General features: G+C 47.2%; 2 protein-coding genes and 1 pseudogene across 3 annotated transcripts; 2 read left to right on the top strand and 1 right to left on the bottom strand.

The window, feature by feature from the left end:
* Nucleotides 1–4,927: 4,927 nt before the first annotated feature.
* LOC119361623 lies at nucleotides 4,928–9,814 on the bottom strand. 2 transcript variants are annotated; one of them, XM_037626747.1, is made up of 8 exons: nucleotides 9,740–9,814; nucleotides 7,477–7,963; nucleotides 7,229–7,385; nucleotides 6,668–7,110; nucleotides 6,456–6,576; nucleotides 5,548–5,987; nucleotides 5,302–5,455; nucleotides 4,928–5,176 (listed from the first exon to the last, which is right to left on the bottom strand). In XM_037626747.1, exons 2-7 carry the CDS (start codon nucleotides 7,942–7,944, stop codon nucleotides 5,321–5,323), a joined length of 1,764 nt encoding a protein of 587 aa, XP_037482644.1. In that variant the 5' UTR covers nucleotides 7,945–7,963; nucleotides 9,740–9,814; the 3' UTR covers nucleotides 4,928–5,176; nucleotides 5,302–5,320. The 2 variants fall into 2 exon arrangements, with proteins under 2 accessions (XP_037482644.1, XP_037482645.1); XM_037626748.1 differs by having other exon boundaries at nucleotides 9,707–9,777.
* A 15,705-nt stretch (nucleotides 9,815–25,519) lies between these two features.
* LOC119366661 lies at nucleotides 25,520–33,983 on the top strand (annotated as a pseudogene).
* Nucleotides 33,984–34,056: 73 nt separating this feature from the next.
* On the top strand, nucleotides 34,057–35,693 carry LOC119366715 (noroxomaritidine synthase 2-like). The gene has a single exon (XM_037632458.1). The coding sequence runs from the start codon at nucleotides 34,072–34,074 to the stop codon at nucleotides 35,605–35,607; it is 1,536 nt and encodes a 511-aa protein (XP_037488355.1). The 5' UTR covers nucleotides 34,057–34,071; the 3' UTR covers nucleotides 35,608–35,693.
* Nucleotides 35,694–64,266: the final 28,573 nt, after the last annotated feature.

A 64,266-nucleotide genomic window follows, 5' to 3' on the forward strand; every position in this document is an offset into this window, starting at 1 on the left:
ACGCACAGGAAGCTTGCACGTCCTCACCGCGGGTGCCCAAGCCTAGGTGTTCGAAGCGCAATTGGGAAGTGCCTACTCCGTGCCGACACAATGGCCAACTCAAATCTTGTCGCAGCACAACTTCGTTTTCCTGCTGGTCCCTATTCAGTTGGACCATTTTGAGAATTAGCTCTAGGGAGACAAGGGTTGGCAGAGATGAGAGGAATGAGAGCAAGGGTAATCATGTCGATGGGATCAGGCTCAGCACCGTGCTACTTGTGATAGGTGTTGGAATTTTTTCGAAGAAGAAGGGTGATGTAGTATAGCAGCAGATAGTATTTCCCTCAGTTAAGAACCAAGGTTTATTAAACCAGTAGGAGACAGACGCAAAAAATTGTAAGCTGTACCCGCACACACAAAACAAATACTTTCATCCAACTCGGGCAAGAGGGTTGTCAATCCCCTTATACTCGTTAATTGTAAGGATTAATTCTGATAGTGATATATGGATAAATTGTGAAATAAAATAAAAGATAATAAATTACAGCAAGGTATTTAGGGTTTTAATAATATGAAGTGAATGGACCCGAGGGCCATAGCTTTCACTAGAGGCATCTCTCTCATGAGGGTAGTAATGGTGGATATAATTACTATTGGGCAATTAATAAAATAACACATAGTTATGACATTATTCATGGCATGATCAATATATAGGCGTTACGTCCGAGACAAGTAGACTGACAACCATCTGCATGTACTACTATTACTCCACCCATCGATCGCTATCCAGCATGCATCTTAAGGTATTAAGGTCATAACAAATAGAGTAGTGCTTGGAGTATGATGACATAATGTGGACAAAGTAAGACCAAATAATATATTCGAACCCGTTGTTTACCCTTAGTAGTAACAATACAAATATGTGTCTCGCTGCTTCTCATGTCACAGAGTGAGGACATCACAAGATTGAACCTACTACCAAGCACATCCCTCACTGAAGATAAATCAATCTAATTGACCAAATTAGACAGATAGATCAGAGAGAAATACAAGGCTATAAAATCACACATAGTAAAGTTCATAGAAGTCTCGGTTACTTTCAGTGAATAACCTGATCATAAACTCACAATTCATCGGATTCCGACATACACACCGCAAAAGGATTACAATGAATCGATCTTCGAAGAGAACATTGTATTGAAGATCAGACATCATGGATGCAGCAAGGTTGAAGAAGATGGCTTCCATGATTGATTCCCCCTCCGGCAGAATATCGGCGGATTGCGAAAGAACAGATGTTTGCGGCGGCGATAAAATTGTTTCGGATCACAGAAGAATAGAGGCTCACGCCGTGTGAGCTTGTGCCTCTCTACTGCGGCGTATGGTCTGCCCCCGAAGCTTCTAGGGTCCCTTCTGATCCAGAAAAGATAACCGTAAAGTTCATCATGTTTGGACTTAATTTGGTATGGTTTTTCCGGGAAACAACAAAATAAGAAAAAAAGGGCACTAGCGCTGGCCACTAGGTTAATAGGCTAGTTTTAGAAAATGATATAAACATATAAAACATACAAGTTGGTAGTAGCATGAAAAAATCAAAAATTATAAATACATTGGAAAGAAAGAATGAGGGGTTTGGGAGGGGTTTGGCTCGCTCTGACTCGATTGGGAGCTTTAGAAGGTGGGTAGCGAGATGGGAGAGGCTAGAGTAACCAACTTATAGGGGGGCACGGCCATATACCATGGACGATGTCGATGGTGAAGCTTGAAGGAGGCAATAGGGGTGAGAATGGCATGTTGGGGCAACGCTGGTTTTTTTTCGAAAAGGGGGGATTTCCCGGTCTCTGCATCAGAAAGATGCATACGGCCATCTTATTAACCAAATAAAGTAGTGCCAACATGGTTCCAAAGGTCTTCTAAAGTAATAAAAAAAACACCGAAAGCTCACACAGAGCCAAAGAGGGCTAGAAACATCAACTAGCCAAGAAAAGGCGCCGCAACCGGCTGGCTAAAACTAGATAGGGATACTAAATGTCTATCCTATTACATGACCGCCATCCAAACCGGTTGAAGATATCCCGAGTTACCATCTCCCAGCGGAAGGACCCAGTAACCAAATGCTCCCTGGCCTCCATCTGGGTGAGTAGCGACCACGAACGGATCAGTGCCGTAGTTCGGAATAAAACCTGCAAAAATTGTATACATGATTTCCTGCTAAAAACCAAATCATTTCTGCAAGTCCAGATAGTCCACAGCAAAGCACAAACTCCAACCCGAATATGTCTCGCTAAGTCAGGCTCAATCCCATTAAGCCATGTCCCAAATAACGCATTAACAGAATTCGGTGGATTGATATTAAAAGCAATGTGGACCGTCTGCCGAAGTACCTTGGCCAACGGGCAATCAAAAAAGAGGTGTTTGATAGTCTCATCCTGATCGCAGAAACTACACCTAGTAGGTCCTGTCCAATTACGCTTTATCAAGTTGTCCTTAGTTAAAATAACTTGTTTATGGACAAACCACATAAACACTTTTATTTTCAAAGGAACTTTGACATCCCAAACATGCTTGGACGTAGGAATGGAGTTCGAATTAATAACATCAATATACATTGATTTAACTGTGAAAGCTCCAGACTTAGTCAATTTCCAGCGTAATTCATCGGGTTGTTGTGAAAGCTGGACTTCCATCAGTCTCCTAACTAGACGGAGCCATTCTTCCCAACGATTGCCCGCTAGCGTTCGTCGGAACTGAATATTAAGGGGGGGTAGATTGAAAGACCGATGCAACGAACACCTCACGTCGTTGAACAATGCGGTACAAAGACGGGTACTGGATGGCCAAGGGTGTCTCGCCGAGCCAAGTATCCTCCCAGAAACGTGTACTCGTGCCGTTTCCAATAACAAACTTCGTCCTATTAAACAAGGCATGTTTGACTTTCATCAGGCCTTTCCAGAAGGGCGAGTCGGTCGGCCTGACTGTAACCTGGGACAAAGTTTTTGTCAGGAGGTACTTGCTGTGAAGGATTTGAGCCCACATAGCATCATTCTTCGATGAGAGCTTCCACAGCCACTTGCTAAGAAGGCATTTATTCTTAACTTCTAGATTCTCGATACCTAGACCCCCTTGGTCTTTCGGTCTACAGATGATATCCCATTTAGCAAGCCGATATTTTCTTTTAAGCTCATCACCCTGCCAAAAGAAACGCGATTGATAGAAGTCCAGTCTCTTCCTAACACCAGCTGGGACCTCAAAGAACGATAGGAGAAACATTGGCATACTCGTGAGCACCGAATTAATTAGGATTAATCGGCCTCCGTATGACATGAGCTTACCCTTCCAGCAACTCATTTTCTTCTCAAATCGGTCATCGATGCACTTCCATTCTCTGTTTGTCAGCCTACGATGGTGGATTGGAATCCCCAAATAAGAGAAGGGTAACTCTCCCAACTCACACCCAAACAATTGCCTATAAGCATCCTGTTCATCTTTGGCCCTACCAAAACAGAACAGCTCGCTCTTACGAAAGTTAATCTTTAACCCGGTCAATTGTTCAAATAGGCATAACACAAGCTTCATATTTCTCGCCTTGGCCAAGTCATGCTCCATAAAGATGATTGTATCATCGGCGTACTGAAGGATGGACACACCTCCATCAATAAGATGAGGTACCAATCCACCTACTTGACCATTTTCCTTAGCCCTTCCTATCAAAATTGCTAACATATCCACCACAATGTTAAACAAGATAGGGGACATCGGATCTCCTTGTTTTAGGCCTTTATGTGTCTGGAAGTAGTGACCTATGTCATCATTAACTCTAATTCTCACACTACCTTTTTGCGTAAACGCTGGTATGCTCAACGGATGCAGAGAAGGCGAATGGACAAAAGTGGGAGCAGGTTTAGCGCAGACACAGTTTTCATGGAGCGGGAGCTTTGTCTTGGTGCGTGTGGCACTCATAAGAAGATAGGAAGAGGAAAGAGGAGGGAGTGGAGTGGCACAGGCCAACACACGGGGATGCAAGATTCCACGGCCATAGGAGGCGATGGTCGTCGTCGTTGCTACCTAGTCCGCGCCGGTGCAAGAACATGCTCCGGCAAGGGCGAGCAGGAGCGGCAGGGGAGGAACCAAGCGTCGACATCGACATCGTGGTGGGTGCTGGTAAGCGGCAAGAGGCCGGCCGACGTCTATATGCATAGTGACACGGCAGCGCACAAGGTGTTGCCAAGATGCCGACCCCACACAGACATAAAAGGTACATTGACGAAATGCCAGTGGAGCTAATCTGAAGTGGGATTCCAGAACCGGTGACATGTCAGTGGTTTACCTCTTCTTTCTTTTTACACAAAATGCCTTTTGTTTGGAAATATGAGGGACTGAAATTCACCCCAAAAAAGTTGAGGGGCTAGATGAGGACTTCTTGTAAACTTAAGGAACTAAAAATACACTTTTATCATAAAAATAAAAACGGAGAAAAGGTAGAGTTCTCTCTTCTAGTATCCCGGCGGCCGCTAAGATCTCTCGTCTGCGTGTGATTTGTGCGGAAATTTGTAGCTGCATCGTTAATCACTCCGCGTTAATCTCTCCTCTGCTAGTCAATTTCTTGTCATGACCACCCGCTGAGCGCTGGTTTAGCTGACTCCATTTTATATTCACATGTTGATGTTCATCTTGGCCAAACAGCAGCTAGCTAACCTAACATGTACGCCAAGGCGCTGACTTCGAAATTAATAGCAATTTGAGAAATCAAAATTGTACGCCAAGGCGCTGACTTCGAAATTAGTAGAAATTAACAGCAGCTAGCTAACCTAACTGTATGTATGGACCATCATTCTTGACCGTACCGGACCAATATTAGAACTGTATGTATGGAGTTCTAGCGAACACGGTTCAACTTCAGGGGAAACTTGATAGAGTAAAGCGTGATTACAAGAAAACCAAAGGAAACTCATGCAACTAATACATTATTATTGGAAAAAAGTTATTCAGAAGTAAATAAGGACTGGCCGTATTCGATACGGGCCGAAAATGTAAATTACAAATTTATCGCTGTGTAGGTGAGCCGTGTGAGTGGTGACGATTCGAAATGGCGGAGGTAGAGTAGCTACAGATTGGTGGCAAAGGTGGCGACGACTCGTAGCTTCAGCAACTGCTGGGCGGTTTTTCATCATCTCGTGCCCCTCCTTGTTTCTCCTAGCTGCATGAATGACCGTCACACATCAGTAACCATTCATTTATTGGCACACTCATGAATATGTAGCCAGTTAATATATAATACTCTATTTTTCTTTGCGGAGAATATATAATGATGTATAATATTACCTGAATCGGGAATTTTGGACTAGGTGGATCTCGTGGTACCGTTGAGGATGTTGTCCAGCAGTTGCGAGAAGGGTGCCGGTAGATTCGGCTTATCAGGGACCTGGAGGGGGTGAAACATCCCACCAGGGGAATTCTTTGCCATGGCATGAAGAACCTATAGCATATAGGCGTCATACATGAGTGAGTTGGTGTAATTACTAAATTTTCATGAAACTTGGATTAGTGTATCTCCAATCTTGTACTTACGTGCTTGTTCGCTTCTCCGCCGAGAGTAAACGTGTGGACGGGTACTTTGGAGACGAAGTCCTCGGCTCCATCAAAGTAGTCTCCCTTGTTGATCAGCCCATCGGAGAAGAGCAAGATGATGCTACTCCAGTGTCCACGGTAGCTGATCAGTTTGTGGGCCTCGAAGAGGCCAGACGCCATGTTCTTCGTGCAGGCGGACCGTCTCCAGGACGGGCTTCTTTTGTAGCCTTTTAACTCCGTATCGGTCGAATCAACTATTTTCATATCAGACGTGCACGTGTTCGGGGTTGACATGACATAAGTGTAACCAAGGCAGCTATCCACGAGACGGGTGAGCTTCTCTTGCACCAACCAAAAGATATTGTCCACAGTTTTATAATCTGGGCTTGAGGTGGTACTGTCAAATGCATACAAAATCACCACGTCTAGTGGCCACTTCCCTACAAATCAATATGCCATTGACTCAATTATATATATACTATTTTTTATGTAGTATGTAGTATATTTTGAGCATACTTCTTTTTACGTACAAATATGTACGTATTTCATAAATATTATAAAAACATAGGCTCACATGCAATTTTTTCACATAATTAGCTATGGAGTATCTTAGATATAGTATATGAGCATACTAAAAGTAATAAAGTAGAGTATATACTATCACATGGTAGCATATGAGGAATGGGTGTAACTACCGTGTAACTACACCCGGTAGTAGGATGCATTTTCCCTATATATATATATATATATATATATATATATATATATATATATATATATATATATATATATGTGTGTGTGTGTGTGTGTGTGTGTGTGTGTGTGTGTGTGTGTGTGTGTTCCTAGCAAGCATATATCATGATCACTCTTGAATTCAGATCGGGTCGAATATTTGTTGTTACATATACCTGCGCCACTGAGGATGGTATCCACCAGCCTCGAAAAAGGCACCGATAGACTCGGTTTTTCCGGGACAGGGAGGGTGTGAAACGTGCCTCCCGGTGAATTTATTGCGATGGTGAGAAGATCCTATAGCATATACACATGATATGTGCGCAAATTGAATTGATTAATAAGCTGGACATAATTTGGATTAAAGTAAACCTGGTCAAATACGTACTTGGTTATATGCATCCCCACCAAGAGTAAATGTGTGAACTGGAACTTTGGAGATGAAGCCCTGAACTCCATCAAAGAAGTCGCCCTTGTTAATCAACCCATCAGAGAAGAGCAAGATGATGCCATTCAGGTGCCCGTGCTCGCTGATCAGTCTGTGTGCCTCGACGAGACCAGCTGCCATGTTGTTCGTGCAAGCATCCCTTCGCCAGGCTGAGCTTCTTGGGTACCCACTTGCCTCTGTCTCCATGGGGTCAACCAGTTTCATCTCAGATGTGTACGTGTTTGGGGTGGACATGACGTATGTGTAGCCAAGGCAACTATGAACAAATTGGGTTAGCTTCTTTTGCACCAACCAATAGACCTCACGATTCACCTTGTTCCAAGCTGGCGTCGAGGTGGTGCAATCAAATGCTGACACAATCACTACATTTAGCGGCCACCTCCCTGCTCATCAACATTGGCCATTCATCATTTACGCAATCATATGTTTGTTTCCTAGCAAGCATAATTTTATGAATACTCCTATATTGGAATTGGATCGGGTGATTTTGTATATATATACCTGAAGTGGGACTAGGATTCTTCTCACTGTGCATCGTGGTATCATTGAGGATGTTATCCAAGAGTTGGGAGAAGGGCACGGATAGGCTTGGCAAGTCCGGAACAGGGAGGGGGCTGAACATCCCGCCTGGGGAATTTGCTGCAATGGTGCGAAGACCCTGTAGCATATAGACATGATATCGATAAAAATTAAATTAACTATTTTTTAAATTATTATATGGACTGGATTAGCTCTAGTCAGATTCATACCTGGTTATATGCATTTCCGCCGAGGGTAAACGTGTAGACGGGCACACTGGAGAGGAAGTCCTCAGCTCCGTCAAAGAAGTCGCCCTTGTTAACCAACCCATCAGAAAATAATAAGATGATTGCATTCATGTTCCCATGTTCATTGATTAGTCTATGTGCTTCATAGAGTCCAGATGTCATGTTTTTCACACAGGCAGTCCTTTTCCAGGACGGGCTACTTTTGTAGCCATTTCCGTTTATCTCAGCAGAGTCAACCAATTTCATATCCGACGTGTAAGTATTAGGGGTTGACATGACGTATGTGTAGCCGAGGCTGCTACCCCTGATGCGGGTGAGCTTCTCTTGCACCAACCAAAACACATTGTCTACCTTGTACCAGTCCGGGGTCGGTGTGGTGCAGTCAAATGCATACACAATCACTACGGCCAGTGGCTCCTTCTCTGTGCGTCCATCCACTGGTCCACTCATAGTGGGTGTTGTGCAAGAACTGCATTCATGTTTAGACGTAGTGTGTCAAAAGTTTTTTTTACCTAACTCATGTGTAAGGAAAATCTAGCAAAAAGAGAGCCATAGACACACATAATATGTAAATTTTCATCAATTTGTGTATGTAGCTGCACATAAAAATATAAGTTTCGCTCTCTTTCTCTTAGTAAAGCAAAAAAAATATTTAATAAAGTGTTTTTGTCTTGTCATCTAATACCATATAAACTTGGCAGTTGCGCTCTCTTTCTCAACTCAGCACACATGCTTTAAAGTGTATATAATATGATACAGATAACACAAGAAATGTATATGCCAGAAAGGTTTATGGTGGTCTTGCTTCTTTATCCCAGCTAGCTAGCTATATTTATGACATCTTTTCTACTTCCATTGCTCTGCTTCTGTCAAGTTGTTCGGTTCGTTTTTTCCGATAAAGAGTGGATATGAAGTATCAAATGGATGCAAACACAATGAGCACACACCCGGCCTCTTCATAGCTCGGATGCACACAGCCAACATCAACACACACAAGAAAAACCACATCGGCGAATAGCAAAGTCATACAAGACCAAAGCTATGCCTATCCATGAAAAAAAAATCCAAAGCATCAAATCCGCAATGGACAAACTACGGCAATGACCTTATCCGCACCAGCTTTCTCATGACACCACAAGGATGACAAGGTTCTTCAACAGCAACGCCTTCAAGAAGGAACCGACGATCCAACCATCAAAGGCTAGATCAAGTTGTTTGGTTCTACTTTGAAGAAATTTTAAGACGGTCCTAGTAAATGTGAACCTTTCATTTTTTGCAGTTCAATGGCTCGTAGATTTATTACCTCTTCGAAGGTAAGAGTTTGTCAATAAGGTTTGTGCGGGTCAATGTAGACTTTTCTTTATGTACAAATAAGGAAGGTAATAATAATTAATTAAACCGTGGTGTTAAATATGAAAATATATAATATGCTCATTAATATTAATATCTTGCTAAGTGACATATTTGTCACTTGATGTTACTTCGGCCTGGATTAATATTTATTAGTCAACTACATGTTAGTCATATAGAAGTATGAGTTGTATATTCATGTACTGGATAAAATAATGTAAACTTCTATTCGTCTAATACCATAGATGGTAATGGAAAAAATATTTTAATTTGCAAAGAAATTCCCCTATAGTTTTGCTGAAATTTGCACAATTAAGTAAAAGTTGGGTCACAAGAATTTCATGTGCCTAAGAAATGAGAAAAACGGGGGTAGGGAAATATCGACTACAATCTTTCTGGAGGTAACTAAAGTTTTTCTTTAACGATAATTTTTTTACCGGCACATAAGGCATCGTACATGTTATGTAGTCGTCGTGAGGTGGTCTACGGACCTGGATGTAATTTTTACTTCAGCCGTGTTTTGTACTGCCTTGACAGTTGATGAATAGATCATAAGTTTTTCGCGCATAAAAAAAGAAGTATGGAAACTTTGATTAGTGAAGTTGTTTCTTCATGCAAGCTAGCTACTAGTAGATTTATGACATAGTTTCAACTTCCATTGCTGTATCTGCTTCCTGTGAAGTTGTTTGGTTCTAGTTTGAAAGGATAGTTTTCATTTTTGATATATATAGTTTAATGATCAACACATGTTATATCAGGACCTACCTGGCAACAGTTTGACATGTATCAGGACACCTATAACGGGCATTTCTGAAGTAACCAACAAAAGAAAAAGATATAAAAAGTATAGAGAAGAGATTACCAGGCAAGAGTTGCAGCACTTGGACATACATACCTGGAGATTGATATAGCCGGCTGCTAGCTAGCTCCAGGGACGGGTGTCTGTGTGTTTGTGTCAAGGAAATGAGTGTAGTGGTGCTAGATCAATATCGGGCTGCTCTTAAATAGAGGGAGTTGCGGGGGAGGTGTACTCCACTTGTAGCTAAATGAAACAAAATATTGACACAGCTTTTCTGCCTCACCACGATCGGGATCCATATGCACTTTGGTAGCACGCAAGACACGGTGAATCTCGCACGGTCTACAAGTATAGGGCATTGTGCCATTTACACTCATCAATGTGCGCACCCTCCTAGCTATAAGAAGATCGGGATCCATGTGCACTTTGGTAGCATGCAATTTACACTCATCAATCTACACGGTGAATCTCCCTCTACCCATGGCCAGCAAATAAGCATGGATGTATGTGAGGATCGGTCTTCCAACAAGTAGTACATTTCATCATGAGACTAACACAAATTAAAAAAGGATTCCAATTCAATATTGTATTTTCATTTCAAATTTTAGTTCTGGCGGGACTAACAAAATTCCAATACCTAATCGTATTATCTCATATATATAAGCAAATCAATCTGTGCACGTACAGGCATGACAAACTAACGATAACTGAGGACGCGTTTGGTTCTCGATTGGGCGACTACTCGCCAATCAAGGAAGCTAAGGATTTGGTGAATATCGCATGCATGTGCATTCTGGCAGCACGCAGCACACAATAAGGCATATGCACGTGCAGTTTATACACTCATCAATGTGCACACTTTACTATGTCCTCCCTCCATCCGCGATGATTCCGATCCACGAGCACATTGAAACGCGGATAGTTTAGTTTGCCAAGTTGTTGATTTAGTTAGTAGTACAACGTCGGGTAAGAAAGTTGACTCCATGCTTCTACCAAGAAGAGCAGTATATATATATATATATATATATATATATATATATATATATATATATATATATATATATATATATATATATATATATATATATCTTATGAACCCCTAGGTACCCAAAAATTTTGAGACGACTTCACTAGACTCAAGTGTTGATCAGTCCCTGGTCCAATCACGGCGCCTAATTAATAAATAACTAATTAAACTTCCCGTGATCTGATCTGCTGGCCACTGGAGATTCGTCGGATAAGGACGACTGACTTATCCAGCCCATATGACGCTGAGCTGCTCAGGCTCGAGCTCAGGCACTCCAGTATTAATTTTCATGAAACTTCCAAGAATACAGTGGCAAAGGGCCCATTTGATTATGGCAAACCCCCTAGAATTTGAAATTTTAACTAAAAAAGGGCCTAGTGTTTTACAAGCCCCTGCCATTTCTTGATTGTCAAGTCAACTGGCCAGAAATTCAGTAGCATAACAAAGTCACATTGTATCAAGATGGACGAACAAGGAACATACAAGTTCTAAATATGTGAGAGCAGAAATACAATAGGCGACCTCTTTTCGTGTGTATTTGGGCGATTTCTAACCAACTTCTGTGCTTTCTTCAAAAAGGAGGATTATCCTGGGCCTCCGCGTCAAACAGTGTACACAACCATTTATGAAAATGATCCAAGTATCAAAGTGCCAAGAACAAGTCGTTGTAACTTGATCTCCATCTAAAAGCCTAGACCCCAGTTTATATAGTATACTGGGGGCCCTAGGTTACATGGATCCTAGTTAGCAATGTGTTAGGAGGTAGAATCCTCCACAAATCCAGCATGTGCATGAGACAACTATGCTGGGAGTCGACCTGGTGAGAGGCCCCTTAGCCAGGACACTGTCACACACCACCCCGTTGGACGACACTATGTCAGGAGGGAGAAGGGGAGTGGAATACGCTCCGTCGTGCCTCCTAGAACAGTTCCTCGACCAGAGGAGCTTTGCCGTTGGGGGAGGCCGCACGAACTACCACGGATCTGTGGGAAAGTTGCCATGTGAGCGCGAGAGGGCACTTTGCCCGTTGCCGTTCGCAGCACAGGCTATGCTCGACCACCTTGTCCGACAGAGGTGAGGGGGTGGCACCGGGGGAGGGGAGACGAGTGCTAGCTGCGAGGGTTTGCGAAATGCCTTACTCGGAGGGATCTAGGGTTTCTGCTCCCGAGCTCAAATGCTCCTCTGCTTTGCACCGACTAGTCTATCGCACCGGAGTGGCCCAACCCAACATTTCCTTGCTCCTCTGCTCTACTCCGCTCCCGACGACGGCGGCAGAGGCGGCGGCATGGAGACACCATGGGATGGCAGGCAACGGCGAAGGCGCGTCGCCTTGGGGCTGCTGTGCTCCACCTCCGTCGCTGGAACTGGAAGCAAGAGCCTCCGGACCAGGTCGGTGTTGGGGAACGTTGCAGAAAATAAAAAATTTCTTATGGTTTCACAAAGATCCATCCATGAGTTCATCTAGCAACGAGTGATAGGAGTGCATCTACATACCTTTGTAGATCGCGAGCGGAAGCGTTCAAGTGAACGGGGTTGAGGGAGTCGTACTCGTCGTGATCCAAATCACCGATGACCAAGTGCCGAACGGACAGCACCTCCGCGTTCAACACACGTACGGAGTGGATGACGTCTCCCGCACCTTGATCCAGCAAGGAGGAGGGAGAGGTTGATGAAGATCCAGCAGCACGACGGCGTGGTGGTGGATGCAGCAGGGTTCCGGCAGAGATTCGCCGAGCTTCTGCGAGAGGGAGAGGTGTAGCAGGGGAGAGGGAGGCGCCAAGGCTTTAGGGTGTGGCTGCCCTCCCTCCCCCCTTTATATAGGCCCCCTGGGGGGGGCGCCGGCCCTGGAGATGAGATCTCCCAAGGGGGGGGGCGTCCAAGGGGGGTGGAGTGCCCCCAAGGCAAGTGGTGCGCCCCCCACCCTAGGGTTTCCAACCCTAGGCGCAGGGAGGGCCCTAGGGGGAGGCGCACCAGCCCACTAGGGGCTGGTTCCCTCCCCACTTCAGCCCACGGGGCCCTCCGGGATAGGTGGCCCCACCCGGTGGACCCCCGGGACCCTTTCGGTGGTCCCTGTACAATACCGGTGACCCCCGAAACACTCCTGATGGCCGAAATAGCACTTCCTATATATAATTCTTTACCTTCGGACCATTCCGGAACTCCTCGTGACATCCGGGATCTCATCCGGGACTCCGAACAACTTTCGGTTTGCTGCATACTCATATTCATACAACCCTAGCGTCACCGAACCTTAAGTGTGTAGACCCTACGGGTTCGGGAGACATGCAGACATGACCGAGACGGCTCTCCGGTCAATAACCAACAGCGGGATCTGGATACCCATGTTGGCTCCCAATGCTCCTCTATGATCTCATCGGATGAACCACGATGTCGAGGATTTAAGCAACCCCGTATACAATTCCTTTTGTCAATCGGTATGTTACTCGCCCGAGATTCGATCGTCGGTATCCCAATACCTCGTTCAATCTCGTTACCGGCAAGTCACTTTACTCGTACCGTAATGCATGATCCCGTGGCCAGACACGTGGTCACTTTGAGCTCATTATGATGATGCACTACCGAGTGGGCCCAGTGATACCTCTCCGTCATACGGAGTGACAAATCCCAGTCTCGATCCATGTCAACCCAACAGACACTTTCGGAGATACCTGTAGTGCACCTTTATAGTCACCCAGTTACGTTGTGACGTTTGGTACACCCAAAGCACTCCTACGGTATCCGGGAGTTACACGGTCTCATGGTCTAAGGAAAAGATACTTGACATTGGAAAAGCTCTAGCAAAACGAACTACACGATCTTGTGCTATGCTTAGGATTGGGTCTTGTCCATCACATCATTCTCCTAATGATGTGATCACGTTATCAATGACATCCAATGTCCATAGTCAGGAAACCATGACTATCTGTGGATCAACGAGCTAGTCAACTAGAGGCTCACTAGGGACATATTGTGGTCTATGTATTCACACGTGTATTACGATTTCCGGATAATACAATTATAGCATGAATAAAAGACAATTATCATGAACAAGGAAATATAATAATAATCCTTTTATTATTGCCTCTAGGGCATATTTCCAACAGTCTCCACTTGCACTAGAGTCAATAATCTAGTTACATTGTGATGAATCGAACACCCATAGAGTTCTGGTGTTGATCATGTTTTGCTCGCGGAAGAGGTTTAGTCAATGGATCTGCGACATTCAAATCCGTATGCACTTTGCAAATTTCTATGTCTCTATCTTGAACATTTTCACGAATGGAGTTGAAGCGACGCTTGATGTGCCTGGTCTTCTTGTGAAACCTGGGCTCCTTGGCAAGTGCAATAGCTCCAGTGTTGTCACGGAAGAGTTTGATCGGCCCCGACGCATTGGGTATGACTCCTAGGTCGGTGATGAACTCCTTCACCCAAATTGCTTCATGCGCTGCCTCCGAGGCTGCCATGTACTTCGCTTCACATGTAGATCCCGCCACGACGCTCTGCTTGCAGCTGCACCAGCTTACTGCTCCACCATTCAACATATACACGTATCTGGTTTGTGACTTAGAGTCATCCAGATCTGTGTCGAAGCTAGCATCGACGTAACCCTTTACGACGAGCTCTTCGTCACCTCCATAAACGAGAAACATGTCCTTAGTCCTTTTCAGGTACTTCAGGATATTCTTGACCGTTGTCTAGTGTTCCTTGCCGGGATTACTTTGGTACCTTCCTACCAAACTTACGGCAAGGTTTACATCAGGTCTGGTACATAGCATGGCATACATAATAGATCCTATGGCTGAGGCATAGGGGATGACACTCATCTCTTCTATATCTTCTGCCGTGGTTGGACATTGAGCCGAGCTCAATTTCAGACCTTGTAATACAGGCAAGAACGCTTTCTTGGACTGATCCATTTTGAACTTCTTCAATATCTTATCAAGGTATGTGCTTCGTGAAAGACCTATGAGGCGTCTCGATCTATCCCTATAGATCTTGATGCCTAATATGTAAGCAGCTTCTCCAAGGTCCTTCATTGAAAAACTCTTATTCAAGTAGGCCTTAATGCTGTCCAAAAGTTCTATATCATTTCCCATCAAAAGTATGTCATCTACATATAATATGAGAAATGCTACAGAGCTCCCACTCACTTTCTTGTAAACGCAGGCTTCTCCATAAGTCTGCATAAACCCAAACGCTTTGATCATCTCATCAAAGCGAATGTTCCAACTCCGAGATGCTTGCACCAGCCCATAAATGGATCGCTGGAGCTTGCATACCCTGTTAGCATTCTTAGGGTCGACAAAACCTTCCGGCTGCATCATATACAGTTCTTCCTTAAGATAGCCGTTAAGGAATGCCGTTTTGACGTCCATTTGCCATATCTCATAATCATAGTATGCGGCAATTGCTAACATGATTCGGACGGACTTCAGCTTCGCTACGGGAGAGAAAGTCTCATCGTAGTCAACCCCTTGAACTTGACGATAACCCTTAGCGACAAGTCGAGCTTTATAGATGGTAACATTACCATCCGCGTCCGTCTTCTTCTTAAAGATCCATTTGTTTTCTATCGCTCGCCGATCATCGGGCAAGTCTGTCAAAGTCCATACTTTGTTTTCATACATGGATCCTATCTCGGATTGCATGGCTTCAAGCCATTTGTTGGAATCTGGGCCCGCCTTCGCTTCTTCATAGTTCGAAGGTTCACCATTGTCCAACAACATGATTTCCAGGACAGGGTTGCCATACCACTCTGGTGTGGAACGTGTCCTTGTGGACCTACGAAGTTCAGTAGCAACTTGATCCGAAGTACCTTGATCATCATCATTAATTTCCTCTCCAGTCGGTGTAGGCACCATAGGAACATTTTCCTGAGCCGCACTACTTTCCGATTCAAGAGGTAGTACTTCATCGAGTTCTACTTTCCTCCCACTTACTCCTTTCGAGAGAAACTCTTTTTCCAGAAAGGATCCATTCTTGGGAACAAAGATCTTGCCTTTGGATCTAAGGTAGAAGGTATACCCAATGGTTTCCTTAGGGTATCCTATGAAGACGCATTTTTCCGACTTGGGTTCGAGCTTTTCAGGTTGAAGTTTCTTGACATAAGCATCGCATCCCCAAACTTATAGAAACGACAGCTTAGGTTTCTTCCCAAACCATAATTCATACGGTGTCGTCTCAAGGATTTAGATGGTGCCCTATTTAAAGTGAATGTAGCTGTCTCTAGAGCTCATCCCCAAAATGATAGCGGTAAATTAGTAAGAGACATCATAGATCGCACCATATCCAATAGAGTGCGATTATGACGTTCGGACACACGGTTACGCTGAGGTGTTCCAGGCGGCGTGAGTTGTGAAACGATTTCACATTTCCTTAAGTGTGTACCAAATTCGTGACTTAAATATTCTCCTCCACGATCTGATCGTAAGAACTTTATTTTTCAGTCACGTTGATTCTCTACCTCATTCTGAAATTCCTTGAACTTTTCAAAGGTCTCAGACTTGTGTTTCATCAAGTAGACATACCCATATCTACTTAAGTCGTCTGTGAGAGTGAGAACATAACGATATCCTCCGCGAGCCTCAACGCTCATTGGACCGCACACATCGGTATGTATGATTTCCAATAAGTTGGTTGCTCGCTCCATTGTTCCGGAGAATGGAGTTTTGGTCATTTTGCCCATGAGGCACGGTTCGCATGTGTCAAATGATTCATAATCGAGAGACTCTAAAAGTCCATCAGCATGGAGCTTCTTCATGCGCTTGACACCAATGTGATCAAGGCGGCAGTGCCACAAGTATGTGGGACTATCATTATCAACTTTACATGTTTTGGTATTCACACTATGAATATGTGTAACATCACGTTCAAGATTCATTAAGAATAAACCATTAACCATCGGAGCATGACCATAAAACATATCTCTCATATAAATAGAACAACCATTATTCTCGGATATAAATGAGTAGCCATCTCCTATTAAACGAGATCCTGATACAATGTTCATGCTCAAACTTGGCACTAAATAACAATTATTGAGGTTTAAAACTAATCCCGTAGGTAAATGTAGAGGTAGCGTGCCGACGGCGATCACATCGACCTTGGAACCATTCCCGACGCGCATCGTCACCTCGTCCTTTGCCAGTCTCCGCTTATTCCGCAGCTCCTGCTGTGAGTTACAAATATGAGCAACGGCACCGGTATCAAATACCCAGGAGTTACTACGAGTACTGGTAAGGTACACACCAATTACATGTATATCAAATATACCTTTAGTGTTGCCGGCCTTCTTGTCGGCTAAGTATTTGGGGCAGTTCCGCTTCCAGTGACCCTTCCCTTTGCAATAAAAACACTCAGTCTCAGGCTTGGGTCCATTGCCTGACTTCTTCCTGGCAACTGGCTTACCAGGCGCGGCAACATCCATGCCGTCCTTCTTGAAGTTCTTCTTACCCTTGCCTTTCTTGCACTTAGTGGTTTTAATGACCATCAACACTTGATGCTCCTTCTTGATTTCTACCTCTGCTGACTTCAGCATTGAAAATACTTCAGGAATAGTTTTCACCATCCCCTGCATATTGTAGTTCATCACAAAGCTCTTGTAGCTCGGTGGGAGCGACTGAAGGATTCTGTCAATGACCGCCTCGTCCGGGAGGTTAATGTCCAGCTGGGACAGGCGGTTGTGCAACCCAGACATTTTGAGTATGTGCTCACTGACAGAACTATTTTCCTCCATCTTACAACTGTAGAATTTGTCGGAGACTTCATATCTCTCGACTCGGGCATGAGCTTGGAAAACTAGTTTCAGCTCCTCGAACATCTCATATGCTCCGTGTTGCTCAAAACGCTTTTGGAGCCCCGGTTCTAAGCTGTAAAGCATGCCGCACTGAACGAGGGAGTAATCATCAGCACGAGACTGCCAAGCGTTCATAACGTCTTGGTTCTCTGGGATGGGTGCTTCACCTAGCGGTGCTTCTAGGACATATTGTTTCTTGGCAGCTACGAGGATGATCCTCAGGTTCCGGACCCAGTCCGAATAGTTGCTGCCATCATCTTTCAGCTTGGTTTTCTCTAGGAACGCGTTGAAGTTCATGGTGACATGAGCGTTGGCCATTTGATCTACAAGACATTTTGCAAAGATTTTAGACTAATGTTCATGATAATAAAGTTCATCTAATCAAATTATTTAATGAACTCCCACTCAGATTTGACATCCCTCTAGTCATCTAAGTGTTACATGATCTGAGTCGACTAGGCCGTGTCCGATCATCACGTGAGACGGACTAGTCATCGTCGGTGAACATCTCCATGTTGATCGTATCTTCCATACGACTCATGTTCGACCTTTCGGTCTCTTGTGTTCCGAGGCCATGTCTGTACATGCTAGGCTCGTCAAGTTAACCTAAGTGTTTTGCATGTGTAAAACTGTCTTACACCCGTTGTATGTGAACATAAGAATCTATCACACCCGATCATCACGTGGTGCTTCGAAACGACGAACTTTAGCAACGGCGCACAGTTAGGGAGAACACTTTCTTGAAATTATTATAAGGGATCATCTTATTTACTACCATCGTTCTAAGTAAACAAGATGCATAAACATAATAAACATCACATGCAATTATATAGTAGTGACATGATATGGCCAATATCATATAGGTCCTTTGATCACCATCTTCGGGGCTCCATGATCATCTTGTCACCGGCATGACACCATGATCTCCATCATCGTGTCTCCATGAAGTTGCTCGCCAACTATTACTTCTACTACTATGGCTAACACGTTTAGCAATAAAGTAAAGTAATTTACATGGCGTTTCACAATGACACGCGAGTCATACAAAAAATAAAGACAACTCCTATGGCTCCTGCCGGTTGTCATACTCATCGACATGCAAGTTGTGATTCCTATTACAAGAACATGATCTCATACATCACATATATATCATTCATCATTCATCACAACTTTGGCCATACCACATCACAAAACACTTGCTGCAAAAAACAAGTTAGACGTCCTCTAATTGTTGTTGCAAGTTTTACGTGGCTGCAATAGGGTTCTAGCAAGAACGTTTTCTTACCTACGTGAAAGCCACAACGTGATTTGTCAACTTTTATTTACCCTTCATAAGGACCCTTTTCATCGAATCCGCTCCAACTAAAGTGGGAGAGACAGACACCCGCTAGCCACCTGATGCAACTAGTGCATGTCAGCCGGTGGAACCTGTCTCACGTAAGCGTACGTGTAAGGTCGGTCCGGGCCGCTTCATCCCACAATACCGTTGAAGCAAAATAAGACAAGTAGCGGCAAGAAAGTTGACAACATCTACGCCCACAACAGATTTGTGTTCTACTCGTGCAATAGAGAACTACGCATAGACCTAGCTCATGATGCCACTGTTGGGGAACGTTGCAGAAAATAAAAATTTTCTTACGGTTTCACCAAGATCCATCTATGAGTTCATCTAGCAACGAGTGATAGGAGTGCATCTACATACCTTTGTAGATCGCGAGCGGAAGCGTTCAAGTGAACGGGGTCGAGGGAGTCGTACTCGTCGTGATCCAAATCACCGATGACCAAGTGCCGAACGGACAACACCTCCGCGTTCAACACACGTACGGAGCGGATGATGTCTCCCGCACCTTGATCCAGCAAGGAGGAGGGAGAGGCTGATGAAGATCCAGCAGCACAAAGGCGTGGTGGTGGATGCAGTACGGTTCCGGTAGAGCTTCGCCGAGCGTCTGCGAGAGGGAGAGGTGTAGCAGGGAAGAGGGAGGCGCCAAGGCTTCAGGGTGTGGCTGCCCTCCCTCCCCCCTTTATATAGGCCCCCTGGGGGGCACCGGCCCTGGAGATGAGATCTCCCAAGGGGGGGGGCGGCGGCCAAGGGGGGTGGAGTGCCCCCCAAGGCAAGTGGTGCGCCCCCCACCCTAGGGTTTCCAACCCTAGGCGCAGGGCGGCCCTAGGGGGAGGCGCACCAGCCCACTAGGGGCTGGTTCCCTCCCCACTTCAGCCCACGGGGCCCTCCGGGATAGGTGGCCCCACCCGGTGGATCCCCGGACCCTTCCGGTGGTCCCGGTACAATACCGGTGACCCCCAAAACTCTCCCGATGGCCGAAATAGCACTTCCTATATATAATTCTTTACCTCCGGACCATTCCGGAACTCCTCGTGACGTTCGGGATCTCATCCGGGACTCCGAACAACTTTCGGTTTGCTGCATACTCATATTCATACAACCCTAGCGTCACCGAACCTTAAGTGTGTAGACCCTATGGGTTCGGGAGACATGCAGACATGACCGAGACGGCTCTCCGGTCAATAACCAACAGCGGGATCTAGATACCCATGTTGGCTCCCACATGCTCCTTGATGATATCATCGGATGAACCACGATGTCGAGGATTTAAGCAACCCCGTATACAATTCCCTTTGTCAATCGGTACGTTACTTGCCCGAGATTCGATCGTCGGTATCCCAATACCTCGTTCAATCTCGTTACCGGCAAGTCACTTTACTCGTACTGTAATGGATGATCCAGTGACCAGACACTTGGTCACTTTGAGCTCATTATGATGATGCACTACCGAGTGGGCCCAGTGATACCTCTCCGTCATACGGAGTGACAAATCCCAGTCTCGATCCATGTCAACCCAACAGACACTTGATGCTCCTTCTTGATTTCTACCTCTGCTGACTTCAGCATTGAAAATACTTCAGGAATAGTTTTCACCATCCCCTGCATATTGTAGTTCATCACAAAGCTCTTGTAGCTCGGTGTGAGCGACTGAAGGATTCTGTCAATGACCGCCTCGTCCAGGAGGTTAATGTCCAGCTGGGACAGGCGGTTGTGCAACCCAGACATTTTGAGTATGTGCTCACTGACAGAACTATTTTCCTCCATCTTACAACTGTAGAATTTGTCGGAGACTTCATATCTCTCGACTCGGGCATGAGCTTGGAAAACTAGTTTCAGCTCCTCGAACATCTCATATGCTCCGTGTTGCTCAAAACGCTTTTGGATCCCCGGTTCTAAGCTGTAAAGCATGCCGCACTGAACGAGGGAGTAATCATCAGCACGAGACTGCCAAGCGTTCATAACGTCTTGGTTCTCTGGGATGGGTGCTTCACCTAGCGGTGCTTCTAGGACATATTGTTTCTTGGCAGCTACAGGATGATCCTCAGGTTCCGGACCCAGTCCGAATAGTTGCTGCCATCATCTTTCAGCTTGGTTTTCTCTAGGAACGCGTTGAAGTTCATGGTGACATGAGCGTTGGCCATTTGATCTACAAGACATTTTGCAAAGATTTTAGACTAATGTTCATGATAATAAAGTTCATCTAATCAAATTATTTAATGAACTCCCACTCAGATTTGACATCCCTCTAGTCATCTAAGTGTTACATGATCCGAGTCGACTAGACCGTGTCCTATCATCACGTGAGACGGACTAGTCATCGTCGGTGAACATCTCCATGTTGATCGTATCTTCCATACGACTCATGTTCGACCTTTCGGTCTCTTGTGTTCCGAGGCCATGTCTGTACATGCTAGGCTCGTCAACTTAACCTAAGTGTTTTGCATGTGTAAAACTGTCTTACACCCGTTGTATGTGAACGTAAGAATCTATCACACCCGATCATCACGTGGTGCTTCGAAACGACGAACTTTAGCAACGGCGCACAGTTAGGGAGAACACTTTCTTGAAATTATTATAAGGGATCATCTTATTTACTGTCATCGTTCTAAGTAAACAAGATGCATAAACATAATAAACATCACATGCAATTATATAGTAGTGACATGATATGGCCAATATCATATAGCTCCTTTGATCTCCATCTTCGGCGCTCCATGATCATCTTGTCACCGGCATGACACCATGATTTCCATCATCGTGTCTCCATGAAGTTGCTCACCAACTATTACTTCTACTACTATGGCTAACACGTTTAGCAATAAAGTAAAGTAATTTACATGGCGTTTCACAATGACACGCAGGTCATACAAAAAATAAAGACAACTCCTATGGCTCCTGCCGGTTGTCATACTCATCGACATGCAAGTCGTGATTCCTATTACAAGAACATGATCTCATACATCACATATATATCATTCATCATTCATCACAACTTTGGTCATATCACATCACAAAACACTTGCTGCAAAAACAAGTTAGACGTCCTCTAATTGTTGTTGCAAGTTTTACGTGGCTGCAATAGGGTTCTAGCAAGAACATTTTCTTACCTACGTGAAAGCCACAACGTGATTTGTCAACTTCTATTTACCCTTCATAAGGACCCTTTTCATCGAATCCGCTCCAACTAAAGTGGGAGAGACAGACACCCGCTAGCCACCTTATGCAACTAGTGCATGTCAGTCGGTGGAACCTCTCTCACGTAAGCGTACATGTAAGGTCGGTCCGGGCCGCTTCATCCCACAATACCGCTGAAGCAAAATAAGACAAGTAGCGGCAAGAAAGTTGACAACATCTACGCCCACAACAGATTTGTGTTCTACTCGTGCAATAGAGAACTATGTATAGACCTAGCTCATGATGCCACTGTTGGGGAACGTTGCAGAAAATAAAAATTTTCTTACGGTTTCACCAAGATCCATCTATGAGTTCATCTAGCAACGAGTGATAGGAGTGCATCTACATACCTTTGTAGATCGCGAGCGGAAGCGTTCAAGTGAACGGGGTTGAGGGAGTCGTACTCATCGTGATCCAAATCACTGATGACCAAGTGCCGAACGGACAGCACCTCCGCGTTCAACACACGTACAGAGCGGATGACGTCTCCCGCACCTTGATCCAGCAAGGAGGAGGGAGAGGTTGATGAAGATCCAGCAGCACGACGACGTGGTGGTGGATGCAGCAGGGTTCCGGCAGAGCTTCGCCGAGCTTCTGCGAGAGGGAGAGGTGTAGCAGGGGAGAGGGAGGCGCCAAGGCTTCAGGGTGTGGCTGCCCTCCCTGCCCCCCCCCCCTTTATATAGGCCCCCTGGGGGGGCGCCGGCCCTGGAGATGAGATCTCCCAAGGGGGCGGCGGCCAAGGGGGGTGGAGTGCCCCCAAGGCAAGTGGTGCGCCCCCCACCCTAGGGTTTCCAACCCTAGGCGCAGGGGGGGCCTAGGGGGAGGCGCACCAGCCCACTAGGAGCTGGTTCCCTCCCCACTTCAGCCCACGGGGCCCTCCGGGATAGGTGGCCCCACCCGGTGGACCCCCGGGACCCTTCCGGTGGTCCTGGTACAATACCGGTGACCCCGGAAACTCTTCCGATGGCCGAAATAGCACTTCCTATATATAATTCTTTTCCTCCGGACCATTCCGGAACTCCTCATGACGTCCGAGATCTCATCCGGGACTCCGAACAACTTTCGGTTTGCTGCATACTCATATTCATACAACCCTAGCGTCACCGAACCGTAAGTGTGTAGACCCTACGGGTTCGGGAGACATGCAGACATGACCGAGACGGCTCTCCGGTCAATAACCAACAGCGGGATCTGGATACCCATGTTGGCTCCCACATGCTCCTCGATGATCTCATCGGATGAACCACGATGTCGAGGATTTAAGCAACCCCGTATACAATTCCCTTTGTCAATCGGTATGTTACTTGCCCGAGATTCGATCGTCGGTATCCCAATACCTCGTTCAATCTCGTTACCGGCAAGTCACTTTACTCGTACCGTAATGCATGATCCCGTGACCAGACACTTGGTCACTTTAAGCTCATTATGATGATGCACTACCGAGTGGGCCCAGTGATACCTCTCCGTCATATGGAGTGACAAATCCCAGTCTCGATCCATGTCAACCCAACAGACACTTTCGGAGATACCTGTAGTGCACCTTTATAGTCACTCAGTTACGTTGTGACGTTTGGTACACCTAAAGCACTCCTACGGTGTACGGGAGTTACACGATCTCATGGTCAAATAAAAAGATACTTGACATTGGAAAAGCTCTAGCAAAACGAACTACACGATCTTGTGTTATGCTTAGGATTGGGTCTTGTCCATCACATCATTCTCCTAATGATGTGATCCCGTTATCAATGACATTCAATGTCCATAGTCAGGAAACCATGACTATCTGTTGATCAACGAGCTAGTCAACTAGAGGCTCACTAGGGACATATTGTGGTCTATGTATTCACACGTGTATTACGATTTCCGGATAATACAATTATAGCATGAATAAAAGACAATTATCATGAACAAGGAAATATAATAATAATCCTTTTATTATTGCCTCTAGGGCATATTTCCAACAGTCAGGTGAGGTGAGCTTCCATCCATCCCCTCCCACCGGCATGCCCGCCATTTGCTTGTGTTTATGCGTATGCCGGCGAGCCCGCCGGGTCAGGTCATGTCCACGCTCGCTTGCTTCAGCTCAGTGGCTCCCGCTGCTTGGCCAGGACAAGATGCCATCCAACTTATCATCCATCCTCATGACTAGCCCTGCCAACTTATCATCCAACTTATCATGTGCGATGCCGGCACCTCTAGCTTTGCTCTGAGCCCAGCACAAGAAAAAGGTCTGGGCCACCATCACAATCACCAATGCTGCACACACTCTGCATGATCACTCATCTTTTCACAAAAATAAAATAAAATTGGCCAGAGTCCTCAAACCAACTTAACTTCAGGACTCTCTCAATGACTCAGCCCGACACAACCCCACCCCCCTTTTGCCGCCGGGGGAGGCTACACCAGCTGCCATGAATCTCTCAGGGAGGAGCCGCGCGAGTGCGAGAGGGCGCTCTGCCCGCCGCCATTCGTGGCACAGGCTATGCCCAACCACCTCGTCCATCGGAGGCGAGGGGGTGGAGACGAGTGCTGGCGGCGATGGTTTGCTGAATGCCTGCCTTATTGGGAGGGACCTAAGTTTCTGCTCCCGAGCTCAAATGCTCCTGCATGAGTAAAATAAAAAAAAATCTGAATTTTCTGGCAACGAATATTGTTGAATGTTCTACATACACTTAAATTTCCATGAAGAAAAAAACATTCCTAATGCTCTGGGATAAAAAAGAAACAAAAACAATGCTCCAAAAAGACTATTTTCACAACATTTTGAAGTGTTGATTTTGTTATTTTTTCCCAGAACCAACGTAAATGTGTTTTCATCGCAAAAAATTGCACACAGGAAGTAAACTAAGCAATGTTTGTTATAAAAAAATGTCAGAATTTTTTAACTTGTTTATTGTTTATTTTGCTGTTCATAGAGAGGAACATTTGAGCTCAAGATTAGAAAGGCATTTTCGTACTCAGGGTAGCTTTTTCAGGTGTGACAAACATGGGGGTATTTTTTTTGAGGAACAAACATGGGGTAGTTGACAGTATTGATTACTCCCTCCATCGTTTATCTAAGGCGAAATTACGAAATCTCTATATGGGGGAAGTTGGATGAAGTTTTGGAATATTATTCGGAATAACCTATTCAGAAAAGGGAACATATAGTAAAGAACAACAATTGTCCTCTCAATCTTGGATCTCAAATCGGCACGTGAACATTTTTGTGCATTTCCTAAGTAAATATTGTGGAACATAGTGAAACGTACAAACACACTAAAATGCAGTTATATATATCCGAATCAGAAAAAGTTTAGAACATCTTATAGTTTCAAACGGAGGGAGTACTTACTTGGGGTTTTTTTTTTTTTTTGAACGAAGCTACTTATATTTGGTAGAGATTATAGTTTGTAGCAATGCAAGACATTTTGTGTGTGTGTGTGTGTGTACCCGCAAATAGTCATGGCACTGGAGTGGCCCAACCCAACATTCCTTCCAGCTCTGCTCTCTTCTCTGCTCCCGGCGACGGCGGCGATGGCAGCACGGAGGCACCGGATGGCGGGCAAGGGTGAAGGCACATCGCCTTGGGGCTGCTGTGCTCCACGGCCGGCATCGGCATGGCCTCTCCTCCGTCGCTGGTGCTGGAGCTGGAAGCAAGCGCCACCGGGTCAGGTGAGGTCAGGTCAGCTTCCATCCCTTACCGCCCGCATGCCCGCCATGTGCTTGTGCTTATGCTCGAGAGCCCGCCCTGTCATGTCACGATCGCAGCTCGCTTGCTTCGGTGCTCCGGCAGCAGCTACGGACGGATGCCATCCAACTTATATCATCCTGACTAGTCAAGGATTAGCGAATATGTTAGGACGGAGCAGAGAGAGAGTTCATGTGCGATGCCGGCACCTCCAGCTTTGCTTTCAGCCCAGCACAAGAAAAGGTCTGGGCCAGACTGCCCATTCCATGCTACTCTACTGTACCAACACGCCACCATCACAATCAACCAATGCTTCTCTTCTGTGGAAGCAATTTGGTGACTTCTCAAACCAACTTAACTTCAGGACTCTCTCGACGACTCAGCCCAACCCAACCCCCCTTTTGCAGCTAGCTAGGATCAGGCAGGCGGCAGCGGCATCCATCACCGGCGGACAGGTGCCAGCTGGTGCGCGCGCATCAAGGTATGTACTAGTGCACGCTCCTCTCCTTTAATTTGCAGCTACCAACAGCCTGTTTACCATCGATTTCCTTTTGATTCCTTGATGCAGGCGCCCTTGTCCATCCCTGCATCCGGCCACAGGATGGCCGAGACCGCCCTAGGCGCCGCACAATGGGTGGTGAGCAAGGCGCTAGCCCCCGTCGCGGATGGCGTGCTGGAGGCTTGGGCGGCCACCAGGACATTTGGCCTCAACATTCAGGCCCTCAAAACTGAACTGGAGAAGGTGCAGGCCACGCTCGAAATAGCTGCCACCAAGGAGCTCCCCGGGCTGGCCACGGAGAAGATGTTGCAGAAGCTGTGGGACTCGGCGCACAATGCCGAGGACTTGCTGGACGAGCTGGACTACTTCCGCATCCACGACGAGCTCCACGGCACGTACGCCGCCGCCGACCAGCACAGCAACGATGTCCTCCGTGACCTCGCGTGTGATGCTCGCCACACCATCAAAGCTTTTGGCAAACTGGTCAACTGTTTCCCATGGCAGCATGCTGAGCTCCACCAGAGGTCACATGGCAATTCGTTCTCAGCATCACAAGCCAACCAGGAGGCCAGCAGATGCATGTCCAGCCTAGGTAAACTGCTCCTTTCCTCATGTTCCCCACATCCACATGTTCGTGGTGATGAAGATCATGGCAATGCGCAAGAAACACCGATGCCTGAGTTTAACAAGGCTGATTTCTCCCAAAGGATGAAGGACACTGTAGAACAACTAAAGCTTATGCGTGATGATGTTAAGGATATTCTGCAGACTTTGGCCACAGAACTGTTCTAGACATTGCTCAGCGTCGTGCCACCACCACACCTCAGAGTGCAGAGCCCAAACTGTATGGGAGGGACCATGTCATGAATAATATCATACATGATATCACCGAGGGTCAATACTGTGACAAGGGTCTAACTGTGCTTCCGGTAATTGGTCCGGGGGGGATGGGGAAGACAACTATGATACAACACATATATAACAACCAACAAGTGCAGAATCATTTCTCAGTCAGGATTTGGATATGTGTGTCGTTCAATTTCAACCTGGGTAAGGTGCTAGAACAGATTAAAGAAGATACCCTTACGGTTGAAGGTGAGAATGGGTGTAGTACAACACAAGAGCTGATTGAACACAGATTGAAACACAAAAGATTCTTACTTGTATTGGATGATATATGGCAGTTTACTGATGTGGATGACTGGAAAAAACTATTGTTGATACTCGGCAAGTCACAAGAGAAGGGTTCCGTGATTCTAGTCACAACTCGGCAAAAAGAAATTTGTTGGTAGATTACCGAGGACAGACCCTAGTTTGGCTCATTGGAAAAGAGTGCTAAACAGCAAACAATGGGCGAAACAATGGCATTATGCTTGCCTTGGAGCTTAGCTATGGCTTTCTCCCTTTCCATTTGCAACGGTGTTTTTCCTATTCTGCATTATTTCCTGAAGATTACCGTTTCAGAAGCCGTGAGCTCATCAGCCTATGGATCGGACTAGATATTTTGACACCTTCTGATCAAAACCCAACCTTTGAAGGCATAGGTCTGAGCATTTTGAATGATTTAGTCATCCATGGATTTTTCAGAGAATATAAAACTGATGGTGGTCTGCGGTATGTTATGCATGACCTACTGCATGAGTTGGCATTGAAGGTTGCATCACATGACTGTCTTCGTTTTCGTCTCCCCGATGTTGGATCGGTAGAAATTAAGCCATCCACCCGACACTTGTCTATAAGCATAGAGAACTTGGGTGAATATAATGGTAAAAAATTAAAGAGGGAATTGGAAAAACAGAAGACAAGATTGAAGGTTGAACATTTGCAAACACTGATGTTATTTGGAGCAATGGATGAAGGTTCTACTAAGATATTTGGTGATTTTCTCGGGGAAGCAAATGCTCTTCGTGTTCTTTATTTGCCCCTCCTGAAGTATCCTGTGGAGTCCATGGTACATCATTTTTCAGGACTTGTGCACCTACGATTCCTATGTATAGGGTGTTTACCAATTAACATCTCTAAATTTTATCATTTAAGGGTTCTAGAACTTAAGTCATGGTCTAGCAGTGGTCATTTTCCTGAAGACACGAGCAATCTTGCAAAATTGTGCCATTATTATACCCCAAGAGATGATAAGCTTCATTATGATATTTGTAATGTGGGAAAACTTCAGCTCTTGGAAAAGTTGAAGGTATTTCGGGTCAATAAAAAAAGTGAAGGATTTGAACCAAAGCAACTAGAGCCATTGACCAAGCTATGGGAGCTTGGAATCTACAACCTTGAGAAAATACATACAAAAAAAGAAGCAGCTCAAGCAAAACTGATTGGGAAAAAATACTTCAGGAGGTTAACATTGGATTGGGATAGTAAGCGATCTAGCGATGAGCCTGGTGTGGAAGCAATGGTTCTTGAGTGCCTTCGACCACATGAAAATCTTGAAGTGTTGTGCATTAGAGGGCACAGAGGCCCCACTTGTCCAACATGGCTGGGTGATGAGCTTGCTGTTGAAGCTCTACAATCTCTTCGTCTTGATGGTGTTTCTTGGAAGGTTTTCCCTTCTTTACGGAACATGGGGGATCTTTGTGAGCTTGAGATACAAGACTGCCCAGAATTCTCGTCCGTGATTCCCACCTCCTGGATTGAGAGTTTGCGTCGCGTCACGATTGAATGTGTCAAGCTACTAAAGAGGTTTGCATACTCAAAATCATCACATGGAGCACAACTGGAAATCATTCGATGGGGTGATATGCAAAGCTTAGACCAAGTGTTAGTTCTCGATAAAGAAACAGGTCTTGAGAAGCTGACACTTGAGAGATGTCCACCTTTGGAGTTGAAGCACCTTCTGATGCTAACCTCGCCGAAGACACTGATTGTAAGGCATTCAGCTGGTCTGGCTGGTCCACTAGGAGGAGGTCAGGGTGATGTGGAATGGCAGCTCCCTGTTGAGCACATGGAGATGTGCCACTTGAATGGTAATAGTTGGAATGAATTGACAGAGCTCTTCCCACACCTCCCAAAGCTCTCCAAATTGGAGATACGGGATTGTAAAAACCTAAAACAGCTGGTAGTACGGGTAGATCTGCGACAAACAGCATCAGAGATGGGGGTGATGGAGTGCTGCTCTTCCCAGCTCATCTCTGTAGAAATTGAAGTTCCTTTCCTGCCCAGAGCTGGTCCTGGTGGAGGATGGCTCCAAGCCTTGCGACCCCTCCAGAGATTAAGCATAAAGTATTGCCCAAAGTTTCTATCCGCCTTCTCGTTTTCCACTCACATTTTCCCTTCCTCCCTGCAATTCCTGGAGCTTACGAAATTAGAAGGGATGGGGACACTAGAGCCTCTCTCAAACCTTTCTTCTCTTACCAGATTAGTATTGGAATTTTGTGGAAAGGACCTGAAATGTCAGGGACTGCAGTCTCTCCTTACCGCCGCCGGCCAGCTCAAGGAATTGGAAGTCAGGGGCAGCCATAGATTCTTTGCTAATTGGGATCCAAATCCCAGACGGGCTTCCGAGGGTGTTGAAGGAGGAGAAGAGCAGCCAACACAGGTTGTTTCGTCCACGCTGCGGAAGCTTTGCACAGACGATGCAGCAGGACTCCTTGCTGCACCCATCTGCAGCTTCCTTTCTTCCTCTCTCACCAAGCTGAAACTTCATGGGTACGGGCCTGAAGGGATGGAGCGCTTCAGCAAGCAGCAAGAGGACGCCCTTCCGCTCCTCTCCTCCCTCCAGAAACTTGAGTTTAGGCATTTCCACCATCTTCAGCAAATCCCTGCTCTGCCGTCTCGTCATTGCCCAGCGATGGCCTCCACAAGTCACTGGAAAAGCTAGATGTCTGTGACTGCAGCGAGGTGCTAAAACGGCAGTGCAGGTGGATGTTGGGAACCATCCCCAAAATCACAAGAGGATGATCCAAGGTAACAAAAGCATACTTTCTCGTGTTCTTCCATGTTGCCCTTTTCTTGCGACCCTTCTTAATAACGCTGCATTTATTCCCATCCAATGAGCAGGACAATGCCTTCGAGTTCCCTTGTACATTCTTCGAGTTCCCTTCGAGCCCTATAGTGCTCTGCTCTTTCCATACATACACACTTGCCACATGCATGACATGAGAGTTTGGAACTTGGCTCCTGCTGTACCATATTATTTATATCCATTTCCAGTTATATTCGCCACAAAAAGTTAAAATGAAATCCACTTATACTCCCGCCGTATCAGATTTATTCTCTTCTCAACAATAGTGAAAGTATTTCAGATTTATTTGTCAACGCCCCTTGTCTTTCCACAAGGCTAGAAAACCAACGTCACTAGCAGCTAATACCTTCTGCAAGTCTCTTTTCTTTTCTTCCTAGATGTAATTACCAACGTAACTTGTGATCATCACTTGTTTGGTTCTCTGTGCAGGTGTTCGTTCAATCTTGTAGGCTTCTTCATATTTGCATTTAAATTTGGGTTATTGTCATTTCATCAAGATGTGGTAGGTCTACTTGTGTAATTTGGGTTTCCCAATCAGAATTATGGAATAAATGAGAATATGAGTCAAGAACTGAAGAAATTCATATCAAGGTTATAAAATATTTTCATCCACTCTACGGTATTGTCAATACCAGGTGTTGATGCAGTCTAATTTCTGATGGCTTGCTGTTCAGGTGTTCTTGTGCTTCGATGGCTTTCTGCTACTGTGCTATCAGTACCACTTGTGTTTATATTTCTCCAAAGCTTGATGGTGTATCTGGAAAGTTCTCATGTGTTTTGCCACCGATAAGGTTTGTATTTTTGTATTAAGTCTACATTCTACTGATACAAGGTATCCAGTCTACAATCTGCTGATATACCAGGATAGTGTCTTTTAAGATTTCAGAAGATCTCTTCTTTCCAAGGGCTACTACATGTGACCACAGACTGGCAGAGCTGCACAGTAAGTTTATGAGTTGATCAGAATTTGTAATACTATGGCATCACACAATCGTTGTCTCTGTCTACTCTTTGGGTTTGCAGTTTTGAACTGTCCGAGACTAAAATTTGTAGTACTGTGTTTATTAGAATGTACAGTGCAATGGTACATGCTTATCTTTTTCAGCTCTAACTAGCTATTATTAGAGGGCAGGAGTTATGTCTCGAAATCCTTCACTAAATTGCTCACCATCACCATTGTGTGTTTTCAACGTTTCGTACAGCTCACTGTAAAAAAAAAAGCAGTACAACTGGTAAAATACATTTCATTTCATGGCATCAAAAATAGGCTACCAACCTGTGCTTCGGCAGGGCAATCATTCAGCGCAAGTCCCTGCCCAGTTTATCAGGACCTTATTCCCGTTATGTTGTTCTAGTAAAACACTTTTGCAAACTAAGCCTGGTCTGTGTCTGGCATTTCATTGTTCTCTGTTCATAAGTAATGAAATATAGTTTTTTAGTAAAAGTAATCAATCTGTTATGCTTTGCAGATATTATCAATCTGTTATATTGGTGAATCATTTCTGCATTTGAAGTGAAAATTGGATGCAGTCTGGGGAATTTGAAGCCTGCTCTCATTCTATTTTTCATTGGATGCAGTACACCAATCAGATTCCATTCTAAGCATAAATTTCTGCAGTTGTTCCCAATAGCATGCATCCCCCAAGGCACAGATCAAGTAGTTGTTGCAAGAAACATTTCGAAGGTGGCCCGTGCTGTGGCTGCCGCATTGTGCAAGAAAAATAGCACGGTCAGGCCTCGGCAGTTAATATTCAGATAGGCGATGCTTTTTGCACTAACTAACTAACTAAGAATCAACTACTCTCTGCAGGACTGGAGCCCCAAATACCGGAAGATGCAGCTGACAACTCGCACTGCAAAGGTTAGAAGGAGATTATGCTCTGAGTAGAGGGGCACTGTGTAACGTAATCAGCTAACAGAATGGCTGGTAAAAAATTACAGCTGTGAGTAATTGGACAAGGCTTAGATGCTGCTGAAATGTTGAGGGCACTGAAAGGAACCGGATCTATGATGCCGTGCTCACGGAGGTATGCAAGGACTGCTATACACATGTACTGCTTACTTTTACTCCCTCCGTTCCTAAATATTTGTCTTTCTAGAGATTTCAACAAGTGACTACATACAGAGCAAAATGAGTGAATCTACACTCTAAAATATGTCTATATACATCCGTATGTGGTAGTCTATTTGAAATCTCTAAAAAGGCAAATATTTAGGAACGGAGGGAGTATTCAGTAGTATTAGTACATCTCAGACTGTTCAGATTAGTATTTACACATTTCGCTTACTGCTGCTCTTCCAGATTAATGGTCAGCTTGTTCTTCCCAATTAACAAAGGAATGGTGCTCTCAAAGTGTTGCCCTTCAGCTCCCATTCCGCGCGCGCCTGCTTACTGGAGCGCGACAGATGTGCTACACCCGCTGCGCTGAAGATAAACCGCTCCTCCTTATTCACACAGTCATAATAATGCTGGGATTTGTGAACCGTTCTTCCTTATCCACGCTGCTGGTATATCTGAAGTCTGAAGCCTGTCGCCTTGTGGCACATAATATTCTGACCCTGATCTGCAGAACAATGCCAATTACTCTTACACATCTCCCTCCATGTCAAGAACCTGAAGAAATCGACACTTGTCGTGTTGTTAACTGAAGAAATCGACACTTCTCGTGCTGTTAACTAAATGAGATCGATGCGAGCAGTCGGTTGGCGCCAAACCGGGCGGGCTCATCGTCGACCATCTGATCTTCATGTAACGGCAACTTACGCTTGTACTGTATGAGAAAAAGGATTCTGAAGACTGGAGCTGTCGCTATTTGAATTACCTTTACTGTCTCCTTGTTCACCGGATTTACTTTAGCATTAAATTTAAGATTACCTTTCACTGGCTGTAAACCAAACCAGGATCTATCTGAGAGCCCTGTACCTGGTGTAAACCCTATCGGTCATGTCCTAGAAGGCGTAAGCGCGCATCCTTAATTTGCTATATTCCTTTGTTGCTGCTTTTCCTGGCAGATGTAACATGGAACGGTGGGTATCCGCCATTGGCAAAATAAACGGTCAGATTCTTCTTCTCAGCAAATAAATGGTCGGAGTGGCGAGCACGTCTGGTGTATGGCATTGCCGAAGGGCACGCCGAAGAAGCTCTGCTCAGGAAAGTGCGCAAAATGTGGAATTTTGTGGTTCAGTTTTCTGAAGACCACTTTGTCATTGAGAGCGATTCGGCGACTGTAATCATGAACATTTGGTCCGTGCTACAAGAAAAAAAGTAGCCAAAAAAAACAAAATCTGATTTATGAAAACATGGGTCGTGCAATTTATTTATTTTTTGTGTGGACAATGCATCGTGATATATAATATAGCACATGAAGTTTCGTATCTATACTCTTTTTTAAGTAAAAAAACGCATATCTAGTTCGGTTTGCATTTGCAGGGGAATTCTGGTGCTCGTGGAGAAACATGAATCTTTGGTGCATGAACAAGTCAAATTGGAAATCCAAAGCATTATATGGCAGACTCGATTGCGTACGCAATGTGCCTCGTACATGCACGCACGAATACATGGCGTACGTGCCTTGTAATTTACTTCACCCAGCTAGGCACACAGTACTGCCGTTCAAATGAGAAAAATAAGTCAGGCCGAACAATTGAGAAAAATATAAGTCAGGGCCGTACAGATAAGAAAGTATAAGTCAGAAAACTGAACCACATTTTGAGCCCAATTAAGAGCTAGGTTAGGATTGATCTAATCTCGAATGAAACTTTATTCCAACTCGCCAAATCTTCTTATCGCAAAATCTGCCAACTGCCACCTGCTTTTGAGCCCAATTAAGTGTAGTTATGTTGACACTATTAGTACCAATAGACTGGGATATCATCAAGGGAACTTGTATATATATGAAGCCATAGCCATGTCCATTATAAAGGTAGCACCTCACACACTACTGCCAACAATGTCAATTATGTTCATTTCCATGCTACTTGTGCTACTTGTTCCCCTATACTTGTATCTCAAGGCTAGCAGTAGATCTAAGAACACATCAGTGTTTCCCACAAACTGGCCAATATTGCATATGTTCCCTTCCTTCATGGTCAATGTCCACAACTTGCATGACTATCTCACCATGGTCCTCGCCGGATTAGGCCACAACTTCAGGGCGCACGGCCCACCCGGGACCGGGATGCGGTTCTTCGTCACGTGCGACCCTGCTAATGTCCGGCACATCTTCACGACCAACTACACCAACTTCCCCAAGGGTGCTGAGTTCGCCGCAATTTTCGACATCATGGGTGGCAGCCTCTTCACCGTCGATGGTGAAGACGCTGCCGCCCAGCGTGGGAAATTGAAGAGCGTGCTCAGCAACCCGCGGATGATTGCCAGTACGGAGGCATGCTGCCGCAACAAGGTGGAGAACATCCTTCTCCCATTGCTCGCCTACATGGCGAGCATCGGCACTCCTTTTGACGTGCAAGAACTGATGTCAAGGTTTATGTTTGACCTGGCTACTATGTCTCTCTTTGGTGTGGATCCTGGCCTCCTATCATTAGACAAACCACCCATGGACGCCGTGGTCGCTCTGAACACAGTCATGGAGGTGGGATTTTTCAGGCACACCATGCCAGCTTCTTGCTGGAAATTAATGAGGTGGCTAAACATCGGCCCCGACAGAAAGCTCTCCACAGCGCACAAAGTGCTACGAAGGTTCCTCATGGAGTTGATGGAGAGGAGGAAGATGGAGATGATGGAGAGGAAGATCAGCACATGTCATGTTGGTAATGATGAGGAACAAGATGGTGTGGATATTATGTCTTCCTACCCAGACTACGTTGATGATGACATATCCTATGCCAAGAACATTGGCTACATGCTCGCTGCAAGGGACACAATTGGAACGACCCTGACATGGGTTTTCTACAACCTCGCCCAGAAACCAAACATTGTGTCAATCATCCGGAGTGAACTCTCACCCATTGCATCATGCAAAGAAGCATCCGGTGTGGATACCATGATGATCTTTGAGCCGCATGAAACCAAATCTCTAATCTATCTGAGAGCCGTCTTGTACGAAACTCTTAGGTTGTACCCACCGGCACCTTTCGAGCGCAAGACGGTGGCCGCCAATGATATTATGCCGAGTGGCCATGAGGTGCGCACCGGTGACACCATCCTTATTTCTCTCTACTCTCTGGGGAGAATGGAGGGCGTGTGGTGTAATGATTGTCTCGACTATAACCCTGATAGGTGGCTCTCGGAAGATGGAAACAATCTAAGGTACGTACCATCTCACAAGTTCTTGGCCTTCAACTCGGGCCCAAGGATATGCCTTGGGAAGGAAATTGCGGTTATGCAGATGAAGACCGTCATCGCCTCAATGTTGTGGAACTTTGATATGGAGGTGATGGAAGGGCAAAGCATCCAGCCCAAGCCATCTTGTATACTGGAGATGAAAAATGGGCTCATAGTTAAGCTAAAGAAGCGAGAGATGTAACATTAGATTCTGGTCTTATGTAAACGTATTTACGGACTACCCGAACAATTTTATGTTTCCCATAGCCACATTGTTATCGAATAATAAAGGGCTCTATGAATAAAAATGTATCTTTCTTTTACGAAAGAGAACAAACGTGTTGTCAATTATTACTCCGTGTATGAAACATGGTCCACGTATGAGACTACGTATGTGTTAGTACATTTCTATGGAATATAAACATTGATTGTATAGTTGCTTTATTCTATGAGTAACATACGTGAAGCGAGAGATGTGCTGCAGTTTAGGACTGCTCCGATAGCATCCAATTAGCTAGTCTCCTCGTGAGCGTGTTTATAATTAGCAAGCATGGCCCCTACTAGACCATAACCCCTAGTAGCACAACCCTTTCTAGCCCAGTTATAGTCGCATCAGGGCCACACGGTTGCAGTGGGGTTGCAAGTCTAGTGGTGGACATGCAACTGCCTAACAATCTTCCTAGGTGCGCATGCGTCTGAGGTGAGACATGTCTAGTTGCATGCGGGCTGTGACACGTACATATGCGCATTGGGGGCGGACATTTAACTAATTGGCGCAAAAAACATTTTCGTTGTTATAGCTTAGGGTTTTGTTTTTGCGCTATGGAAATGAAAATAAAAGGGAAAAAACAAAGCTTCAAAGAATTAAAAATAAAATGTGGACTAAATCCTATTCAAAAGCATTGTGTGTGGGACTAAAAACACATGTATGATTCATTAACACGATGTAGGAGTGCTTACAGAAAAATAGAAATGGCACATCTACAGAACCAAAACAAAAAAGGGGTTAAAACCCCAAAAAGCACACATGGCCCACCTACAACTTTCTGGGCTCGCTACTTCGCCAGAGATGTAGTCCATCGGTAGTGGTGCCGCGAAGATAGCGCATAATCCGTTTGGCGAGTGCAAGGTGAGAGTCATGCGGATCGTGCATCTCCAAGCAGCGCTATTGAACTGCGTACGCGATGTCCAGGCGAGTCATCATCATGTACTGTAGGGCGCCAACGAGGCTGTTGTACTCCATCGCGTCGGAGACAGGGGCACCGTCGTGGGCGGAGAGCTTGGAGCACGTGTCCCGGGTGTAGGAACATATACTTAACATGCAGAAAACGATAGCAATAACCTTGACATGATCATATGCTACTTTTATAGTTTGGGTCTTGTCCATCACATCATTCTCTTAATGATGTGATCCTGTTATCAAATGACAACTCACGTCTATGACTAGGAAACTATAACCATCTTTGGTCAACGAGCTAGTCTAGTAGAGACTCACTAGGGACACATCGTTGTCTATGTGTCCACACATGTATCTGAGTTTCCGATTAATACAATTCTAGCATGGATAATAAACGATTATCATGAACAGGGAAATATGATAATAATCAATTTATTATTGCCTCTAGGGCATATTTCCAATAGGGTTCCCCGGCAGCGGTGGTTATAGAAGCCGAGAGAGAAAGAGGAAAGTGGAAGCGAGCTCAATGCAGAAGCTCAATGCAAGAATAGCAAAGCTAGAGGAACTTGAGAGCCAGCGAGCTACCGATCAAGCATCTCAGCGGCACGAAGATCCTTGCTTCGACGCTGCCCCAGAAGCTACCCCACCATCTCAGCGAGAAGCAACATGGCTTTCACGGAGCTCGTTCGGCCTGATTTCACGGCTCCTCACTACCCCGTGGATAGTATCATGGAGACTAAAAATTGTGAGCTAATGACAAAACGCCATAACCTGACTTTGAAGGCGGCGGTCGGCTCTGTTGCACCTCCTCTAGCTGAGGGAACTTTTCATTGCCGTCCGAGTCCAGATGTCCATGTTGTTGTGGCGGTGGATGAAATAATAGAGGGATTTGAGGAACTGGAGCTTGACTACCCAACACATGAAGGGGAGAATCATCTGGTTTATGCTTTAAGGAGTACCTGTCTATGGAGGAAGGAGTACATCAAGCTTCCAAACTGGACGCCTCCTCCTCCGCCTCCGGCGAGTGATCAGGACACTCCACCTCCTCCGGCGCGTGAGGGCACTCCGCCTCCTCCTCGGCCTCCTCCGACGCGCCGGAGCACTCCGCCTCCTCCGGCGTGTCAGCGGACTCCGCCACGTCAGCAACGCCAGAAGAAAGACGACGCCGCTCTGGTGGCTAGCAGTACAAGAGGCGGGAAGAAATACAGATTTGGTCCAAGCCTGGAGCCTCTTCCAAAGTTACCATATGAGAGGACTGACAAGGAAACCGATGACATCATGGCAGCCGAAGTGGAGGCCCACTTTGAACGGAAACCTCCACCTCCGAAGGAAATGGTAGATCCAGTGAAAGCGAAGCGCACTCTGGATGCCCTGAAGCGACCACCACCACCTCCGCCGGATTCCAACTATGTCCACTGTATTAAAAAGACATATCAAGACGTGCGGCGATCGGGAAGTACTTCTATTGATGCAAGATTAGCACAACGAAGAAGTGGGAAAACAATTCCCCAGCTCGGCGAACAGGCGAAGCAATCGTGCCCCCCGCTCAAGGTGTCTAGCAATGTCGTCGCTAATCATCCGAGGCTATTGCCCGGCACCAATCTTGGTGATTGCCTGAGGAGTTTGAAACGTTAGAGGCAGTAGAGATCTTCAGATGTGAGTACAGGAAGCCTCTCGTCAAACCTGATCATCCTCCTCTAACAACGATGATGCGAAGATTGCATGAATGGTACATGGATACCTGCAGGAAGTCTGGGAAGGATAGTATGATGGTGAGAATTAACGATGAGCGCGGCCTCATCGGAGTTGAGTTGCTGCCTGTTGAATTTGTGGAGTTATTTCAGTTATTCAATCAAGATGCCCTCAACAAACAACTCATGACTTGCTACTGTTTGTAAGTATTATTTATGTAATTAAGTCTCTATAGCTCAACTCTTTCATTGCATGTATATATAATTATTCTCACTATATTATGCAGATTGAAGATTATCGAATGCAAAAAATGACAAATCTATGACATTGGGTTCATTAACCCAAATACCGTAAATGAGTTAAAAAGAGAAACAAAGATACTGAGCACAACTTGCTACAATCGTTACTTCGACATCAAAACAAAGGGAAAATACTCTTTCCTTAAAACTTCAAGTGAGTGTTACTGTCTTGTGCATATTCGGTTTCGCTTACTCGAGGTTATAGTAATGTAATTGATGAGTTATGTGTGCGCAGTTTCCACTTTATTCTGCTAGAGATTAAGCTTGACCGAGGAGTAGTAGTTGTCTTAAACTCGAGACGTAAAGATCGCCAGGAGTATGCAGACATGGCTGTAATGCTCCAGAAGTAAGTTCAATCGATCATTATCGCACCATATCGGCAACTTTCGTTCATTTGCTGATATCAAGTAATCATTTCCTTTGCCTGGCAGGGTTTGGAAACAGTTCACCGAAATGGTTCCGGGTCTGCCGAAGGAGCTGCGATTTACACACCCCAAAGTAAGTAGTACTAGCTAGTTCCGCGCATCTCTCATTGATTCTAGTTTAATCAATACCATTTATCATGCTAGATTATCAGTTTGATTGAACTCTATTTCTCATAAAGTATTTGTGGCAGGAAGACGGGAATAATTTATGTGGATACTACGTTTGCGAGTTCATCTACAACTCGACCTCTCAGCGGGGCTACTCTAACGAACAATATGAAGTACGTAAACAATATTCACAATTTTATTTTATTACCATCAATTGTGTTGAGTTTCTTTTATATATATGTATTGACCCCTTCTTTAAGTTAGTTGTGGCAGATGCGGAAGGAACACCTACCACATGATCGCATACGAGCAATTCAAGAGGAATTGGCGGGATTCTTTCTTGACCATGTCATACATAAAGACGGAGGATGCCGTGTGGAAGTTGAAATTGATTTTAGATGTTAGTGATTGTAAGAGATGTTATATTGTATATATGTAGTAGCGTCGGATAGATATATACGAAAACATGTTGCTCGACCAATCTCGGAGAAAGAGAGGTCACTTCCCTCTGTATGTTCATGACGATTTTGTGTAATTAATGCTCCCTTCATTTGCTTACTAGCTAGTGTCTCGAGTTCTCTCTATACGTATAGTAGCTAGCGTTGACCAAGCAAGGAGAAGAGAGTTCACTTCTCTCTATTAGCTAGCTAACACAATATGAAACCCCCTAACCCTCCAAAACCACTAAACCCCCCTTTCAAAAAAACTCCAGCACCTGCAAGTTGCTGACGCGTGGCTGCCTTTTACACCAACCGGGATTAAAGGTCCTTGAGGGAGTCCCGGACTAGGGGGTGTCCGGATAGCCGGACTATCATAACGGCCGGACTCCAAGACTATGAAGATACAAGATTGAAGACTTTGTCCCGTGTCTGGATGGGACTTTCCTTGGCGTGGAAGGCAAGCTTGGCGATACGGATATGTAGATCTCCTACCATTGTAACCGACTCTGTGTAACCCTAACCTATCTGGTGTCTATATAAACCGGAGGGTTTTAGTTCGTAGGACAACAACTTCATCATCAACAATCATACCATAGGCTAGCTTCTAGGGTTTAGCCTCCTTGATCTCATGGTAGATCTACTCTTGTACTACCCATATCATCAATATTAATCAAGCAGGAGTAGGGTTTTACCTCCATCGAGAGGGCCCGAACCTGGGTAAAAACATTGTGTCCCTTGTCTCCTGTTACCATCCACCTAGACGCACAGTTTGGGACCCCCTACCCGAGATCCGCCGGTTTTGACACCGACATTGGTGCTTTCATTGAGAGTTCCTCTTTGTCGTCACCGATAGGACCGATGGCTCCTTCGATCATCAACCATGACGCAGTCCAGGGTGAGACTTTTCTCTCCGGACAGATCTTCGTGTTCGGCGGCTTTGCACTGCGGGCCAATTTGCTTGGCCATCTGGAGCAGATCGAAAGCTACACCCCTGGCCATCAGGTCAGATTTGGAAGTTTAAACTATGCGGCCGATATCCGCGGGGACTTGATCTTCGACGGATTCGAGCCGCAGCCGAGCGTGCCGCACTGTCTCGATGGGCATGATCTCGCTCTGCAGCCGAACAGTGCCCTGGAGGCCGCACCAGTATCTGCTCCGACCCTTAATCCGGAGCCGGATTCCCCAATCGAGGACGAGTGGTTGGACACTGCCTCGGTGGCTACAATCTCTTCGGTGATCGAGCCGAACTCCCTCCCTGTCCTTTGGAAAAACCTCGACTCCAGGGTGCCGGACTCCTCTCCGGACTCCGAACCCTCCGCGCCCCTGCCAATCGAATCCGATTGGGCGCCGGTCATGGAGTTCACTGCCGCGGACATCTTTCAGCACTCTCCCTTTGGCGACATCCTGAATTCACTAAAGTATCTCTCTTTATCCGGAGAGCCCTGGCCGGACTACGGACAGGAAGGTTGGGATGCGGACGACGAAGAAATTCAACACCCACCCACCACCCACTTTGTAGCCACTGTCGATGATTTAACCGACATGCTCGACTATGACTCCGAAGACATCGACGGTATGGACGACGACGCCGGAGACAACCAAGAACCAGCGCCCACAGGGCACTGGAAGGCCACCTCGTCATATGACATATATATGGTGGACATCCCCAGAGATGGGAACGACGATGGAACAACGGAGGATGACCCCTCCAAGAAACAGCCGAAGCGCCGACGTCAGCGGCGCCGCTCTAAATCCCGCCACAATAAAAACGGTGATTCCGGCACGGGAGATAATAGCACTCCGGGCAGTGCCGAAGAGAACCCCCTCTAGCAGGACTCAGCGCAGGAGGAGGGAGAAGCAAGTCCACACGACAGTGCGGCAGAAAGAGAGGTCGAGGACGATAATTACGCGCCTCCCTCCGAAGATGAGGCAAGCCTCGACGACGACGAATTTGTCATGCCTGAGGATCCCGCCGAACAGGAGCGTTTCAAACGCAGGCTTATAGCCACGACAAACAGCCTCAAGAAAAAGCAGCAGCAGCTTAGAGCTGATCAAGACCTGCTAGCTGACAGATGGGCTGAAGTCCTTGCAGCCGAAGAGTATGAACTCGAACGCCCCTCCAAAAGCTACCCCAAACGCAGGCCGTTGCCTCAACTAGAGGAGGAAGCACCCAAGTCGCCAGTGCACGACATGGCAGACCGGCCACCCCGTGGCCGCGACAGAGAAGCCTCTCGGCCCTCCGCTCAAGCCACACCCCAACGCTGCTCAAAAAGTACCAAGGCAAGGGATAACGTGCCGGACTTGCGAGATATATTGGAGGATAAGGCAAAACATACAAGGTCGATCTATGGATCGCGTGGGCGCACAGCAACACGGGATGATTACCGTCGCGCCGGACACAGCAAAACCGGCCGGGCCGAGCATAGTAGACAAAACTCATATGAGCTACGTCGTGATATAGCCCAATACAAAGGCGCCGCACACCCACTATGCTTCACAAATGAAGTAATGGATCATCAAATCCCAGAGGGCTTCAAGCCCGTAAACATCGAATCATACGATGGTACCACAGATCCTGCGGTCTGGATCGAGGATTATCTCCTCCATATCCACATGGCCCGCGGTGATGATCTACATGCCATCAAATACATCCCCCTGAAGCTTAAAGGACCAGCTAGGCATTGGCTCAACAGCTTGCCAGCAGAATCAATTGGTTGTTGGGAGGACCTAGAAGCCGCATTCCTTGATAACTTCCAGGGCACATATGTGTGACCACCAGACGCCGATTACCTTAGCCACATAATTCAGCAGCCAGAAGAATCGGCCAGACAATTCTGGACTCGGTTCCTAACAAAGAAAAATCAAATCGTCGACTGTCCGGATGCAGAGGCCCTTGCAGCCTTCAAACATAACATCCGTGACGAGTGGCTTGCCCGGCACCTAGGACAGGAAAAGCCGAAATCTATGGCAGCCCTCACAACCCTCATGACTCGCTTTTGTGCGGGAGAGGATAGCTGGCTAGCTCGAAGCAACAACTTGGCCAAACATCCTGATAGTCCGGATACCAAGGACAACAATGGCAGGTTGTGTCGCAACAAGAACAAGCGCCACATTAATGGCGATAATACTGAAGACACGGACGTCAATGCCGGATTCAGAGGCTCTAAACCCGGTCAGCGGAAGAAGCCATTCAAAAGAAATACCCAGGGCCCGTCCAACTTGGACCGAATACTCGACCGCTTGTGCCAGATACATGGCACCCCCGAAAACCCAGCCAATCACACCAACAAGGACTGTTGGGTGTTCAAACAAGCAGGCAAGTTAGGTGCCGAACTCAATAACAAGGGGCTACATAGCGATGACGAGGAAGAGCCCCGGCCGCCGAGCAATAAAGGACAGAAGGGTTTTCCTACGCAAGTGTGGACGGTAAACATGATATACGCAACCCACATACCCAAAAGGGAGCGGAGGCGTGCACTAAGGGACGTATATGCGATGGAGCCAGTCGCCCCAAAGTTCAACCCATGGTCTTCCTTCCCGATCACCTTCGATCGAAGGGACCACCCCACTAGCATCCGTCACGGCGGCTTCGCCGCATTAGTTCTTGACCCAATTATCGACGGATTTCACCTCACTAGAGTCCTGATGGACGGCGGCAGCAGCCTGAACCTGCTTTACCAGGATATAGTGCGCAAAATGGGCATTGACCCCTCAAGGATTAAACCTACAAAGATGACCTTTAAAGGCGTCATACCGGGTGTAGAGGCCAGTTGTACAGGCTCAGTTACACTCGAAGTGGTCTTCGGATCTCCGGATAACTTTCGAAGCGAAGAGTTAATCTTCGACATCGTCCCATTCCGCAGCGGCTATCACGCACTGCTCGGACGAACCGCATTTGCCAAGTTCAATGCGGTGCCGCACTACGCATACCTCAAGCTCAAGATGCCAGGCCCTCGAGGAGTAATAACGGTCAATGGAAACACAGAACGCTCTCTCCGGACGGAGGAGCATACGGCGGCTCTCACGGCGGAGGTGCAAAGCAGCCTCTCACGGAAATTCTCGAGTCCGGCCACTAAGTGTCCGGACACTGCCAAGCGCGCCCGGAGTAACCTGCAACAAGACCACCTGGCACGATTCAAGCACGAGTAGCAATCCGGCCCCAACCCCAGCCCTCACGAAATTGTGAACCCAGTATTGCGCGTACATAATTACGCTCTGGAGATACCATGGGCATATGGGGAGGGGCAAGACAAAGGCATGCCAAGAGTGCGGCTCGACCGCACCAGGGGCTACCGTCTGTGTCATTTTTTCCTTTTCTTTCCTTTTTCTTTCCTTTTTACTTTCAGGACTCCGTCTTCGAACAGTCCTGCCCGGCACTTGAATCGCCGAACTCATGATGCAACAGCCAGGGAAGCAGAAGGCCACGTCAAGTGCTCAGGTGGTCTCTGTTATGAGCATTATACCTGTTTTACATACCATCCCGCAGCTTACCCCTGGAGGGGGACATGTTAGATAGTCCCATCCCTTGCTTACCGCACTATTTGTATCGTTCTGCTTCCATTGCAGTCCCCTTTTTAAATAAACAATACATAGCTCTTGCTTATTATTGCTTTAATTCCTTTATATATATACATATGTTCATTTCACGACATGCTGCAACCGTACACTTTGGTACGACCAATACACCAGGGGCTCAAGTATCCCAAAATTATGGTGTGATAAAGTCCGGACACTTTCACAAGTGCGGCACCCCGAACTTATAGCATTATATGAATTGGCTCCGAATCATGTCTTGGGTCAATAGTTGGGTTTGCACGGCTCCCGTGTTTTGGTACCTTACGTTCCGCTATATCGGCTAAGGTAGCACCGGGAGAACCACTGCGATTGTGCCCCAGTTATTCTGGGTCGAGCACCTCAGTGGAGAAAGCCAAAACTGACCGTCATGATAAGGCGTGAGCCGGTCGCTATTCGAGAGGTTTTTTTGGGTCCCTAAAGACTTATGCCGCTTCGAGTGAGCAACCGGAATTATCCGGCCAAGGCGTGGATAGCGCCCCGAACTCGGTCTTCCGAATACTAGGGGCTTCGCCGAAATTTAAAATTATAGAATTCTATGTCTAACTGAGAGTGTTCAAGCATTATAAGTACAGTTGCCTTGTTCGTTGCGTTGAGCGCCTCCCTAGATGGACCCAAGAATGGGAACAAGAGCGCTCAAGTTTATCCCGAACACCCCAGCACTCGTGGCATGGCGGCTGAAGCCAACGACTTGCCATCTCTCATATTTGATAAACGGCCGCACAGAAGGTAATATTTTAAATTAATAAAGCGTTGCTTAGCGCATATGAACAAGTTTTCAGCGTACAGAATAACAAAACACGAGTCTATTCCAAAATTACATCCTTGGAGCACTCATCCGCTATTCGGTGAGCACCCTTCAGGAGGCCCTCATAATACATTTCGGGCGTGCGATGCTCCTTGCCCTTCGGTGGCCCGTCCGTCACAAGCTTCTCCGCATCCAGCTTCCCCCAGGGCACTTTAGCATGGGCAAGGGCCCGACGGACCCCTTCAATGCAGACGGAGCGCTTGATAACTTCAAGCCGTGGACAGGCATCCACCAGCCGCTGCACCAAGACGAAGTAACTCCCGGGCATGGCCTCCAATGGCCACAGCCGCTCTATAAGGCCCCTCATGGCCTGTTCGGGGACCTTGTGGAGCTCGACCAGCTGCTTCAGCTGGTCGCTTAGGGGCACCGGATGTCCGGCCTCAGCATACTGAGACCAGAACACCTTCTCCGTGGAGCTCCCCTCCTGGGCGCGGTAGAACGCGGCGGCATCAGACGCACTACGGGGTAAATCTGCGAATGCTCCTGGAGAGCTCCGAATCCGGGTAAGTAATAGGCAATTGACGTTTACATTCTTGCTTTGCATAAAGAATGCCTTACCCGCCGCTATCTTCTTTAGTGCTTCTATTTCTTGGAGGGCTTTTTGGGCCTCGGCCTTAGCAGCTTTGGCACTCTCAAGAGCCGAGGCAAGCTCGGACTCTCGGGTCTTCGAGTCACGCTCCAAACCCTCGTGTTTTTTCACGAGAATCTGGAGCTCTTGCCGCACCTCCGCCAGCTGCGCCTCCCCTTTCTCTCGCTCGATGCGCTCCGCAGCCGCTTTGTTTTCGGCCACGGCCACCGCTTCCCTCAGGGTCTCCACCTCGTTCGTGGCCCCTGCGGTACTCATGTTATTTCTATTATTTATTGCAACCAAAACCTTTTCCATAAGGTATTTCTTTAATAAGGCATTTCTTACATTCCTTGTCCTCGAGCTGCTTCTTGGCTTGTTCGAGCTCGTTCTCGGAACGCTCGAGGTTCTGCTTCAGTGTATTGACCTCCGCAGTCAGTGCGGCAGAGGTCAGCAGCGCCGCCTGCATTCCCATATTGACATACCTATATTAGACTCCTGCGTATATCTTTTTAGATCCTCAGTCCGGCTTTTCTTTCCGAACACCGAACTAAGCATCAGGGGCTACTGTCTATGCGGTAACATTTTTATATGTTTTAAACTTACCTCAAAGCCTGTCAGAAGGCTGGTACAGGCTTCGGTCAGTCCGCTCTTGGCGGACTGAACTGTCCGGATCACCGCACTCATAATAGTGCGGTGCTCCTGCTCGATGGAGGCGCCGTTGAGCGCCTCCAGTAAGCAATCCGGTGCCTCCGGTTGGACGGAGGACACCGGCGTCTTACCCTTCTTGTGAAGGATCCGCTGTCCGGACTTCGGAACCGCTGATGGTTCCGGCATGGAGTCCGGACGAGGGTCGGGCTTAGAGCCCCTGGGGGTCTTGCCCCCCGCGCGCCTGGAATCCGGGAGGTCGCCTTGTGGCGCCTCCTGTGCTACCTCCTCTTGACCAAGCCCTCCTTGGGGCCCCACCACGGTGTCGTCCGCGGCGTGAGGCGAGGAGGCGGCCGGAGGCGAGACACTCTCCATTTCCGACGAGCCCAGGGACCCGCTCGATGAATTGGCGAGCTCGCCCTTGGGCGGGCTGCATGATTGTTCGGCATTAGAGAACACTATAAAATTATGAAAAACCATGGGTATCCGGACACTTACGATCTCGCCAGGGGCTTGGTCCTTGTTGGCCAGTCCTCCTCGTCGTCGTCGACGTTGGTGGAGAAGTCCGGAGGAAGGGTTCTTCCCTTCTTGGACCCTCCGGCCTCCCCCGTTGGGGCGGCCTTCCTTTTCTTCTCCTCCCTCACTGGGGGAGGAGCTTCTTCTTCTTCCTCCTCGTCCTCAGGAGAAGATTCTGCTTCAGAATCGGACAACACTTGGCGTCGGGAACTCCTTCGAGTTCCCGTGGCCTCCTTCTTGGTCTTCTTCTCCGGCACCACATGAGGCGCCGGAGCCAACAACCCCGTCAATCGGGCGTCCTCCGGATCTTCCGGCAAAGGAGCCGGACAGTTAATCTGTTCGGCCGTCTTCAGCCAGTTCTGTCAAAAATTAGGGAGTTTTAGATCCCGCATAGAGTCAATCTATGAAAAAGAGTCCCGTAAAGGGTAAAATAACTTACCTCGCCGGCTGGACGCCGTGCGCTGTACCCGCGATCTTTGGTAGCGGATGTTGGGGCTTCAGCGCCCTTGAACAGCACCTTCCAGGCATCTTCGTACGTAGTGTCGAAGAGCCGGCTCAAGGTTCGGTGCTGTGCCGGATCGAACTCCCACAAATTACGTCGACAAGCTTGAGATTCTTGTCCACTAGGTTTTGGATGCATGCCTGGAGTCCGAATAGCTCTTCCGAATCCCCCCACGTCAGGCCCGTTTCTTTCCATGACGAGAGCCGTGTGGGGAAGCCAGATCTAAATTCGGGGGCCGCCGCCCATTCAGGGTCGCGTGGCTCGGTGATGTAGAACCACCCCGATTGCCACCTGTGACGCCCGGGTAATTATGCTACAGTAATCCCACGCTAATCGTGCCATGACACCTCGGTTACTGTTGCTGTCCTCGCAATAATTCGAAATCATTCAAAATTCAAATTCAAATTTATGACAACAATAAAAGTTTTCAAAAATTAAAACAAAAATGTTCGGTGGTTGCCGAATATTACAAGGGTAATTATGGTGCAACAAACACCCTTTTATAAAATGGCTAAATGGTTGAAAATGATTTAAACAGAAAAGAAAGAAATAATAAAATAAAACAGAGAACAAACAAACAAAAAAAAGGAAAAGGAAGAACCCCCCTTCCCCTAGGCCGAATGGCCCAGCTAGCCATCAGGCCAAAAGGCCCAACCGGCCCACCCCCGCTCCCATTATCCCTGGACCCCGAAACCCTAGCCAATCCACCCCCGTCGCCCCACTTCCCCTCCCACGTTCGCCTCCTCCTCTCCGATCCAGATCGGGATTGGGGGAACCAACCCACGGTCGCGCCTGAGCCCGACGCACCACCGCCACTCGACATCGACGCCGAAGCCATCCCTGACTGCAGCCGCTCGTCTCCTCGTCGCCCGGCCGTCCTCGTCCTCCTCCCCGAACGGCCCCCACGAGCCCGCGCCGCCGACCCGTCGCCCGCCACCTTGACCGCCTCCTCGCCGGACCTCGCGCCCTCGTCCTCCTCCCCGAGCCCGCGTACGCACATCTGCAGGGCTCGGTGAGCCACCGTCCCTCCTCCTTTTCCTCTCTGCCCGGCGTCGTTCGCCGCGCGCACGACGCACACGCGCGCCCAAGGCCGTGACCACCCGATCCTGCCCGCCTTCCGCCACCCATGGCCGCCGCGGCCACTTGCTTCGCCGCCCCCGTCATTCTCTGGATGCGCCCATGCCCTCTGTGGCCCCCAGCTGGTGCCCAAGCACGCGCTCACCGTGTTGGCGCCTCGCACTCGCCTGCCTCTTGCTCCACCCAACTACCGCTGTTGTGCCGTCTCCGGCCTCCCCGCGTGCTCGCAGCCCCCTGTGAACCGGCGCCTCTCGCTCGCCGGCGCTCGCCGTCGTTGCCTGCGACCGGCCGCACCTCTGCAGCGACCCTGAGACGGCCTCCGCCGCGGCCCCTCGCTGGCCGCCGCCCGTGCTCGGCCTCCGCTCGGGCGCCAGCATGCCCCGGCGCCCGTAACCGTAGCACCCAGCGCCTGCTTCCCCTATGCCCGTTAAGGCCCTGGGCCACTGGACAATGGGGCCCAGCCCCTAGAATGTTTTAAAAAAAGGAAATTAATAATAATAATAAAAATATTAATTAATTAATTAATTAACTAACTAAATAATTAACTTAAGTAATCCTATTTAAATTAACTAATCAAGATTAATTAACCTAATAACTAGTTAACCTAATTAACCACTGTTAATTAGCTATACAATCCCTGACAGGTGGGGCCCACCGGTCTGGTTGACCAGGTCAATGGTCAACGTTGATTGTCGATGTCATGCTGACATCATGCTGACGTCATAATTACCTTTTCTAATTAAATTAATTATGTTAATTCTAGAAAAAGATAAAATCCTTTTTAATTAATATAAAATAAACCGTAGCTCGGATGGAAAAACTTTGTACATGAAAGTTGCACAGAACGACGAGACGAACCCGGATACGCAACCCGTTCGTCCGCCACACACCCCTAACATATCAAACTCGTAACTTCCCCCCTCCGGCTCCTCTGCCCGAAAACACGGAACACCGGGGATACTTTCCCGGATGTTTCCCCCCTTCACCGCTATCACCTCATACCGCGTTAGAACACGTCTAGCTCTGCTTGTTGTCATGTTATGCATCTGTTTGACACCAAGACCGACGCCGCTGCTACCCAGTACGACTACGGAGTTGACGTCCCCTCTCTCTTGCCAGAGCAACCAGGCAAGCCCCCCCCCTTTGATCACCCGATATCGCCTACTCTTCTCTATACTGCTTGCATTAGAGTAGTGTAGCATGTTACCGCTTTTTGTTAATCCTATACTACTGCATAACCTGTCCTTACTACTACTGTTGATACCTTTACCTGCTATCCTACTGCTTAGTATAGGATGCTAGTATTCCATCAGTGGCCCTACACTCTTGTCCGTCTGCCATGCTATACTACTGGGCTGTGATCACTTCAGCAGGTGATCACGAGCATATACTATATACTTTACATTATTACATTACCTGTGATACTGTTCGGAGATGGGGGCTGAAAGGACAGGTGGCTCCATCCCGGTAGAGGTGGGCCTGGGTTCCCGATGGCTCCCGACTGTTACTTATGGCAGAGCGGCAGGGCAGGTTGAGACTACCTGGGTGAGAGGTGGGCCTGGCCCTGGTCGGCGTTCGTGGATACTTAACATGTTTAACGAGATCTGGGTATTTGATCTGAGTCTGGCCATTTGGTCTATACGCACTAACCATCTACGAGGGAGTAGTTATGGGTATCCCGGCGTCGTGGTATCAGCCGAAGCCTTCGTGACGCCAGCGACTGAGCGGCACGCGCCGGATTGGGCTGGAACGCCTGCTAGGCTAGGTCTGCTTCCGGCCGCCCACGCAACGTGCAGGTGTGCTTAGGGCGATGGGCCCAGACCCCTGTGCGCTTAGGTTTAGACCGGCGTGCTGGCCTCTCTGTTGTGCCTAGGTGGGGCTGTGACGTGTTGATCTTCCGCGGCCGAGCATGACCCAGGAAAGTGTGTCCGGCTAAATGGGATCAAGCGTGTTGGGTTATGTGGTGCACCCCTGCAGGGAAGTTAATCTATTCGAATAGCCGTGATCTTCGGTAACAGGACGACTTGGAGTTGTACCTTGACCTTATGACAACTAGAACCGGATACTTAATAAAACACACCCTTCCAAGTGCCAGATATAACCCAGTGGTCGCTCTCTCTCAGGGTTACGAGAGGGGATCGCCGGGTAGGATTATGCTATACGATGCTACTTGGAGGATTTCAGTCTACTCTCTTCTACTTGCTGCAAGACGGAGGCGACCAGAAGCGTAGTCTTTGACAAGACTAGCTATCCCCCTCTTATTCTGGCATTCTGCAGTTCAGTCCACTGATATGGCCCTTTACACATATATCCATGCATATGTAGTGTAGCTCCTTGCTTGCGAGTACTTTGGATGAGTACTCACGGTTGCCTTGTTCCCCCTTTTCCCCCTATCTCTACTCGATTGCTGCGACCAGATGATGGAGCCCAGGAGCCAGACGCCACCGTCGATGACGACTACTACACCGGAGGTGCCTACTACTATGTGCAGCCCGCTGACGACGACCAGGAGTAGTTAGGAGGATCCCAGGCAGGAGGCCTGTGCCTCTTTCGATCTGTATCCCAGTTTGTGCTAGCCTTCTTATGGCAAACTTGTTTAACTTATGTCTGTACTCAGACATTGTTGCTTCCGCTGACTCTTCTATGATCGAGCACTTGTATTCGAGCCCTCGAGGCCCCTGGCTTGTATTATGATGCTTGTATGACTTATTTATGTTTTAGAGTTGTGTTGTGATATCTACCCGTGAGTCCCTGATCTTGATCATACACATTTGCGTGCATGATTAGTGTACGATTGAATCGGGGGCATCACAAGTTGGTATCAGAGCCAACTGCCTGTAGGAATCCCCCTTCCACACTCCTTGGCCGAAGTCGAGTCTAGACAGTGCAAAACTTTTACTAACATGGCTGTGTGCCTTACGGGCCCACGTCGCCATTGGGTGGTACTAGGATCTTTTATTCCTCGACCTATACTCTGGGACTCTGACACCTCTTCTATTCCGGTTAAACGATTTTACTAACTCGGACTCTAGGTTCTCGATAATACTTCTCCCGGAGAGCCCCTTATTACAGATGATCGTCTGCTGCACCAGAAGGATCCGAAGATACTCTCCGATGTTCTCTTGAGACTTTATGGCGTCGCTTTTGCAATTCCTCTCCATCGATAAACCCCTATGGATAACCACGTATACTCGCCATTCATACAATGCTTCCTAGTTGATCTTGTTATTACAAGATACACCGTAATTCTCTCTATTGTTTCAAGAATACTTTGTGCCTACTGCCTTGCAGTTCTTTGCCACCTGAATACCCCTACGGATAATTCCTCGCTCTTACCAAGTATCCGCTCATCCCTAGTTGTTCATGTGTTTCACAAAATTCTTCATAATACTATCTGATCTTTCGAGAATCCTCATTAGCCTATGGCTCTTGAAATGCTGGTCTGCCCGCATTTTGGTTAAATCCAAGGTCCCTTGATTCAATATGTTGCGAATATTGCAATCCTTAATCAGATCCTAGAAGTCATCCTTCCGGCTCAGACGTCATTTTAAACATGAGCTGGATCTCGACCAATCAAATTGCCATCGATTGTACCCCTAAGCCTACTCAACTTATCCATCCTTGATCAGAGCGTTGCTTCTGATCCCCTGATTTGGAAATCATAATTCTTTTGCATTTGAACTTTGAATTAGTCAGATGTTTCTATAATCAGATCTCCTTGCATTCTTCTTCCTCTGGTTGAGTACCGATGCTCACATCAGATCCCTTGTGGACCATCGATTCCTTTGTTGGATTTTATCCGACAGTGTCCTTCATATTGAATAACCTTGAGAGCCTTGCCATGGGTATATAATGCCTTTGGTAAATTGTATCATCTGCTTTTGAACAATGCTCTACTTTCGAGCTTGTATTATTTACCCCGAAGTTTGTGGTATATGTTCGTAAGATGCCCTGATGGGTGGAACCTATTCCTTCCTTAATATGTGTGAACTCGGAAGTTTTCACGGGTCAGACTCATCTGGTATTTCACCAGGTAAAACTTTCAACACTACAACCTCATCGAAAGCGAGAAGTGAATGAAAGGGTATGCATTTGGAGAAGTGGGAGTCGACCTTGAACTCTGTGTTCATGCCCATGGACCCGATGTGGAACTTATCATGGAAGCTTCTTGCCTAATATTTACTCATTCGAGTAATTCTTTCGGTGTCATTAAATTCGACCCCTTGTAGTTATGGTTTCGACCATATTGTTATTCTTTGTTCCCATTTCTCGGGCAAGTTTAAACATTTGTCTTCTGCGGATCAATACCCCAGTCCAACCTCTACTTTGATCCGTCTTCGAGTATTACCCCCTGGTATCTCGAGATTATCATGGAACTGTATAACTTCTCGTGAGTTCTTCATCAAGTGCTACATTCTCACTGATTACAGTTTTTCATGGGCTCTGAGTTATTAAACACTCAAAGACACCGATAACTGAACCGAGTCTGTACTACGGTTCAACAACTCTTGATAGTCTTCTTTAAGTACGAGTTTCTACCCGATCACGCCATTCCTAGCCCGATCGGCCATATCATTATCGTGCAACATTTTAACTGTGCTACCTGGTCCTTCTTTCCGGAGCACAATTTTCGACGTTGAGCTAACCTTACGTCGATCTTCCTCCTCATATAAGTTCGCCTTAAAAACAGTGAGCTTGATTTCGAGTTTGTGTCGTATCTGTGGCTCCAATAATCTTTTGTTGCATCAGTCCTTTTGCTTGATGCAGTCGTTGTTCAATTGCTTCTTCGTGGATTCTCTCGACAACAGATTGTCGTGATCATGATCAACATTTTGACTCCTCCCAGGATATCAATGGAATTCTTGATGATAAGTGCCATCCCCGTTCCTTGGTAATTTCAGTTACCATCAACAACATCCTTACCTTCCTTTCATCACAAACTTGTTCATGTTATGGATGCAACTTACTATCCAGCCCGTATTATGATCTACCTTGAAGTATTACTGCCTTTTGTCAAGGATGTTGTGAGAATTTCACTACCTCTTGAGAATTCTTGATATAAGTGATACTTCACCATCACCATTCTTTTCTTGGTCCCCGTGTTGTTCCTAACAGGAATACCGACAGATGGACTAGTAATTTTAAAACTTCTGGCAACCTTATTGCTTTGAAGTTAATGGTCAACATTTCATTCTTAGACCATTGGTTATCGAACCGCCATTCTAACATTGTTTGTGCTACTTGGCCCAGATTTCGGGTGCACATTTCAACCAATGTTTAATTGAGTATGTTTTCCTCGAGCATACCTCATTATATCACTTGATCTGACAAATGTTATGTCCTTGTTCTCATAATTGTGGCAATCCATCTTTTTGGAAATCTCAATGAATGGTCGCTGAGTCCATCGGCCACCTCCTCATCCTCTCGTTGGTTTATTGATGAACTCTTGTTTCGGAACTTGCGTCCATAGTACAATTCCCGAGAATCTTACAATGTCATTCAACAATTTGTGTTGCACCTTTCTTCTCAAGCATCCTGAGTCTGAGTTATCCCGACACCAATCAGATCTGAATCTCGGCCAGATATGACGGTTGGAACATATTACCATGAGATATAACATTGGCCTTTATATGACCCGGTAAGGTGATGTCATGCCTAGCACACCTGTCCCGAGGCCCTATTGTTATAGAGTCCTTTTCAGCAAGGCTATCCATTCTTCGATGAGGAAATTGTAAGACTTTCCTATAAGTTGTTTCCGATGAATCCTTTGTATTTCCATAGTTTGATCTTCACCTGATGACCATGTCAATGCTATCTCGAAGCATGTCTATGGTACTCCGATTTTCAACAAGAACATTTGAAGCCCAATGCTAAATGTTTCCTACTCAATTATCCAAACACCCTGTATGGGTAATGTCATGAAAATTCTTCCCCTTACCTAAAGAGTTTACTACATTATATTCTGTCATGGATATCATGCTCTGCTCGTCCTTCTAAAGGATATACCTTTGAAATATGTGTTTAAACACATTTTCCTTTCCATTGTTCTGTTTAATCTGATAATCATATTTTTCTTTCCATTTGTTGGGTTAACGTTTCTTGTGATCTATATGATCTAAGCAGTAATACTCTCCTGCTTATGTAAACACCTCGGTGTACAACTCTGTCAGTAAGACCCTGTTACTATTGTTGATGACATTCCGGTAGCCACGATGGACGAGAACTTTGCCTATTGGTCCGCCTCGTTTCGACGAGCGGGAAAATGGTTCTCTTCGTCCCTCGCCTTGGTACCAACGTTGTTGCCAACATAACTGACAGGCTATCCTCTGCCATGCCTTGCTACCATGACCATGCAATATGTCGGCACCCTTCCTACTTTTGAACCACATGGTGGGCCCATAACCCACAGGTCCCAGGATCGAAACCTAACTCTCCTGTACGCCCCCTGTTCCCAAGGTTGTTCCTCGCGCGTAGCCTCGTATTTCACGAGCCACCTTCCGAGGGATCATCAATCCTGTTATCAAATACAATACTTATCCCCGTTGCTTTGAACAACGTTCACACTCTTTTTCAGGCATCGAACGTTTGTCTATCCGCTTGGAATTCCTTATTGTACCTTCTTACCTTACTCTCGATTTGTTCAACTCGAGAGATACTCATCTATTCATTCACGGGAAAACCCCAGACGAGTACCCCTTAAGCCTTCTGTCGTAGCCGAGCTACCCCTTACCTATTCGTAAGCATGAAGGAACTCCCGAAGAAAGGACGACAATTTCATCATGATGCGATGAAGCAGAGAAATGAAGACGTCCATGTAAGGGATCGACCTCTTTGAGAAGATCAACCAAGACCGAGAAGATCCGTTAGAATTCCACAACCACAAATTTCCCCCTTACACCACCTCTTAAATCTCGGGACGAGATTTCTTGTAGTGGAGGAGAATTGTGACGCCCGGGTAATTATGCTACAGTAATCCCACGCTAATCGTGACATGACACCTCGGTTACTGTTGCTGTCCTCGCAATAATTCGAAACCGTTCAAAATTCAATTTCAAATTTATGACAACAATAAAAGTTTTTGAAAATTAAAACAAAAATGTTCGGTGGTTGCCGAATATTATAAGGGTAATTATGGTGCAAACAACACCCTTTTATAAAATGGCTAAATGGTTGAAAATGATTTAAACAGAAAAGAAAGAAATAATAAAATAAAACAGAGAACAAACAAACAAAAAAAAGGAAAAGGAAGAACACCCCCTTCCCCTGTGCCGAATGGCCCAGCTAGCCATCACGCCAAAAGGCCCAACCGGCCCACCCCCGCTCACATTATCCCTGGACCCCGAAACCCTACCCAATCCACCCCCGTCACCCCACTTCCCCTCCCACGTTCGCCTCCTCCTATCCGATCCAGATCGGGATTGGCGGAACCAACCCATGGTCGCGCCTGAGCCCGACGCACCACCGCCACTCGACGCCGACGCCGAAGCCATCCCTCACCGCAGCCGCTCGTCTCCTCGTCGCCCAGCCGTCCTCGTCCTCCTCCCTGAACGGCTCCCACGAGCCCGCGCCGTCGACCCGTCGCCCGCCACCTCGACCGCCTCCTCGCCGGACCTCGCGCCCTCGTCCTCCTCCCCGAGCCCGCGTACGCACATCTGCAGGGCTCGGTGAGCCACTGTCCCTCCTCCTTTTCCTCTCTGCCCGGCGTCGTTCGCCGCGCGCACGACGCACACGCGCGCCCAAGGCCGTGACCACCCGATCCTGCCCACCTTCCGCCACCCATGGCCGCCGCGGCCACTTGCTTCGCCGCCCCCGTCATTCTCTGGACGCGCCCACGCCCTCTGTGGCCCCCAGCTGGCGCCCAAGCACGCACTCACCGTGTTGGCGCCTCGCACTCGCCTGCCTCTTGCTCCACCCAACTACCGCTGTTGTGCCGTCTCCGGCCTCCTCGCGTGCTCGCAGCCCCCTGTGAACCGGCGCCTCTCGCTCGCTGGCGCTCGCCGTCGTTGCCTGCGACCGGCCGCACCTCTGCAGCGACCTTGAGCCGGCCTCCGCCGCGGCCCCTCGCTGGCCGCCGCCCGTGCTCGGCCTCCGCTCGGGCGCCAGCATCCCCGGCGCCCGTAATCGTAGCACCCAGCGCCCGCTTCCCATATGCCCGTTAAGGCCCTGGGCCACTGGACCCTAGAACGTTGACCGTTGACAATGGGGCCCAGCCCCTAGAATGTTTAAAAAAAGGAATTAATAATAATAATAATAAAATATTAATTAATTAATTAATTAATTAATTAAATAATTAACTTAAGTAATCATGTTTAAATTAACTAATCAAGATTAATTAACCTAATAAGTAGTTAACCTAATTAACCACTGTTAATTAGCTATACAATCCCTGACAGGTGGGGCCCACCGGTCTGGTTGACCAGGTCAACGGTCAACGTTGATTGTCGATGTCATGCTGACATCATGCTGACGTCATAATTACCTTTTATAATTAAATTAATTATGTTAATTCTAGAAAAAGATAAAATCCTTTTTAATTAATATAAAATAAACCGTAGCTCGGATGGAAAAACTTTGTACATGAAAGTTGCTCAGAACGACGAGACGAACCCGGATACGCAACCCATTCGTCCGCCACACACCCCTAACATATCAAACTCGCAACTTCCCCCCTCCGGCTCCTCTGCCCGAAAACACGGAACACCGGCAATACTTTCCCGGATGTTTCCCCCCTTCACCGGTATCACCTCATACCGCGTTAGAACACGTCTAGCTCTGCTTATTGTCATGTTATGCATCTGTTTGCATTGTATTCATTGTTTCTTCCCCCCTCTTCTTCCGCTAGACACCGAGACCGACGCCGCTGCTACCCAGTACGACTACGGAGTTGACGTCCCCTCTCTCTTGCCAGAGCAACCAGGGAAGCCCCCCCTTTGATCACCCGATATCGCCTACTCTTCTCTATACTGCTAGCATTAGAGTAGTGTAGCATGTTACCGCTTTCAGTTAATCCTATACTGCTGCATAGCCTGTCCTTGCTACTACTGTTGATACCTTTACCTGCTATCCTACTGCTTAGTATAGGATGCTAGTGTTCCATCAGTGGCCCTACACTCTTGTCCGTCTGCCATGCTATACTACTGGGCTGTGATCACTTCGGGAGGTGATCACGGGCATCTACTATATACTTTACACTATTACATTACCTGTGATACTGTTCGGAGATGGGGGCTGAAAGGACAGGTGGCTCCATCCCGATAGAGGTGGGCCTGGGTTCCCGACGGCCCCTGACTATTACTTGCGGCGGAGCGGCAGGGCAGGTTGAGACTACCTGGGTGAGAGGTGGGCCTGGCCCTGGTCGGCCTTCGCGGATACTTAACACGTTTAACGAGATCTGGGTATTCTATCTGAGTCTGGCCATTTGGTCTATACGCACTAACCATCTACGCGGGAGTAGTTATGGGTATCCCGGCGTCATGGTATCAGCCGAAGCCTTCGTGACGCCAGCGACTGAGCGGCGCGCGCCGGATTGGACTGGAACGCCTGCTAGGCTAGGTCTGCTTCCGGCCGCCCACGCAACATGCAGGTGTGCTTAGGGCGATGGGCCCAGACCCCTGTGCGCTTAGGTTTAGACCGGCGTGCTGGCCTCTTTGTTGTGCCTAGGTGGGGCTGCGACGTGTTGATCTTCCGCAGCCGGGCATGACCCAGGAAAGTGTGTCCGGCCAAATGGGATCAAGCATGTTGGGTTATGTGGTGCACCCCTGCAGGGAAGTTAATCTATTCGAATAGCCGTGATCTTCGGTAACAGGACGACTTGGAGTTGTACCTTGACCTTATGACAACTAGAACCGGATAATTAATAAAACACACCCTTCCAAGTGCCAGATATAACCCGGTGGTCGCTCTCTCTCAGGGTTACGAGGAGGGGATAGCCGGGTAGGATTATGCTATACGATGCTACTTGAAGGATTTCAGTCTACTCTCTTCTACTTGCTGCAAGACGGAGGCGACCAGAAGCGTAGTCTTCGATAGGACTAGCTATTCCCCTCTTATTCTGGCATTTTGCAGTTCAGTCCACTGATATGGCCCTTTACACATATATCCATGCATATGTAGTGTAGCTCCTTGCTTGCGAGTACTTTGGATGAGTACTCACGGTTGCCTTGTTCCCCCTTTTCCCCCTATCTCTACCCGATTGCTGCAACCAGACGATGGAGCCCAGGAGCCAGACGCCACCGTCGATGACAACTACTACACCGGAGGTGCCTACTACTACGTGCAGCCCGCTGACGACGACCAGGAGTAGTTAGGAGGATCCCAGGCAGGAGGCTTGTGCCTTTTTCGATCTGTATCCCAGTTTGTGCTAGCCTTCTTAAGACAAACTTGTTTAACTTATGTCTGTACTCAGATATTGTTGCTTCCGCTGACTCGTCTATGATCGAGCACTTGTATTCGAGCCCTCGAGGACCCTGGCTTGTATTATGATGCTTATATGGCTTATTTATGTTTTAGAGTTGTGTTGTGATATCTTCCCATGAGTCCCTGATCTTGATCGTACACATTTGCGTGCATGATTAGTGTACGATGGAATCGGGGGCGTTACACCACCCCTTTATTGTCTCCACAAAAGCGCCCTCGAGCCATAGGACCTTGGCCTTCTTGCCAGCCATGGCGCCTCCGCACTCCACTTGACGGCCGCCCACTACCTTCGGCCGGACATTGAAGGTCTTCAGCCATAAGCCGAAGTGGGGCTGGATGCAGAGGAAGGCCTCACACACGACGATAAACGTTGAAATGTTGAGGATGAAATTCAGGGCCAGATCTTGGAAGTCCAGGCCGTAGTAGAACATGAGCCCCCAGACGAAAGGGTGAAGTGGAAAACCTAGTCCGCGGAGGAAGTGGGGTAGAAACTTTACCCTCTCATGGGGCCCGGGGGTTGGAATGAGCTGCCCCGCTTCGGGCAGCCTGTACGCGATGTTGCCGGACAAGTATCCGGCCTCCCGCAGCTTGGTGATGTGCCCTTCCTTGACGGAGGAGGCCATCCACCTGCCTCCCGCTCCTGACATGGTTGGAGAAAGGTCGAGGTGGGATGTGCGGACTTGGGCGCTGGAGCTCGAGTGCGCGGAAATGGATTAGCAAAGGAGGAAGAAGGCATAGGTGAAAAGGTGGATCCTTATCCCCTTATATGGACGGGCGAAGCTATGCGTCCCATACCAGCCTGGTAAAACTCGCTTACTCCCCAAGCGTCGTAATCAATGGCGCGAATGGGTTACCCACATCCGTATTGACGAGAATCCTGGAATAAGGGGGCACGATCTATGCTTTGATAAGACGTGCCAAGGAAACTGCCTCGCTAAACACGCTGAGGTGGAACAGTAAAAACAATTCATATAAAGGCCGGGCCGCGGTGTGATGTCACGCCGCGGAATACGTCAGCAGATCTGTGCAAAAGTTATTCTCTCTACGATGTTATGTGGAACTTGTTTTGCAGAGCCGGACACTATCCTTGTGTTCAGAACCTTCTATGAAGTATTCGGAGGAGGAACCCGCCTTGCAATGCCGAAGACAATATGCGCGTCGAACCCGCCTTGTACTACCCATATCATCAATATTAATCAAGCAGGAGTAGGGTTTTACCTCCATCGAGAGGGCCCGAACCTGGGTAAAAACATTGTGTCCCTTGTCTCCTGTTACCATCCGCCTAGACGCACAGTTCGGGACCCCCTACCCGAGATCCGCCGGTTTTGACACCGACAGTCCTCTTGCCTGGGCGCCCCGCAGCGGCCACGTCAAGCTCCTTCTGTCACGGTTCGTAAGCAAATCGGGACTAAAGGATTTGGGCTTTAGTTCCGACCCTTTTGTCTCGGTTCCAGAATCGGGTCTAAAGGTCCTCCGGAACCGGTACTAGTTCCCTGTTTTCTACTAATGGGACCGGTCAAAATGCGCGGACTTCATCTCAGTTTTGGGTAGTCAGTGGGTGTCAGAGTCCTATGTTATATAGGTTCGGATTCCCACAAAGCACCCTGTTTTACATCCGATTGAGGGAAAACGGAAGTGCGCACACGTTCACGGACAAATACGAGTTCACATTAATGATAAAGTGTGTCCGAACAGCTTGTTCCGATGTTTTACAGATTATTTGAGAGTCTGCGTTAGAGATGCCATTAGTAACTATGTTCAAAGCTTCTACCATAGACATAATTCGAGAAGGCTTGATAGTCCTAAGAAAGGTGTGGGTGGGGGGTTCTATTTAGGAAGAATAAGAAGAATCTCATTCATGTGTTCTATGCTAACAGAAGAGCGGATCCAATATACATAAGACTTTTTTTCCAGGAAATTTCTAATGTAAATGATGAATTTGGGATGTCATGCCCCACAAGTTAGTTGCCCAAGCGCTTCCTAGAAGGGCAGTCTACCACAAGATAGAGTTTGAGCCTGGAGCCAAAGCCCCAACCCCTCCATTTTAGATTTTTATCAGGAAAGAATTTCAGGAAGTCATATCGGCCAGATAAGCCTCTGACGGCTCCATATTGATTTTCCCCAGTTTTCTTTCAGAAGAAGCGGGAGCATTATGCCTAATATCAATTTTCAATCTTTTTAGTTCGTGCTTGGTCGGCTCCTCCTTTCTGATCACTCTCCTGCCGGATATTCAAGACCCCCAGGCTCTAGCTTATTTAGGAGGGCTAAACTTCTATCTGCGTCTTTACGAGCAGGATCCGGGATGGGTTACGTTCATTCAGAACAAGCTTAATCACAATACCCCCGGAAGACATACCTGGGCGGCTTAAGCTCTTCCTAATGGAAGAAAAGCTCTCAACATGAGAGACATTATTCCTACTTAGGGACATCGCCGCCGCCACACAGCCCCAACCAAAATGTTGATCCTAACAAGAACGAGAACGGGATCCATCCCACCAGCGTGGTGGTTGAGAATCCTCCGCACCTCCAAGGCCTAGAGGCCATCACAGATGGGGCAGACCGGCGGCGGCGCCGACAAGAGCAAACATGTATATAGCACTAAAATACAACTAGATATATCCGTTTGAATGACAAGTATTTTCGAAGGTATCTAGTATATCTCATCTAAGAAGAAGCGTGCAGTGATTAACAACCGTTTCCTTTTCCGACTGCAACTGCAGTTCATAATCGGCTTCGATCGATAATTCGATCCAGTGCCATATTAGAACTTAATTCCAACTCTTACTCCTCCACTCACTCCTAGAAATAAATTAGTGCAAACTGTACCCCCGATGAATCTCCTGTATACGTAGCCCACGGCGGCCGGCGATGGGGATGATGACCATGCACCGTGGCTACCACGTCGAGACCGTGCCCTACACCAACCGCGCCCACCTCGTCCCCCGCTCCGGCCGGGCCGCACGCGAGCGCCATGCCACCGACTCCTACTTCGCCGCTTTCAAGAAGCAGTACGCATCCTGGATCCTCAAGGAGAACGACGATCAGACCGTCCGCGTCAAGCGCATCGTCATGGAGCTTGTCGGTGGCGTCCACCGTAGCCTGCCCAACAAGGCTCGCCACTGGGTGGACGACCTCAAGTGGGAGGCGGTTGTTCTCAGACACGACAGCGTCAACGCTTATGTGCTATGCACCGGCAAAATCGTAGTTTTCACCGGGCTGCTCCGCCGTCTCCACACCGACGCCGAGATCGCCGCTGTTCTTGGGCACGAGGTACGTAGCTCAGATCGTCTGTTCATCCGGCAGAGCATGCATAGTATTAAATTTTCTTTTGTGCTCCTACTACATGTTGTATAGTTCGGACACGTTCTTGCAAAGCACACGTCAGAGATGATCGCAAACTTGATCGACAACAAGTGGTTTCCGGCCCTCCTCACCGCCCCATTCCTACGAAGGTACGTGGTTGATTAGTCGTTATAGCGTTTTTACATTTTCCGACAAAGAGTGAAATTTAATGGTTTAAAATGAATCATCAACCCGGCCAACCTACATAGTTAGAATGCACACAGCCAACATAAACACACACAAACACGCCAGCACCTAGCAACGTCATATACTAGGACGCTTTGGGTAGACGAGGAAAAAGAAAAGAAAACCAAAGCAATGAGATCTGTGATGCCTTTGTATTAACCATGCAAGTTGACACCCCGCAAAAAAAAAAAACATGCAAGTTGACTGATATAGTGATCGTGTTAACTAACTATATATGCAGGCAGGAGATAGAAGCAGACTATATCGGAATGATGCTACTCGCAGCTGCTGGTTACGATCCACATGAAGCCCCTCGAGCCCTTGAGAAGGTCGGGAAGATGGAAAGAAAATCTGTATTGGAGAAACTGCTGTCTTCCCTCTCTCATCCATCCTGCAAGAAAAGGTCACGGCTGCTATCGCAACCTAGGGTCATGAGGAAGGCGATGACATTATACACACAAGTGAAAGGAAAGAAGGATTTGTGAAGTTGCAAGTAAGTACTATAGCTACACACTTGAGTTATTTCTAGGCAACAAGATCAAGAAATTTACTATGGTGATGACAAGGAAGAAGATAGACTGGTTCTAGAAAGTAATGACCCAGGAACAATTACCCTATTGAGTTGGGTGCTTCTCGAAATATGTCTCACAATTGAAAATTTTCATATCCAAAACTTGTGTATTCTAGAGTTTCCTATTTGTGCGTTCATGATCTTAGGGCATCTCCAAGGCGGACCCACAACCTTCCGCAACCATCCGGACCGCGAAAGCCACGCAACGCCGACCTGTATCGGTCCGTGGGGCGGTCCTGATGTGATTTCTCTCACAAATTAGGAACAAAGTGGGAGAGGTTTGCAGGAGTTAGGACACCCGAAACGTTAGACTCCGACACCCTCGGCCCACCCAATCCTCCCTCCTGGCCCTATTTCCTTCCACATCGCCCCTTCTCCCCCTTGCTTTGCATCCGCACCCTCCACCTCCACCGTCGCTGTTATTCGTCTGAGGCCACCACAGAGGCATCGCCGGACGTCTGCAACCAGCACCGACGTGCCAGCTCGCTGTTTCGACGGATCTTTCTATAGCCTGGAACCGTTTTTACCCAGGTACACTCCACCCCCTGTCCACGACCTCCATGGCAGGCACCACGCCCGACAAGTGTTAAGTCAAATGCCATTGAGCTTATTTTCAAATGTTACGTCGTTTTTTAGAGTACGAAGGATGGTGAGCTACTCGGCCATGAAGGATGAGTTGTTGTGCGATGTGTGGCCGGTATCCGCGGATTTCATAGGCAGGAGCAGAGGGGAGCCCTTATGGGAGCAAGTGCATGAAAAGTTTAACGCACGAAAGCACATTGCGCCCTACGATATGTACATCATTCAACCATGCAACATGAGGTCGTTGTCGTATTGCTGGCACGCTATCTAGATCAGCGTCATCAAGTATTTCGACTTTGTTAGTCAGCTCGAGGTAAGGTGGCCATTGCACGCGGACATGGACGATCGTAAGTTTAACTTCCTCTTGCTCAGCTTGTTGATTAATTCATTCACTCAATGTTTGTCTACACATTATATGTAGCCCGCATGTGCCATGGTGGCGTAATACAGGACAGAGGGACGGCCATTTACGTGCACACACTGTTGGATAAAGCTGAAGGGGGAGTATGTGTGAAACGGCATGATCCATTCATGGAAAATTTGTTGGACGTCTGAGCTCTAGTTGAATTGGAGAAATATTGTTGTACTAGAGTTAATTTGCATCCTATGTATGAATGATTTGTGCTATTTTCTATCAGAACTTTGAAATATCGGCCGCTTTGCATGATTTCGTTCAGTTAGTTAAAATGTGGTTTCAAATGTATGCGGCTACGGTTGAATGGCGTCTTCCTGCACCCGTGTGTATATATATATATATATATATATATATATATATATATATATATATATATATATGTGTGTGTGTGCGCGCGTTGCGGAAGGTTGATCTGATCTTCCATATTCTTGTTATCTACGTGTGCGTTGATCTGATCCTCCCTAATCGTAGGTTGGCTCAACAGTTAGTATCATAGATTCATTGGGGGTGGTGCAAGATC

This window comes from Triticum dicoccoides, chromosome 2B (assembly GCF_002162155.2).
Source record: "Triticum dicoccoides isolate Atlit2015 ecotype Zavitan chromosome 2B, WEW_v2.0, whole genome shotgun sequence".
NCBI lineage: Eukaryota > Viridiplantae > Streptophyta > Magnoliopsida > Poales > Poaceae > Triticum > Triticum dicoccoides.

Excerpts from the sequence above, each read along its gene's own strand:
- LOC119361623 (XM_037626747.1), bottom strand. The coding sequence starts at position 7,944 with ATGAGTGGACCAGTGGATGGACGCACAGAGAAGGAGCCACTGGCCGTA. Across the intron at positions 7,386-7,476 it reads GCGGAAATGCATATAACCAG|GGTCTTCGCACCATTGCAGC; the intron begins GTATGAATCTGA and ends TATATGCTACAG. Across the intron at positions 5,456-5,547 it reads GCGGAGAAGCGAACAAGCAC|GTTCTTCATGCCATGGCAAA; the intron begins GTAAGTACAAGA and ends TATATGCTATAG.
- LOC119366715 (XM_037632458.1), top strand. The coding sequence starts at position 34,072 with ATGTCAATTATGTTCATTTCCATGCTACTTGTGCTACTTGTTCCCCTA.